Below are 50,973 nucleotides of genomic sequence, written 5' to 3'. Positions count from 1 at the left end.
TGGCCCACCAGGTGCCTTTGGGAGCTCACATGCAGGATGGGAAAGCAACGGCCTTCTGCGGCTGTTGCTCCCGAGCACCTGGTCTGCTAAGGCATTTGCAATCTCAGATCAAGGAGGATCAAGATTGGTAGCCAGAGATCGACTTCTCCTCCATCAATCTGTCCAAGCTCCTTTTAAAGCTATCCAGGTGAGTGGCCACCACCACCTCCTGTGGCAGCATATTCCAAACCCCAATCACATAAGAACAATAATGCACTTTCAGTCCACTTTAAATGCATCTCATAGCTGGATGTTACTGTGTGGAATAGCAAAATCAACTGGCAAACAATTGTGAAAGTGGATTGAAGGTGCATTCGTCTGCATGTGCGGAAGGGGCCTTCGTTAGAGAAATATCCCTGTGAGAAACGTTAATTGGATATTTTTAAGCAAAATGTTTTTTTCACCAAGGCTCATTCCGCCCATGCAGAATAATGCACTTTTCAAACTGCTTTCAGTGCTCTTTGAAGCTGTGCGGAATGGCAACATCCACTTGCGAACAGTTGTGAAAGTGGTTTGAAAACGCATTATTTTGCGCGTGCGGAAGGGGCCCAAGACAAGTGTGCGGCACTGATTTCCACCGACGTGGGTGGAGCATCCCAAAACCCGCGAAAGAGCATCGTCTGTGCATGAAGTTTTGTGTGGGCAAGGAATCTGTTGGCTCAGGGCAGCTTACAACATTCAAGGGCAATAAACTGGTTTTTAAGCGCGTCCTTATGGCCCTACCTGCAATATCCAGGCCTAATCTGAGCTAGGTGAGTTGGGAGCCAGTACGGTTCGCCTCTTCAGGATCTCAGAGTGGGGTCCTTGCCATCACTTACAACATAGGTGTCAAACTCGTGGCCCTCCAGATGTTATGGACTACAGTTCCCATCATCCCCCTGCCAGCACGTGCTGGCAGGGGCTGATGGGAACTGTAGTCCATAACATCTGGAGGGCCGCGAGTTTGACACCTGTGACTTACAACATGATCCTGACTGGAGATGCTGAGAATTGGACCTGGGATGGTCTGCATGGGAAGCAAATGTTCTACCACTGAGTCATGAACCCTCCGCTAAAGGAGGGCAGGCTACTGAGTTCCTAAGTCAAAGCGTTCCCCAAAACAGCTAACAGACGATTCAGAAATCACAGTCAAAACCGTGGAGTATTTAGCCTCAGCCTCTATGGACTCTGTGACCTGTTTGCAATTCCCATGCAGCTTCCTCAAGAGCAATCCAAAAAAGAGAGACTCTTCTCCCACAATGCTGACAACATTTGCTGAGGATTCAGAGCTTTTTTAATGTCACAATAAGCACAAGCTGTGTCTCATGGGAACGGAAAGCCTTGAATTTGTCACATGTAGAGACTGACTCACAGTGTGAAAAAACTGGATTGAACCGGGACGTGGTGAGTCGTGAGCTGGCTACGGTACTCGGGGGATTTGCTCAGCAGACCCTAATCCACCGAAAAAAAGTCTGAGTTATTTACAACCTGATCCTGTGCACATTTACTCAGAAGTAAGATTTAGTGTGGAGCCCGACAGGGGAGAGGAAGCGTAAAAATCTAATAATAGTAAACCATCTGTACTGGTACTGCTCCTAAGTTTGCATAGCCTCGCTCCCTGACTTTTTGCAGTCTCCTATGGCAGCCATTTTGTGACTGTTCCCACTACCTTGGGTCAGAATTGCAAAGCTACCTGCAGGGTCAATAGAGCTGGGGATCTCTGCTGGGGAGCAGCAGTGGCGTAGGAGGTTAAGAGCTCGTGTATCTAATCTGGAGGAACCGGGTTTGATTCCCAGCTCTGCCGCCTGAGCTGTGGAGGCTTATCTGGGGAATTCAGATTAGCTTGTGCACTCCCACACCCCCCCACCCCCCCCCCCCCCCACCCCCCCCCCCCCCCACCCCCCCCCCCCCCCACCCCCCCCCCCCCCCACCCCCCCCCCCCCCCACCCCCCCCCCCCCCCACCCCCCCCCCCCCCCACCCCCCCCCCCCCCCACCCCCCCCCCCCCCCACCCCCCCCCCCCCCCACCCCCCCCCCCCCCCACCCCCCCCCCCCCCCACCCCCCCCCCCCCCCACCCCCCCCCCCCCCCACCCCCCCCCCCCCCCACCCCCCCCCCCCCCCACCCCCCCCCCCCCCCACCCCCCCCCCCCCCCACCCCCCCCCCCCCCCACCCCCCCCCCCCCCCACCCCCCCCCCCCCCCACCCCCCCCCCCCCCCACCCCCCCCCCCCCCCACCCCCCCCCCCCCCCACCCCCCCCCCCCCCCACCCCCCCCCCCCCCCACCCCCCCCCCCCCCCACCCCCCCCCCCCCCCACCCCCCCCCCCCCCCACCCCCCCCCCCCCCCACCCCCCCCCCCCCCCACCCCCCCCCCCCCCCACCCCCCCCCCCCCCCACCCCCCCCCCCCCCCACCCCCCCCCCCCCCCACCCCCCCCCCCCCCCACCCCCCCCCCCCCCCACCCCCCCCCCCCCCCACCCCCCCCCCCCCCCACCCCCCCCCCCCCCCACCCCCCCCCCCCCCCACCCCCCCCCCCCCCCACCCCCCCCCCCCCCCACCCCCCCCCCCCCCCACCCCCCCCCCCCCCCACCCCCCCCCCCCCCCACCCCCCCCCCCCCCCACCCCCCCCCCCCCCCACCCCCCCCCCCCCCCACCCCCCCCCCCCCCCACCCCCCCCCCCCCCCACCCCCCCCCCCCCCCACCCCCCCCCCCCCCCACCCCCCCCCCCCCCCACCCCCCCCCCCCCCCACCCCCCCCCCCCCCCACCCCCCCCCCCCCCCACCCCCCCCCCCCCCCACCCCCCCCCCCCCCCACCCCCCCCCCCCCCCACCCCCCCCCCCCCCCACCCCCCCCCCCCCCCACCCCCCCCCCCCCCCACCCCCCCCCCCCCCCACCCCCCCCCCCCCCCACCCCCCCCCCCCCCCACCCCCCCCCCCCCCCACCCCCCCCCCCCCCCACCCCCCCCCCCCCCCACCCCCCCCCCCCCCCACCCCCCCCCCCCCCCACCCCCCCCCCCCCCCACCCCCCCCCCCCCCCACCCCCCCCCCCCCCCACCCCCCCCCCCCCCCACCCCCCCCCCCCCCCACCCCCCCCCCCCCCCACCCCCCCCCCCCCCCACCCCCCCCCCCCCCCACCCCCCCCCCCCCCCACCCCCCCCCCCCCCCACCCCCCCCCCCCCCCACCCCCCCCCCCCCCCACCCCCCCCCCCCCCCACCCCCCCCCCCCCCCACCCCCCCCCCCCCCCACCCCCCCCCCCCCCCACCCCCCCCCCCCCCCACCCCCCCCCCCCCCCACCCCCCCCCCCCCCCACCCCCCCCCCCCCCCACCCCCCCCCCCCCCCACCCCCCCCCCCCCCCACCCCCCCCCCCCCCCACCCCCCCCCCCCCCCACCCCCCCCCCCCCCCACCCCCCCCCCCCCCCACCCCCCCCCCCCCCCACCCCCCCCCCCCCCCACCCCCCCCCCCCCCCACCCCCCCCCCCCCCCACCCCCCCCCCCCCCCACCCCCCCCCCCCCCCACCCCCCCCCCCCCCCACCCCCCCCCCCCCCCACCCCCCCCCCCCCCCACCCCCCCCCCCCCCCACCCCCCCCCCCCCCCACCCCCCCCCCCCCCCACCCCCCCCCCCCCCCACCCCCCCCCCCCCCCACCCCCCCCCCCCCCCACCCCCCCCCCCCCCCACCCCCCCCCCCCCCCACCCCCCCCCCCCCCCACCCCCCCCCCCCCCCACCCCCCCCCCCCCCCACCCCCCCCCCCCCCCACCCCCCCCCCCCCCCACCCCCCCCCCCCCCCACCCCCCCCCCCCCCCACCCCCCCCCCCCCCCACCCCCCCCCCCCCCCACCCCCCCCCCCCCCCACCCCCCCCCCCCCCCACCCCCCCCCCCCCCCACCCCCCCCCCCCCCCACCCCCCCCCCCCCCCACCCCCCCCCCCCCCCACCCCCCCCCCCCCCCACCCCCCCCCCCCCCCACCCCCCCCCCCCCCCACCCCCCCCCCCCCCCACCCCCCCCCCCCCCCACCCCCCCCCCCCCCCACCCCCCCCCCCCCCCACCCCCCCCCCCCCCCACCCCCCCCCCCCCCCACCCCCCCCCCCCCCCACCCCCCCCCCCCCCCACCCCCCCCCCCCCCCACCCCCCCCCCCCCCCACCCCCCCCCCCCCCCACCCCCCCCCCCCCCCACCCCCCCCCCCCCCCACCCCCCCCCCCCCCCACCCCCCCCCCCCCCCACCCCCCCCCCCCCCCACCCCCCCCCCCCCCCACCCCCCCCCCCCCCCACCCCCCCCCCCCCCCACCCCCCCCCCCCCCCACCCCCCCCCCCCCCCACCCCCCCCCCCCCCCACCCCCCCCCCCCCCCACCCCCCCCCCCCCCCACCCCCCCCCCCCCCCACCCCCCCCCCCCCCCACCCCCCCCCCCCCCCACCCCCCCCCCCCCCCACCCCCCCCCCCCCCCACCCCCCCCCCCCCCCACCCCCCCCCCCCCCCACCCCCCCCCCCCCCCACCCCCCCCCCCCCCCACCCCCCCCCCCCCCCACCCCCCCCCCCCCCCACCCCCCCCCCCCCCCACCCCCCCCCCCCCCCACCCCCCCCCCCCCCCACCCCCCCCCCCCCCCACCCCCCCCCCCCCCCACCCCCCCCCCCCCCCACCCCCCCCCCCCCCCACCCCCCCCCCCCCCCACCCCCCCCCCCCCCCACCCCCCCCCCCCCCCACCCCCCCCCCCCCCCACCCCCCCCCCCCCCCACCCCCCCCCCCCCCCACCCCCCCCCCCCCCCACCCCCCCCCCCCCCCACCCCCCCCCCCCCCCACCCCCCCCCCCCCCCACCCCCCCCCCCCCCCACCCCCCCCCCCCCCCACCCCCCCCCCCCCCCACCCCCCCCCCCCCCCACCCCCCCCCCCCCCCACCCCCCCCCCCCCCCACCCCCCCCCCCCCCCACCCCCCCCCCCCCCCACCCCCCCCCCCCCCCACCCCCCCCCCCCCCCACCCCCCCCCCCCCCCACCCCCCCCCCCCCCCACCCCCCCCCCCCCCCACCCCCCCCCCCCCCCACCCCCCCCCCCCCCCACCCCCCCCCCCCCCCACCCCCCCCCCCCCCCACCCCCCCCCCCCCCCACCCCCCCCCCCCCCCACCCCCCCCCCCCCCCACCCCCCCCCCCCCCCACCCCCCCCCCCCCCCACCCCCCCCCCCCCCCACCCCCCCCCCCCCCCACCCCCCCCCCCCCCCACCCCCCCCCCCCCCCACCCCCCCCCCCCCCCACCCCCCCCCCCCCCCACCCCCCCCCCCCCCCACCCCCCCCCCCCCCCACCCCCCCCCCCCCCCACCCCCCCCCCCCCCCACCCCCCCCCCCCCCCACCCCCCCCCCCCCCCACCCCCCCCCCCCCCCACCCCCCCCCCCCCCCACCCCCCCCCCCCCCCACCCCCCCCCCCCCCCACCCCCCCCCCCCCCCACCCCCCCCCCCCCCCACCCCCCCCCCCCCCCACCCCCCCCCCCCCCCACCCCCCCCCCCCCCCACCCCCCCCCCCCCCCACCCCCCCCCCCCCCCACCCCCCCCCCCCCCCACCCCCCCCCCCCCCCACCCCCCCCCCCCCCCACCCCCCCCCCCCCCCACCCCCCCCCCCCCCCACCCCCCCCCCCCCCCACCCCCCCCCCCCCCCACCCCCCCCCCCCCCCACCCCCCCCCCCCCCCACCCCCCCCCCCCCCCACCCCCCCCCCCCCCCACCCCCCCCCCCCCCCACCCCCCCCCCCCCCCACCCCCCCCCCCCCCCACCCCCCCCCCCCCCCACCCCCCCCCCCCCCCACCCCCCCCCCCCCCCACCCCCCCCCCCCCCCACCCCCCCCCCCCCCCACCCCCCCCCCCCCCCACCCCCCCCCCCCCCCACCCCCCCCCCCCCCCACCCCCCCCCCCCCCCACCCCCCCCCCCCCCCACCCCCCCCCCCCCCCACCCCCCCCCCCCCCCACCCCCCCCCCCCCCCACCCCCCCCCCCCCCCACCCCCCCCCCCCCCCACCCCCCCCCCCCCCCACCCCCCCCCCCCCCCACCCCCCCCCCCCCCCACCCCCCCCCCCCCCCACCCCCCCCCCCCCCCACCCCCCCCCCCCCCCACCCCCCCCCCCCCCCACCCCCCCCCCCCCCCACCCCCCCCCCCCCCCACCCCCCCCCCCCCCCACCCCCCCCCCCCCCCACCCCCCCCCCCCCCCACCCCCCCCCCCCCCCACCCCCCCCCCCCCCCACCCCCCCCCCCCCCCACCCCCCCCCCCCCCCACCCCCCCCCCCCCCCACCCCCCCCCCCCCCCACCCCCCCCCCCCCCCACCCCCCCCCCCCCCCACCCCCCCCCCCCCCCACCCCCCCCCCCCCCCACCCCCCCCCCCCCCCACCCCCCCCCCCCCCCACCCCCCCCCCCCCCCACCCCCCCCCCCCCCCACCCCCCCCCCCCCCCACCCCCCCCCCCCCCCACCCCCCCCCCCCCCCACCCCCCCCCCCCCCCACCCCCCCCCCCCCCCACCCCCCCCCCCCCCCACCCCCCCCCCCCCCCACCCCCCCCCCCCCCCACCCCCCCCCCCCCCCACCCCCCCCCCCCCCCACCCCCCCCCCCCCCCACCCCCCCCCCCCCCCACCCCCCCCCCCCCCCACCCCCCCCCCCCCCCACCCCCCCCCCCCCCCACCCCCCCCCCCCCCCACCCCCCCCCCCCCCCACCCCCCCCCCCCCCCACCCCCCCCCCCCCCCACCCCCCCCCCCCCCCACCCCCCCCCCCCCCCACCCCCCCCCCCCCCCACCCCCCCCCCCCCCCACCCCCCCCCCCCCCCACCCCCCCCCCCCCCCACCCCCCCCCCCCCCCACCCCCCCCCCCCCCCACCCCCCCCCCCCCCCACCCCCCCCCCCCCCCACCCCCCCCCCCCCCCACCCCCCCCCCCCCCCACCCCCCCCCCCCCCCACCCCCCCCCCCCCCCACCCCCCCCCCCCCCCACCCCCCCCCCCCCCCACCCCCCCCCCCCCCCACCCCCCCCCCCCCCCACCCCCCCCCCCCCCCACCCCCCCCCCCCCCCACCCCCCCCCCCCCCCACCCCCCCCCCCCCCCACCCCCCCCCCCCCCCACCCCCCCCCCCCCCCACCCCCCCCCCCCCCCACCCCCCCCCCCCCCCACCCCCCCCCCCCCCCACCCCCCCCCCCCCCCACCCCCCCCCCCCCCCACCCCCCCCCCCCCCCACCCCCCCCCCCCCCCACCCCCCCCCCCCCCCACCCCCCCCCCCCCCCACCCCCCCCCCCCCCCACCCCCCCCCCCCCCCACCCCCCCCCCCCCCCACCCCCCCCCCCCCCCACCCCCCCCCCCCCCCACCCCCCCCCCCCCCCACCCCCCCCCCCCCCCACCCCCCCCCCCCCCCACCCCCCCCCCCCCCCACCCCCCCCCCCCCCCACCCCCCCCCCCCCCCACCCCCCCCCCCCCCCACCCCCCCCCCCCCCCACCCCCCCCCCCCCCCACCCCCCCCCCCCCCCACCCCCCCCCCCCCCCACCCCCCCCCCCCCCCACCCCCCCCCCCCCCCACCCCCCCCCCCCCCCACCCCCCCCCCCCCCCACCCCCCCCCCCCCCCACCCCCCCCCCCCCCCACCCCCCCCCCCCCCCACCCCCCCCCCCCCCCACCCCCCCCCCCCCCCACCCCCCCCCCCCCCCACCCCCCCCCCCCCCCACCCCCCCCCCCCCCCACCCCCCCCCCCCCCCACCCCCCCCCCCCCCCACCCCCCCCCCCCCCCACCCCCCCCCCCCCCCACCCCCCCCCCCCCCCACCCCCCCCCCCCCCCACCCCCCCCCCCCCCCACCCCCCCCCCCCCCCACCCCCCCCCCCCCCCACCCCCCCCCCCCCCCACCCCCCCCCCCCCCCACCCCCCCCCCCCCCCACCCCCCCCCCCCCCCACCCCCCCCCCCCCCCACCCCCCCCCCCCCCCACCCCCCCCCCCCCCCACCCCCCCCCCCCCCCACCCCCCCCCCCCCCCACCCCCCCCCCCCCCCACCCCCCCCCCCCCCCACCCCCCCCCCCCCCCACCCCCCCCCCCCCCCACCCCCCCCCCCCCCCACCCCCCCCCCCCCCCACCCCCCCCCCCCCCCACCCCCCCCCCCCCCCACCCCCCCCCCCCCCCACCCCCCCCCCCCCCCACCCCCCCCCCCCCCCACCCCCCCCCCCCCCCACCCCCCCCCCCCCCCACCCCCCCCCCCCCCCACCCCCCCCCCCCCCCACCCCCCCCCCCCCCCACCCCCCCCCCCCCCCACCCCCCCCCCCCCCCACCCCCCCCCCCCCCCACCCCCCCCCCCCCCCACCCCCCCCCCCCCCCACCCCCCCCCCCCCCCACCCCCCCCCCCCCCCACCCCCCCCCCCCCCCACCCCCCCCCCCCCCCACCCCCCCCCCCCCCCACCCCCCCCCCCCCCCACCCCCCCCCCCCCCCACCCCCCCCCCCCCCCACCCCCCCCCCCCCCCACCCCCCCCCCCCCCCACCCCCCCCCCCCCCCACCCCCCCCCCCCCCCACCCCCCCCCCCCCCCACCCCCCCCCCCCCCCACCCCCCCCCCCCCCCACCCCCCCCCCCCCCCACCCCCCCCCCCCCCCACCCCCCCCCCCCCCCACCCCCCCCCCCCCCCACCCCCCCCCCCCCCCACCCCCCCCCCCCCCCACCCCCCCCCCCCCCCACCCCCCCCCCCCCCCACCCCCCCCCCCCCCCACCCCCCCCCCCCCCCACCCCCCCCCCCCCCCACCCCCCCCCCCCCCCACCCCCCCCCCCCCCCACCCCCCCCCCCCCCCACCCCCCCCCCCCCCCACCCCCCCCCCCCCCCACCCCCCCCCCCCCCCACCCCCCCCCCCCCCCACCCCCCCCCCCCCCCACCCCCCCCCCCCCCCACCCCCCCCCCCCCCCACCCCCCCCCCCCCCCACCCCCCCCCCCCCCCACCCCCCCCCCCCCCCACCCCCCCCCCCCCCCACCCCCCCCCCCCCCCACCCCCCCCCCCCCCCACCCCCCCCCCCCCCCACCCCCCCCCCCCCCCACCCCCCCCCCCCCCCACCCCCCCCCCCCCCCACCCCCCCCCCCCCCCACCCCCCCCCCCCCCCACCCCCCCCCCCCCCCACCCCCCCCCCCCCCCACCCCCCCCCCCCCCCACCCCCCCCCCCCCCCACCCCCCCCCCCCCCCACCCCCCCCCCCCCCCACCCCCCCCCCCCCCCACCCCCCCCCCCCCCCACCCCCCCCCCCCCCCACCCCCCCCCCCCCCCACCCCCCCCCCCCCCCACCCCCCCCCCCCCCCACCCCCCCCCCCCCCCACCCCCCCCCCCCCCCACCCCCCCCCCCCCCCACCCCCCCCCCCCCCCACCCCCCCCCCCCCCCACCCCCCCCCCCCCCCACCCCCCCCCCCCCCCACCCCCCCCCCCCCCCACCCCCCCCCCCCCCCACCCCCCCCCCCCCCCACCCCCCCCCCCCCCCACCCCCCCCCCCCCCCACCCCCCCCCCCCCCCACCCCCCCCCCCCCCCACCCCCCCCCCCCCCCACCCCCCCCCCCCCCCACCCCCCCCCCCCCCCACCCCCCCCCCCCCCCACCCCCCCCCCCCCCCACCCCCCCCCCCCCCCACCCCCCCCCCCCCCCACCCCCCCCCCCCCCCACCCCCCCCCCCCCCCACCCCCCCCCCCCCCCACCCCCCCCCCCCCCCACCCCCCCCCCCCCCCACCCCCCCCCCCCCCCACCCCCCCCCCCCCCCACCCCCCCCCCCCCCCACCCCCCCCCCCCCCCACCCCCCCCCCCCCCCACCCCCCCCCCCCCCCACCCCCCCCCCCCCCCACCCCCCCCCCCCCCCACCCCCCCCCCCCCCCACCCCCCCCCCCCCCCACCCCCCCCCCCCCCCACCCCCCCCCCCCCCCACCCCCCCCCCCCCCCACCCCCCCCCCCCCCCACCCCCCCCCCCCCCCACCCCCCCCCCCCCCCACCCCCCCCCCCCCCCACCCCCCCCCCCCCCCACCCCCCCCCCCCCCCACCCCCCCCCCCCCCCACCCCCCCCCCCCCCCACCCCCCCCCCCCCCCACCCCCCCCCCCCCCCACCCCCCCCCCCCCCCACCCCCCCCCCCCCCCACCCCCCCCCCCCCCCACCCCCCCCCCCCCCCACCCCCCCCCCCCCCCACCCCCCCCCCCCCCCACCCCCCCCCCCCCCCACCCCCCCCCCCCCCCACCCCCCCCCCCCCCCACCCCCCCCCCCCCCCACCCCCCCCCCCCCCCACCCCCCCCCCCCCCCACCCCCCCCCCCCCCCACCCCCCCCCCCCCCCACCCCCCCCCCCCCCCACCCCCCCCCCCCCCCACCCCCCCCCCCCCCCACCCCCCCCCCCCCCCACCCCCCCCCCCCCCCACCCCCCCCCCCCCCCACCCCCCCCCCCCCCCACCCCCCCCCCCCCCCACCCCCCCCCCCCCCCACCCCCCCCCCCCCCCACCCCCCCCCCCCCCCACCCCCCCCCCCCCCCACCCCCCCCCCCCCCCACCCCCCCCCCCCCCCACCCCCCCCCCCCCCCACCCCCCCCCCCCCCCACCCCCCCCCCCCCCCACCCCCCCCCCCCCCCACCCCCCCCCCCCCCCACCCCCCCCCCCCCCCACCCCCCCCCCCCCCCACCCCCCCCCCCCCCCACCCCCCCCCCCCCCCACCCCCCCCCCCCCCCACCCCCCCCCCCCCCCACCCCCCCCCCCCCCCACCCCCCCCCCCCCCCACCCCCCCCCCCCCCCACCCCCCCCCCCCCCCACCCCCCCCCCCCCCCACCCCCCCCCCCCCCCACCCCCCCCCCCCCCCACCCCCCCCCCCCCCCACCCCCCCCCCCCCCCACCCCCCCCCCCCCCCACCCCCCCCCCCCCCCACCCCCCCCCCCCCCCACCCCCCCCCCCCCCCACCCCCCCCCCCCCCCACCCCCCCCCCCCCCCACCCCCCCCCCCCCCCACCCCCCCCCCCCCCCACCCCCCCCCCCCCCCACCCCCCCCCCCCCCCACCCCCCCCCCCCCCCACCCCCCCCCCCCCCCACCCCCCCCCCCCCCCACCCCCCCCCCCCCCCACCCCCCCCCCCCCCCACCCCCCCCCCCCCCCACCCCCCCCCCCCCCCACCCCCCCCCCCCCCCACCCCCCCCCCCCCCCACCCCCCCCCCCCCCCACCCCCCCCCCCCCCCACCCCCCCCCCCCCCCACCCCCCCCCCCCCCCACCCCCCCCCCCCCCCACCCCCCCCCCCCCCCACCCCCCCCCCCCCCCACCCCCCCCCCCCCCCACCCCCCCCCCCCCCCACCCCCCCCCCCCCCCACCCCCCCCCCCCCCCACCCCCCCCCCCCCCCACCCCCCCCCCCCCCCACCCCCCCCCCCCCCCACCCCCCCCCCCCCCCACCCCCCCCCCCCCCCACCCCCCCCCCCCCCCACCCCCCCCCCCCCCCACCCCCCCCCCCCCCCACCCCCCCCCCCCCCCACCCCCCCCCCCCCCCACCCCCCCCCCCCCCCACCCCCCCCCCCCCCCACCCCCCCCCCCCCCCACCCCCCCCCCCCCCCACCCCCCCCCCCCCCCACCCCCCCCCCCCCCCACCCCCCCCCCCCCCCACCCCCCCCCCCCCCCACCCCCCCCCCCCCCCACCCCCCCCCCCCCCCACCCCCCCCCCCCCCCACCCCCCCCCCCCCCCACCCCCCCCCCCCCCCACCCCCCCCCCCCCCCACCCCCCCCCCCCCCCACCCCCCCCCCCCCCCACCCCCCCCCCCCCCCACCCCCCCCCCCCCCCACCCCCCCCCCCCCCCACCCCCCCCCCCCCCCACCCCCCCCCCCCCCCACCCCCCCCCCCCCCCACCCCCCCCCCCCCCCACCCCCCCCCCCCCCCACCCCCCCCCAGATGGGAATTGTAGTCCATAACATCTGGAGTGCCAAAGGTTCGCCATCACTGGTCTAAAGAGAACAAAGAAATGCACGGAAGGAATCAATATACAAAAAAGACATGACACTCATTTGCCAACATGTCAGAAAGTGGGAACTTCTATACACACAGCATAATTATTATGAGAAACATAAATTAAATGGCCATCCCCGCACGACATTGGCTTAGCTGTAATTTTCCCTATCTGCTGCGGTTAAAAGTGCTTTTTAAAGAGTCACACACATGCCCACGTGTGGGTTTTTTTCCCCAAAATCCCTCAGGTTTTGACTGAAGATTATTGAGAGGTTAGGCCTAGGTTGCCAACTCCGGACTGGGGAATTCCTGGAGATCTGGAGGCAGAGCAGGGCTTAGGGAGGGCAGGAACCTTAGCTGGGTCTAATGCCACACATAGATTCCGCATGGGCCAAAAACAGTGGTGTGAAAACGGTGTGAAAACAGTATAAACCAGTGGTGGCGAACCTCTGGCACTCCAGATGTTATGGACTACCATTCCAATTGGCCATGCTGGCAGGGGCTGATGGGAATTGTAGTCCATAACATCTGGAGTGCCAAAGGTTCGCCACCACGGGTATAAACCCTTTTACACTGTTTCAAACCCTTTCACACCGTTTTCACACCGTTTTCACACTGCTGTTTTTGGCCCATGCGGAATCAGCCATAGGCTCATTCCACACATGCAGAATAATGCACTTTCAAACTGCTTTCAGTGCTCTTTGAAGTTGTGCGTAATAGCAAAATCCACTTACAAACAGTTGTGAAAGTGGTTTGAAAACGCATTATTTTGCGTGTGCGGAAGGGGCCATAGAGTCCAAAGCAGCTATTTTCTCCGGGGGAATTCATCTCTGTCACCTGGAGATCAGTGGGGCGGTCTCCAGTCCCCGCCTGGAGGCTGGCAACTGGAAAAGAAGAAGGTTAGGCAAATAGGCTGAGGCGTGGAAGGGCATCACAGGTTGGTTATTCGTAGGCTGCGGGCGAATGATGGGGCGGTGTCACGAGAGCTCAATGAAGCAAGCCTTATCTGGCGTGTTGTTTTCTGCTTCTTATCTCTGTGCTGAGGTAAGCAGCCGCAGAAGTGGCCAAAAAGTTGTTTTCCTGTACCGGCCTGGGCTTGGTTGCTGTGAGACGGCCCGTGTAAATCTGTGCGCGCTGCAAGGAGGGAGCAGGGCTGCTGTGCTACAGGCACTACCCTGGTTGTGGCGCGGTGGCGTGGAGCAATCACCTTAGCTAGGTGTAATGCCCTGCCTTCTTCCTTTAGCCTTGGAATTCCTTTAGCCTTGGAATTCCACACCTTGGAATTCCACATAAAGAAAGGAAATGCCCGTGTGGCACAGGTTCATGTTACAAATGCAAAGCCTTTCATGGCGTGGTATTTTCGTCTCCCTACCAGATCTCCGGGAAGATGGCATGATGTTACATGTCGCTAAGGAGATTGTACGTTGGAGTTTGGGTTCAGGAAGTAAATATAAATAGTTGGATATTTTTGTTTTCCCCAAAGAAATGCCAAGATACAAAGAAGAGCAGAATCTACTAGCCTGGTCGAACAGACTCTGATACTCTAAATCATAGAGTCTGACTTCTGATTCTGCTAAACACTTTTTTAGAGGATAGCATAACTAAGGGCAAACCATCCTGCTCTAAAATGGTAATTCAGGCCCAGTGCTGTTGGATTGTCCTTTTTATGAGATAGGTAGGAAGAAGCACATAATCCCCTTCCTGCATGGAAGTGAAGGCATTACAGACAAACAGAAGGTTGTATATCTTTTAAACAGCCACAATGACGAGCTGTTGGAAGCGGTGGCTAAATTTTTAAATGGTGTTATTTTAACTCGTCAGAAGTTGCAAAGGCTGTTATTGTCTTGCAATGTTAATGTGAAACTATTTATATGCCATGAAAGGTATTCGAAATCGAATGCAGGCACTACCGTGTAGGGTTCCTGAAGATTTGGGGTGTTGGGACCTGGAATGAGTGGGGTTCGGTGTTTTGAAGAGGGTAGGGGGGACTCGGCAGTGTATAACACCATAGAGCTCACCCCCTGCCACCACCACCCCCGCCCCCCAGCCAAGCAGTTGTTTTCTCCGGAGAAACCGATCCCTGCTTTCTGGAGACGAACTGAGCCCTCCGAATCAAGCGCTGGATCTATTTCGAGGCCAGGAATAAGGCAGCGGAGTAGCCGTTTTCAGATGGATCCCAGGGACACAGCGTGCTCTAGGTTTCGCAAGAGCCCCGAGCCGGCCACACCCTCGTTCTCTGGCGTCATTGCCTAGATCTGTGCCTGAAAGGATCCCAGGGAATTTGAGACTCACTGGCCCTCCTCCAGTCCTGTGGGGTGCCAGGGATACTGAGAAAACAAGGGGGCTGGGTACTTCCAGGAGTTCAGCCGGGTTGGAGAAGAAATGCAGTCATATATATTGTCAAGTCAACTGACTCCCCTCTCTCCTCTCCCCCAAGCCTTCCTTTCCAATGCCAAGTTTCCCATATTGGAGCACCTTCCCTATGAGGAGAGGCTGCAGCGTTTGGGACTCTTTAGTTTGGAGAGGAGACATCTGAGGGGGGATATGATTGAAGTCTATAAAATTATGCATGGGGTAGAAAATGTTGACAGAGAGACATTTTTCTCTCTTTCTCACAATACTGGAACCAGGGGGCATCCATTGAAAATGCTGGGGGGAAGAATTAGGACTAATAAAAGGAAACACTTCTTCACGCAACGTGTGATTGGTGTTTGGAATATGCTGCCACAGGAGGTGGTGATGGCCACTTAACCTGGATAGCTTTAAAAGGGGCTTGGACAGATTTATGGAGGAGAAGTCGATTTATGGCTACCAATCTTGATCCTCTTTGATCTGAGATTGCAAATGCCTTAACAGACCAGGTGATTGGGAGCAACAGCCTTAGAAGGCCATTGTTTTCACATCTTGCATGTGAGCTCCCAAAGGCGGGCCACTGCGAGTAGCAGAGAGCTGGGCTAGATGGACTCTGGTCTGATCCAGCAGGCTAGTTCTTATGTTCTTAAGGCCCTTGCTTTCACATCCTGTATGGGAGCTCCCAAAGGCACCTGGTGGGCCACTGCAAGTAGCAGAGAGCTGGACTAGATGGACTCTGGTCTGATCCAGCTGGCTTGTTCTTAAGTTAATATTTCCTCTCCGTTACTACCCACAACCCCGTCTCAAAACACCCACAAAGTATAACATTCGGATCCATGTTCTCACCCCAGAGCTATTCCTGTGCTCTTCCCTGAGTCCCATTTGCAATTTTAGTTAGCCCTAATCTATTCTTAGGCTCTCACAGCCAAATCTAGTTCTTAATAAAGGCAGACCTAGACTCAGTGGTGGGATCCAAAAATTTTAGTAACAGGTTCCCTCGCCAGCCACCCCCCTCAGCAAAGGGGGCAGAGGCGTACCTAGGCAAACCTGAGCCCTGGCCAAAACCTGAGTTGGATGCCCCCCCGTGGGCAGCCACCCCATTACGACCCCCCCCCTCATTTTTTTTGCACCAGGTCATTTCTAAATCATCATCACATTATAGAAAATGCCCCAACTCACAAATCTGAACACAGCACTGGTGAAACACACAGGTTCTTTGATAGAGACTGGTGAGATAAAAGGTACGAAAGGCTGAGAATCAATGAATTGCAGTACCCTAAAGGGATTAGCCCAGTTCAGGGAGTTATATTATTAGTCGCAATTGCTATATGGAACCTTCACGTTCAAAGGCAGGATGGCTCTCGGGGAGGCGAGGGCGTGGAGATGGGAAAGCGGACCCAATTAGTAACCCCCTCTCGGCACACACAAATAATTAGTAACCCACTCTCGGGAACTGGTGAGAACCTGCTGGATCCCACCTCTGCCTAGATTCCATTAGGGACCCCACACAAATAGCCTCGTTCCCTAATCGTTCTCTGTCGTCTTCTCCCCGTGAGTCATTCACAACCTCAGTGCCCCTGGAATATCACACAAAATTAGTCACACATGTTCTTCGTGGAATATGGGAAATATGTGCCCAACGGAACACATGTTTATGTGTTATATTTGAGAGCAACAACAGAGGATTAGCACGTGCAATGATCACAGTTACTCTGTTCCATTTTTACAAACAGGATAAGAAAAAATATGACAAACGGGGGGCCCACATCAGGTTTGAAACTGTAAACTCAACAGCACGCTTCATGCCACAGTTCACAAGCAATGACGACTATGCATACAGCCATAACGATAGCGTCTGTGATGGAAAACACCATATGTGAGGCAGTTCTAAGGATCCCATTCTCTCCCACCCACCCTCCCTCCAATCAGATTTTCTGTGAACCTTCCTGTTTTGAGCAAGTCCGATTTGAACTTGTTTTGTGCAAAAGAGAAGCCGAGTCAGCAGAGAAGTTTCCCGTTTCCTCTTGCTCCATCAGGTTTGGGGGATGTCTCACAACTGTCTCCTCCCCCTGCCTAAAACAAGAGTAAGCAGGAACAGAACTCTCGACAGAAGAGGAAAGAGATACGCTGATATCTCTCAACAATCTGGATAATAACAGGAAAGGCACTCAACAGTGTAGCAATCATTTCTATTTCCACACATATCTGTGTTCATACATGCTGTTCAGACAGAGAGCTGTCACACATAAACCTCGGAGGGCCATATCAAGTCTCTTTGGGGCTTCCAATATGGCCCACATTCCAAACAAATTAATGAACCAATATGCAGCGGTGTATCTTGAATGCGTATTTACTTACCCGTTTTGCTTATCTGTTTTGATAGCTGCAGGCTATTGAAAGCAAATGTGCATTGTGAAATATTTGTTATTTCCTGTATTTAGGCTACAAAATTTGAAGGACAGCTGGAATTGTAGGAAAGGTTTCCACTTTAAAAACTTAGCGGCAAACTTTGGTGAAGATAGTTTGGTATCAAGTAGTTGACGTTTTAAAGTTGAGAAATACAGTATGTAGCTCTGAATCATCAGCGGGATGGTGGTTTGATCCGCCAGCATTTTTAAACTTGTGGTGTTAGTTTTTCTGCGGTTTTGTTTGTGTTACCACAGTTGAATTGCTCTGTTTGCCTGTACACAAACTGTATAGATGTTAAGTTGCAGTCTCACTCTTGTGTGTGTATGCTTTTTGTAACAGTGTAGGAAACATATTTGCAAGCTTGCCGTTCTGATTGTTGTGGTTTTTCCGGGCTGCGTGGCCGTGGTCTGGTAGATCTTGTTCCTAATGTTTCACCTGCATCTGTGGCCGGCACCTTCGGAGGTGTATCACACTGTGTCCAAACTTCTCCAGACTTCTGTGTTAACATACTTCTCTCTGCGATATGCCTCTGAAGATACCAGCCACAGATGCGGGTGAAATGTTAGGAACAAGATCTTCCAGACCATGGCCACACAGCCCAGAAAACCCACAACAACCAGTTGAAATGTTAGGAACAAGATCTTCCAGACCACGGCCACGCAGCCCAGAAAACCCACCACAACCAGTTGAAATGTTAGGAACAAGATCTTCCAGACCACGGCCACACAACCCAGAAAACCCACCACAACCAGTTGAAATGTTAGGAACAAGATCTTCCAGACCACGGCCACGCAGCCCAGAAAACCCACAACAACCAGTTGAAATGTTAGGAACAAGTTCTTCCAGACCACGGCCACACAACCCAGAAAACCCACCACAACCAGTTGAAATGTTAGGAACAAGATCTTCCAGACCATGGCCACACAACCCAGAAAACCCACCACAACCAGTTGAAATGTTAGGAACAAGATCTTCCAGACCACGGCCACACAACCCAGAAAACCCACAACAACCAGTTGAAATGTTAGGAACAAGTTCTTCCAGACCACGGCCACACAACCCAGAAAACCCACAACAACCAGTTGAAATGTTAGGAACAAGATCTTCCAGACCATGGCCACACAACCCAGAAAACCCACAACAACCAGTTGAAATGTTAGGAACAAGTTCTTCCAGACCACGGCCACACAACCCAGAAAACCCACAACAACCAGTTGAAATGTTAGGAACAAGATCTTCCAGACCATGGCCACACAACCCAGAAAACCCACAACAACCAGTTGAAATGTTAGGAACAAGTTCTTCCAGACCACGGCCACACAACCCAGAAAACCCACAACAACCAGTTGAAATGTTAGGAACAAGATCTTCCAGACCATGGCCACACAACCCAGAAAACCCACCACAACCAGTTGAAATGTTAGGAACAAGATCTTCCAGACCATGGCCACACAGCCCAGAAAACCCACCACAACCAGTTGAAATGTTAGGAACAAGATCTTCCAGACCATGGCCACACAGCCCAGAAAACCCACCACAACCAGTTGAATCCGGCCGCGAAAGCCTTCGACAACACCTTGCCATTCTGAGTTGAGTCACGTGTTGTCGTTGTGTACTTATGTGCACGATTATGCCGGTATTACTGGCAAACAGTGAAGGCGTGAAAACATTGTGCAGGCAGAGGTGTGTGTTTGAGAGGGCAATCTTCCTTGTAACTCAGCTTGGCATTAACTCGATAGCAACCCCTTCCTTCATTTCCAGGACGAGCTCTATCTCAGGTGAATTTTGTTTGTGTGGTGTCGGGTTACCAGAGGCCAGTGGCTGTTTGTGCAGACGGGATGTTTTGGTGCAGCCAGGCTGGGTGCCAAATAGGTCACAGCCTTCTCCCTTCTTCCAGAGCTTGTTTTTCATACCCTTCAAACCTACAGGAGCAGTCACAAGATTCCTGTTTCTTTCCTTCCCATATATTGCAGTGCACAGAATTAACCGCTGGCTGCAGTCCTGGTTCGTAGGTTAGTTACCCTGACCCCGCTCAAAGAGGAGTGAGGCCCTGCAGTCGTCTGTCCCCTTAGTCCAGTGATGGTGAACCTTTTCGAGGCCGAGTGCCCAAATTGCAACCCAAAACCCACTTATTTATCGCAAAGTGCCAACACGGCAATTTAACCTGAATACTGAGGTTTTAATTTTTTAAAACAACGGTTGGCTCCAAGGCACACATTACTTGGGAGTAAGCTTGGGGGTAGTCGGTGGCTTTGCTTTTAAGCAACCATGCAACGCTTCGAATGGGTGAATCACGACCCTAGGAGGGTTTAGAAGCAAGCCCCATTGCCAGCAACCGAGCTTACTCCCAGGTAAAGGATTGCGCTTTAGTTCTTCCCATGAAAATCAGTGGGGTTTAACAGCACTTAACAGGGTTACCTACACGTCGTGCCCAGCGGCCCAGGACAGCCGAGATGTGGGGGGGGGGGATTTTCCACCCTCCCACATGACAAACTCTGTGTGTGCGTGCCCATAGAGAGGGCTCTGAGTGCCACCTCTGACACCCGTGCCATAGGTTCGCCACCACTGCCTTAGTGCATGTGACCTCTTGCCCTGAAATCAGGAAGCAGAACTTAATTGCATCTGTGTATTACTGGGAGACAAGCTTACTTCTTGGTTAGGGTAAGACCACAGTAATGTGGTAAGAAATCTGAAAACAAATTAGGCTGGAACCACAGTCTGGGGCAGAAAGGGAAGGGCAGGTGACCCCAAAAGCAATCCTTGTTCTGGGTCGGAGAAGGCACTGAGACAATATCTGACTTAGAATAATAGAATCATAGAGTTGGAACTTGAGACTCCCAAGGGCCATCCAGTCCAACCCCCTGCCGTGCAGGAACACACAGTCAAAGCTCTCCTGACAGATGGCCATCCAGCCTCTCTTTAAAAACCTCCAAAGAAGGAGACTCCACCACACTCTGAGGTCGGGGCGCCTGTTTTTGACAACTTCTGTTGTTTTAATCTGTATTTATTTTTTGTAACTGCTGCTCGAGTTCTTAATGGGTTAAAGTTGTATTTGTGTACTGATTTGCTGATTTGCTGTCTTAAGAGAACAGCCATATTGTGAGCCGTCTCGAGCCCTTCGGGGGTGAGGCAGCTTATAAATCTAATAGATAGATAGATAGATAGATAGATAGATAGATAGATAGATAGATAGATAGATAGATAGATAGATAGATAGATAGATAGATAGATAGATAGATAGATAGATAGATAGATAGATAGATAGATAGATAGATAGATAGATAGATAGATAGAGGTGGCTTATAAATGAATGAATGAATGAATGAATGAATGAATGAATGAATGAATGAATGAATGAATGAATGAATGAATGAATGAATGAATAGTGAATTCAACTGTCGAACAGCCCTGACAGTCAGGAAGTTAATCTTAATGTTTAGGTGGAATCTCTTTCCCTTTACCTTGAACCCATGACTCCTGGTCCTAGTCTCCGAGGCAGCAGAAAACAAGCTTGCTCCCTCACCAACTTCCCCTAAACAGATTGCTCCTGGGAGATACCGTGCCCTGCAGGGGTTTTAAAGGGCCTTGAATGGGAGACTGGGGCCAGGCAGACAGGAATATTTACGGTCTCTTCTCCCCGTGACTTTGTTGTTTCTCCGCAGTGCTGCTGACTTGGGTGAACTGTGCCAGCGTGCGGTGGGCGACCCGCGTCCAGGATGTCTTCACAGCCGGCAAACTGCTGGCACTGGGACTTATCATTATTATGGGAGTGGTGCAGATTTGCAAAGGTGAGAAGCCTCAGGCCCCTTCCGCACAGGCAGAATAATGCATTTTCAATCCACTTTCACAACTGTTTGCAAGTGGATTTTGCTATTTTGCACAGTAAAATCCAGCTGCAAAGTGCATTGGAAGTGGATTGAGAGTGCCTTATTCTGCATGTGCGGAAGGGGCCCTTGATGGGTGTGCCAAAAAGGGTTGGGGGGCATCCCCCCTCCCACCCCTCCCTTCCCTCGTCCACTATAAAGGAACAAGCGACTCCCCTTTTACCCAGACATATGGACAACATTCCTTAGTAAGCGGATTTCAGGAGTGGATTGGTTGCCATAGTTCCCAGCCCCAACCCAGACTGGATGGTGAGAAAATCAGGTGACCTGGGAGTATCTGGTAAAGAACTGACTGTATGCTTTTTCTAATTAAACTTCTCCTCCCTGCAGGTGAATATTTCTGGTTGGAACCACGGCATGCCTTTGAGTTCTTCCAGACGCCGGATGTGGGCTTAGTGGCACTAGCTTTCCTGCAGGGCTCCTTTGCCTACGGGGGCTGGAACTTCCTTAACTATGTCACCGAAGAGCTGGTTGACCCTTACAAGTGAGTCGAAGACCCGGAGGCAGCGGTGGGATACAAATAAATTTAACAACCGGTTCCAGCGGTGGGATTCAAATAATTTGATAACTGCATGTTTACAAGCACCGGTTTAACAACCGGTTCCGCCGAAGCGGTGCGAACCGACTGAATCCCACCGCTGCCCGGAGACCCTTTAATTACGGCACAGAGGGAACAGACCTGGATGCTATTAGTCACAGACCAGGAAAGGGATTTGGGCGTCTTAGTTGATAGTTCCATGGGAATGTCAACTCAATGCATGGCAGCTGGGAAAAAGGCAAATTCTATGCTGGGGATAATTAGGAAAGGAATTGATAATAAAACTGCAAGGATTGTCATGCCCTTATATAAAGCCGTGGTGCGACCGCACTTGGAGTGCTGTGTTCAGTTCTGGTCACCACATCTCAAAAAGGATATCGAAGAGATAGAAAAAGGGCAGAGAAGGGCAACGAGGATGATTGAGGGACTGGAGCACCTTCCTTATGAGGAGAGGCTGCTGCGTTCGGGACTCTTTAGTTTGGAGAGGAGACGTCTGAGGGGGGATATGATTGAAGTCTATAAAATTATGCATGGGGTAGAAAATGTTGACAGAGAGACATTTTTCTCTCTTTCTCACAATACTAGAACCAGGGGGCATTCATTGAAAATGCTGGGGGGAAGAATTAGGACTAATCAAAGGAAACACTTCTTCACACAACCTGTGATTGGTGTTTGGAATATGCTGCCACAGGAGGTGGTGATGGCCACTAACCTGGATAGCTTTAAAAAGGGCTTGGACAGATTTATGGAGGAGAAGTCGATCTATGGCTACCAATCTTGATCCTCCTTGATCTGAGATGGCCAATGCCTTAGCAGACCAGGTGCTCGGGAGCAACAGCCGCAGAAGGCCATTGCTTTCACATCCTGCCTGTGAGCTCCCAAAGGCACCTGGTGGGCCACTGTGAGTAGCAGAGTGCTGGACTAGATGAACTCTGGTCTGATCCAGCAGGCTAGTTCTTATGTTCTTAAGGCCATTGCTTTCCCATCCTGCATGTGAGCTCCCAAAGGCACCTGGTGGGCCACTGCGAGTAGCAGAGAGCTGGGCTAGATGGACTCTGGTCTGATCCAGCTGGCTTGTTCTTATGTTCTTAATACTTGCTCCCCTCTTCCACGCCATCTTTCTCTCCCTCACAGGAACCTGCCTCGGGCCATCTTCATCTCCATTCCCTTGGTCACCTTTGTGTATGTCTTCGCCAATGTGGCCTATGTCACTGCCATGTCACCTCAGGAATTGCTGGCCTCCAATGCTGTCGCAGTGGTGAGGCCCCATTTACCCCGACCCCATCCTGCCCCGCCCACCGGTTCCCGTTGAAAACACAGCTAACCATCTTCTGTCTCTCCTCCTTTCTTTCTTCCCCCCACAGACGTTTGGGGAGAAGCTCCTGGGAGTCATGGCCTGGATCATGCCTATCTCCGTTGCCCTTTCCACCTTTGGGGGAGTTAATGGATCCCTCTTCACGTCTTCGAGGTAAGTAAACAGGGCGTCCAGCGCTGAGACACCACTCACCGTTCCTGTTGACAAGTTCTGCCTTCCGAAATCCACCCCTGTCAAGTTCCAGGAGGGCAGACTCCTTTTCAAATATTTCTTGGCACGTTACCACTCGACCCTGGTGGCCACACAAAGCTAGTCTACGCCCTTGTCCTGTGTTGGCCAGTTTGGGGGAATACTCTTGTACCTACTGGCTTGTGTTTCTGATCGTTTTTCTCTTGGCTGCTTCCAGACTGTTCTTTGCCGGAGCCCGGGAGGGCCATCTCCCAAGCGTCCTGGCCATGATTCATGTGCGACGCTGCACTCCCATCCCTGCCTTGCTCTTCACTGTGAGTCCTCTGGCCAATGGGGTTAAGGGTCTGTGGGTCAGGGCTGTTGGGTACATGTGGAATGCGGGGAGGATATTTTGTCAACACAGGGAGATTGCCATGGATAGCATTTGGGTTCTTTTTCAACAGATGTTAATATACTAATGTAGATGTTCAGATCAGGGGTGTAACGAGGCAAACTGTAGCCCTGGGCAAAACCTGAGTTGGATGCCGCCGCCGCCCCCCCCCCCCCCCCCGTGGGCAGCCACTCCACCACAGTCAAATTTCTTTTTGCACCAGGTCATTGGTGCCTGCAGGGGATGCATTTTTAGACATATCAGCACCAAAATTTCAGCATATCATTAGGAGACTATCCTTATGCTACCCACCAGGTTTGGTGAGACTTGGTTCAAGGAGTCCAAAGTTATGGACTCCCAAAGGGGGTGCCCCTATCCCCCATTGTTTCCAATGGGAGCTAATAGGAGATGGGGGCTACAGTTTTGAGGGTCCATAACTTTGGCCCCCTGAACCAAACTGGTATACCTGGGGGGTATCATTAGGGCAGTCTCCTGATGAGACCCTGAAAGTTTTGAGACTGTGCATTCAGAAATGTGCCCCCCGCACCCCCCGAGCCTACAACCCCCATTGACAGCAATGCAGAAAACTCAATGCAGAACAAAGATTCTTGGACAAATTTCTGGGATGTTCCTGCAGGGGGCGCATTTTTGGATGTATCGGCACCAAAACCTCAGGGTATCATCTGGATACTGACCTGACGAGACCCGCCAAGTTTGGTGCAGTTTGGTTTAGGGGGTCCAAAGTTATGGACCCTCAAAGGGGATGCCCCATCCCCCATTCTTTGCGAAGGAGATGGGGGCTACCCCATTGGTCTCCGTAGTCTGGAGATCAGTTGAAGTTGCAGGAGATCTCCAGGTCCTGTCTGGAAGTTGCAATGCTAGGGGATTGTGCAACCCCCCCTAGTTTTGCCCTTCTGGAGGCTGGCATCAATTTGGCAGACTGCAGCACCGGCTTGGCGTAATGGTTAAGAAAGGTGGACTCTAATCTGGAGAACTGGGTTTGACTCCCCACCCTCTACATGAACGGCAGACTCTTATCCGGTGAACTGGATTTGTTTCCCCACTCCTACATTTTCACAGCGTGACCTACTTCTCCTTGGCCACGTCAATCTCCATTGGAGACTTTAGGAAATAATATATGACAGCACCCTGTGGCTTAACAAACCAATATGAAATTGCTTGAACAAATCAACAAACTTTTAATCTTAGCACAACTTTCTATCATTTAAGGATAAATAATAGTGAATATATAGTGAGTATATATATACAGCACAACTCAATCGTGCAACGTCTTCAGTGCTGTTTTAAGAAAGAGCACTCAGAACAGTTGCCACCACTAACAGTGTCCAGTGATGAAAGAATAGCAATAAAGTCCAAACTATTAATTAAGCGGGGCTTCTTTCTCTCATCTGGCCTTCTGCATCTGATGTAGCTGCTGCAGGTCTTCCCTCAATTTGGGCCTGTAAAAAAAATAAGTCATTCCCTCAATTAAGCTGCAGGCCTTCCTTTGATTGAAGTCTATGATTGAAGTCTATAAAATTATGCATGGGGTAGAAAATGTTGACAGAGAGAAATTTGTCTCTCTTTCTCACAATACTAGAACCAGGGGGCATCCGTTGAAAATGCTGGGGGGAAGAATTAGGACTAATCAAAGGAAACACTTCTTCACGCAACGTGTGATTGGTGTTTGGAATATGCGGCCACAGGAGGTGGTGATGGCCACTAACCTGGATAGCTTTAAAAGGGGCTTGGACAGATTTATGGAGGAGAGGTCGATCTATGGCTACCAATCTTGATCCTCCTTGATCTCTGATTGCAAATGCCTTAGCAGACCAGGTGCTCAGGAGCAGCAGCAGCAGAAGGCCCTTGCTTTCACCTCCTGTTTGTGAGCTCCCAAAGGCACCTGGAGGGCCACTGCGAGTAGCAGAGTGCTGGACTTGATGGACTCTGGTCTGATCCAGCAGGCTAGTTCTTATGTTCTTATGTTCTCCTGGTGCAGGCCAGATCAACTCAGGAGGGTGAGGCTCTTGCAGTTGGTAATGAGTAAGCAAGCTTACCGACTGTACATGCTCAGTGAGCTTTTATCCCCTGGGCCCTGAGATCCAACCAAACCAAAATACTAAAATGGCATGGGTTACAACAGCATAATTTATTTATTTTTTCTCCGGCAGTGCCTTTCAACCTTGCTGATGCTGGTGACCAGCGACATATACACCCTGATTAATTATGTGGGATTCATCAACTACCTCTTCTACGGAGTAACCGTGGCCGGGCAAGTAGTGCTACGCTGGCGGGAACCTCATCGGCACCGCCCAATCAAGGTGAGGGATCCTGTTTACCTTCGCATCGACGACACGGCAGACCCCTTTTTGCCGCACCGGACTCATCCCTTCGAACCGTATTTCCTGAACAGTGACTTGATTTAATTCAAGTGTCTAATCCAGTGATAGCGAACCTTTTCACGGCCGAGTGCCCAAACTGCCACCCAAATCCCACTTATTAATCGCAAAGTGCCAACACGGCAATTTAACCTGAATACTGAGGTTTCAGTTTAGAAAAAACGGTTGGCTCCAAGGCGCGCGTTACTCGGGAGTAAGCTGGGTAGTAGTCTGTGGCTTTGCTTTGAAGTAACCATGCAACTCTTCCAACGGGTGAATCACGACCCTAGGAGGGTTTACTCAGAAACAAGCCCCATTGCCTTCAACTGAGTTTACTCCCAGGTAAAGGATCGCACTTTAGTTCTTCGCATGAAAATCAGTGGGGTTTAACAGCGCTTAGCAGGGTTACCTACACTGCTTCCCCAAAACTAGGTCTTAGGTTTAATGCTAATAATGTTAATAATCAATTTTCTAATGCTAATAATAATGCTAATAATCAAACCCAGTGGCCCAAGCCAGCCTAGATGTGGGGGAGAGGGGCCACTCTGCGCGTGCCCACAGAGAGGGCTCTGAGTGCCACCTCTGGCACCCGTGCCATAGGTTCGCCACCACTGGTCTAATCTATATTCAATACAACAAACCTTTATTAGGCATTAAGAGGAAAAAAGGGAGAAAACAAGGAAAAACAAAACGAAAACACTGGCAAACCAAAATAAATGTATCAAGTGTATCAAGGAAAAAAATTAGTTGCAGAGGTTACAATCAATGGGGAAGAATTATTTAATAAAAATATAACCTTCCCAGCTAGTGAATATTCATTGAACTTTACAGGAAGCGAAGAGAAAAAGGAAGGACCTAGACCCCTCGTAATTGGGACAATAAAGCAGAATATGTTCCATAGTTTGAACCTCAGGAATACAGTGGGGACATTTTCGCTCTTGTTGGATCATCTTAGTGAACCTCCCTCGTAATATTGAAGAGGGAAAAGTATATATATTCTCTGAACAAGCATAACTGTTTGTGATTACTGGAACAATTAATGTGTCTCTGTTTGCAACTAAATGGAACTTTTAAACTACCTAGAAGCATAATCCAAAACTTCTGCCTCTGTAAAATTTTTATTCAGTTTGACTTAAAATAAAAGACAACATGCAATATACATGAACTAGTGCGTAACGTCTCGCACTTTAGCACAGTGACATACAAATGAATATACACAAGACAAACTAATGATAACATCTCTGTTTGCAACTAAATGGAACTTTTAAACTACCTAGAAGCATAATCCAAAACTTCTAATATGTAACATCTTGCACTGGATTGTTTATAGCTGCTTTGAGCAACAACTGTAAAATTAGGGTCAGTTTCATTCGGACAGTACTTTACTTTTCATTCTGGCAATATCTGTGTAAGGATATTATGCAAAATCACTCAGTTGAAGGGTGATGGGCGGAAGTATCAGAGTTGGCAGAGATGGCCAAACTAACTTCATTACTTAAAGAAAACGTTTAGTTAAGTTTTTGGACAATTGAAAACCCCTGATAGACTATTTGGATAAAATCTGCGTGCCCCATAGGCCATCCCCCCTCACTCCGGTCCTGACTGACACTTTTGGAGGGTTGTATTCAAATAGCCTTCTTAAACTGGTAATTCTAAGAGATGATCGAACTGTGCAAAAAATAAATAACAAGGAAAACCAACTTTTTAAAGTCACCAATTTTTTATCCTGCCTGGCTCTGATTCCTTGAATTATTCCCCACCCACCCCAAATATTGGTAAGATATAGTCACCTTTTCCAGCAGATAGCTACCCTGTTTTCCCTAAAATAAGACATAGTAGAGGTTTTGCTGAAGTGCTAAATATAAAGCCTCCCCCAAAAGTAAGACATAGCAAAGTTTTTGTTTGGAAGCATGCCCGACGAACAGAACACCAGAGCATGCAGCTGTGGAGCGGAAAAATAAGACATCCCCTGAAAATAAGACATAGCACATCTTTGGGAGCAAAAATTAATATAAGACAGTGTCTTATTTTCGGGGGAACACGGTAGCTCCCTCCTTAGTAGGTAAGGGACCCTCCCTTCTGCTGTAATTTCCCTCCTGCACCTCTGTTCCTGTCCGATCCAACCCATCTTTCTCCTTCCCAGGTGAGCCTGTTCTTCCCCATCATTTACCTGCTCTTCTGGGCCTTTTTGTTGGTGTTCAGCCTGTGGTCAGAACCCGTGGTATGTGGCATTGGCTTGGCCATCATGCTGACGGGAGTGCCGGTCTACTTCCTGGGAGTGCACTGGGAACACAAGCCACCTGCCATCAACACTTTCGTCGGTGAGTCGAGGGCCGACGGAGGGAACGCCTGCCAAGCGTGCGCCAGCGGCGTCTCTTTTCCCGCTAAAACTCACCTGCCAACTCTTGTCTCCCTACAGATGCAGTGACCCGGGCCGGTCAGAAGCTCTGTTTGGTTGTATACCCCCAAATGGGTGGGGGGGAACCTGAAGAAAACCTCAGCAAAGAGACCAAAGAACAGCTCGAGCCAATGTGTGTGACTGAAGACCTCCCCAGCCCTCAGAACTGAGCCCTCGGGCTGGGGAGGGTGTCAAAGCAGCCAGCTATGGACTGCGGTGAGCTCTTCGCAGTGGGAGCTCTTCACAGCTAGTATTTCCGACCAGGAGCGAAACACGCGGCAGTGACCCACCCTCATCAGCGGCCCACTGAGATTTCTACGGTAAACCCTGCTGGGGTTGGAGAACTGCCCCACACATCCACTGCTGTTCGGCGGCCCCTTTGCTGCGGCTGGAGTAAGAGGGGGCTCCGCCCACAGCCACGCCCCCTGCAGGAAGGGGTCCCTTTGTTGTCGTTGCCTTATATTGTCGGGAATATTCTCTCTGGGCTTGAACCTCACGGGGCGGGGGAAAGCGTTGCCCCCGCCCCCAGTTTTGTGAACTTGACTTTTCCCATTTGTCCGTCTCTCTCTCTCTCTTTTTTTTTGATGTAATAAATTAAGCTGAACTTGTCACCTGTGTGTCTTCCATTGTGTCTGTCACTCTCAAACACTCTCAAACACTTATGCCCGGGATGGGTAGCGTGGTGGCCAAGTTTGCAGATGATACCAAATTATGTAGGGTGGTGAGAACCACAAAGGATTGTGAAGAGCTCCAAGCGGACCTTGATAAATTAGGTGAGTGGGCTCAGAAATGGCAAATGCAGTTCAATTTAGCAAAATGCAAAGTGATGCACATAGGGGCAAAAAATCCAAACTTCACATACAAGCTACAAGGGTCAGTGCTATCAGTCACAGACCAGGAAAGGGATTTGGGCGTCTTAGTTGATAGTTCCATGGGAATGTCAACTCAATGCATGGCAGCTGTGAAAAAGGCAAATTCTATGCTGGGGATCATTAGGAAAGGAATTGATAATAAAACTGCAAAGATTGTCATGCCCTTATATAAAGCAGTGGTGCAACCGCACTTGGAGTACTGTGTTCAGTTCTGGGCGCCGCATCTCAAAAAGGATATTGAGGAGATAGAAAAAGTGCAGAGAAGGGCAACGAGGATGATTGAGGGACTGGAGCACCTTCCTTATGAGGAGAGGCTGCAGCGTTTGGGACTCTTTAGTTTGGAGAGGAGACATCTGAGGGGGGATATGATTGAAGTCTATAAAATTATGCATGGGGTAGAAAATGTTGATAGAGAGAAATTTTTCTCTCTTTCTCACAATACTAGAACCAGGGGTTCATTCGTTGAAAATGCTGGGGGGAAGAATTAGGACTAATAAAAGGAAACACTTCTTCACGCAACGCGTGATTGGTGTTTGGAATATGCTGCCACAGGAGGTGGTGATGGCCACTAACCTGGATAGCTTTAAAAAGGGCTTGAACAGATTTATGGAGGAGAAGTCGATCTATGGCTACCAATCTTGATCCTCCTTGATCTCAGATTGCAAATGCCTTAGCAGACCAGGTGCTCAGGAGCAGCAGCAGCAGAAGGCCATTGCTTTCACCTCCTGCATGTGAGCTCCCAAAGGCACCTGGTGGGCCACTGCGAGTAGCAGAGAGCTGGACTAGATGGACTCTGGTCTGATCCAGCAGGCTCGTTCTTATGTTATTAAGGCCATTGCTTTCACATCCTGCATGTGAGCGCCCAAAGGCACCTGGTGGGCCACTGCGAGTAGCAGAGAGCTGGACTAGATGGACTCTGGTCTGATCCAGCAGGCTCGTTCTTATGTTCTTAAGGCCATTGCTTTCACCTCCTGCATGTGAGCTCCCACAGGCACCTGGTGGGCCACTGCGAGTAGCAGAGAGCTGGACTAGATGGACTCTGGTCTGATCCAGCAGGCTCGTTCTTATGTTCTTAAGGCCATTGCTTTCACATCCTGCAGGTGAGCTCCCAAAGGCACCTGGTGGGCCACTGCGAGTAGCAGAGAGCTGGACTAGATGGACTCTGGTCTGATCCAGCAGGCTCTTTCTTATATTCTTAAGGCCCTTGCTTTCACCTCCTGCATGTGAGCTCCCAAAGGCACCTGGTGGACCACTGCGAGTAGCAGAGAGCTGGACTAGATGGACTCTGGTCTGATCCAGCAGGCTCGTTCTTATGTTATTAAGGCCATTGCTTTCACCTCCTGCATGTGAGCTCCCAAAGGCACCTGGTGGGCCACTGCGAGTAGCAGAGTGCTGGACTAGATGGACTCTGGTCTGATCCAGCAGGCTCGTTCTTATGTTATTAAGGCCATTGCTTTCACATCCTGCATGTGAGCTCCCAAAGGCACCTGGTAGGCCACTGCGAGTAGCAGAGAGCTGGACTAGATGGACTCTGGTCTGATCCAGCAGGCTCGTTCTTATGTTATTAAGGCCATTGCTTTCACCTCCTGCATGTGAGCTCCCAAAGGCACCTGGTGGGCCACTGCGAGTAGCAGAGTGCTGGACTAGATGGACTCTGGTCTGATCCAGCAGGCTTGTTCTTATGTTATTAAGGCCATTGCTTTCACATCCTGCATGTGAGCTCCCAAAGGCACCTGGTGGGCCACTGCGAGTAGCAGACAGCTGGACTAGATGGACTCTGGTCTGATCCAGCAGGCTCTTTCTTGTGTTCTTAAGGCCATTGCTTTCACCTCCTGCATGTGAGCTCCCAAAGGCACCTGGTGGGCCACTGCGAGTAGCAGAGTGCTGGACTAGATGGACTCTGGTCTGATCCAGCAGGCTCGTTCTTATGTTCTTAAGGCCATTGCTTTCACCTCCTGCATGTGAGCTCCCAAAGGCACCTGGTGGGCCACTGCAAGTAGCAGAGTGCTGGACTAGATGGACTCTGGTCTGATCCAGCAGGCTCTTTCTTATATTCTTAAGGCCATTGCTTTCACCTCCTGCATGTGAGCTCCCAAAGGCACCTGGTGGGCCACTGCAAGTAGCAGAGTGCTGGACTAGATGGACTCTGGTCTGATCCAGCAGGCTCTTTCTTATATTCTTAAGGCCATTGCTTTCACCTCCTGCATGTGAGCTCCCAAAGGCACCTGGTGGGCCACTGCAAGTAGCAGAGTGCTGGACTAGATGGACTCTGGTCTGATCCAGCAGGCTCTTTCTTATATTCTTAAGGCCATTGCTTTCACCTCCTGCATGTGAGCTCCCAAAGGCACCTGGTGGGCCACTGCAAGTAGAAGAGTGCTGGACTAGATGGACTCTGGTCTGATCCAGCAGGCTCTTTCTTATATTCTTAAGGCCATTGCTTTCACCTCCTGCATGTGAGCTCCCAAAGGCACCTGGTGGGCCACTGCAAGTAGCAGAGTGCTGGACTAGATGGACTCTGGTCTGATCCAGCAGGCTCTTTCTTATATTCTTAAGGCCATTGCTTTCACCTCCTGCATGTGAGCTCCCAAAGGCACCTGGTGGGCCACTGCGAGTAGCAGACAGCTGGACTAGATGGACTCTGGTCTGATCCAGCAGGCTCTTTCTTATATTCTTAAGGCCATTGCTTTCACCTCCTGCATGTGAGCTCCCAAAGGCACCTGGTGGGCCACTGCAAGTAGCAGAGAGCTGGACTAGATGGACTCTGGTCTGATCCAGCCGGCTCTTTCTTATGTTCTTAAGGCCGTTGCTTTCACCTCCTGCGTGTGAGCTCCCAAAGGCACCTGGTGGGCCACTGCAAGTAGTAGCAGAGAGCTGGACTAGATGGACTCTGGTCTGATCCAGCCGGCTCTTTCTTATGTTCTTAAGGCCATTGCTTTCACCTCCTGCGTGTGAGCTCCCAAAGGCACCTGGTGGGCCACTGCAAGTAGCAGAGTGCTGGACTAGATGGACTCTGGTCTGATCCAGCAGGCTCTTTCTTATATTCTTAAGGCCATTGCTTTCACCTCCTGCATGTGAGCTGCCAAAGGCACCTGGTGGGCCACTGCAAGTAGCAGAGTGCTGGACTAGATGGACTCTGGTCTGATCCAGCAGGCTCTTTCTTATATTCTTAAGGCCATTGCTTTCACCTCCTGCATGTGAGCTCCCAAAGGCACCTGGTGGGCCACTGCAAGTAGCAGAGTGCTGGACTAGATGGACTCTGGTCTGATCCAGCAGGCTCGTTCTTATGTTCTTAAGGCCATTGCTTTCACCTCCTGTATGTGAGCTCCCAAAGGCACCTGGTGGGCCACTGCGAGTAGCAGAGTGCTGGACTAGATGGACTCTGGTCTGATCCAGCAGGCTCTTTCTTATGTTCTTATGTTCTTAACTCTTGTTGGTCTCAATGGTGCTACTGAACTCAAATCTAACCGGTTATCTAACTCGGATCTAACTGGTTGCCCGAAGGGCTTGTGAGCAGGATGCTGAAACGATACCCAGTATCCCCACCCCGCACCCCAATTTCCCATCAGAATTATTTGGCAGTGTCTTCATCCAGTAAGGAAAAGCAGTGGGGAATGAGTTAACTCCAGAATCTCTTCTGTCAGAAGGCGGGCTTAAAATATTGATGCTCTTCTGAGAGAAGCGGCATTTCCAACCCCCCACTCCCTGACGCACACCTCTTGTTATGAAAGCAGGGCTTTCTAGTGCTTTGCAGGTTGCTCAGATGAAAGCTCCCCTCCCCCTCCCTTCCTTTTGCAACCAGAGAACCTTTTCAGGATCTCTGAGCCTCAAAGTGATGGGTGAAAGATCCCCAAATCGTCCCTGTTGTGTGGCAGGAAGGGACTGAAGAAGAAAGTCTACCCCAGAGTAACAACCAAAGGTGGGATCCAGCAGGTTCTCACAGGTTCCCGAGAGTAGGTTACTAATTGTTTGTGTGTGCCGAGAGGGGGCTACTAATTGGTGATTTTGCCACGTGATTTTGGCCTTAGTTACGCCCCTCCTCTCAGCAGTAGCGCGCAGAACTTGAAGCAGTCGAGCAGGAGGTGCACCGGCGTGCGTGGCAGCCTGCGCCTGCGTGCATTCGTTTCCCACCCAAGGACCGGCGCAGCAGCTGTGTCCTTGCCACAGCCCCGCCCAGGAATGCCCTGTCCTGGAATGCCCAGCCACGCCCCCGTCGTGCCCCGCCCAGCCCCATTGGTGCTACGCCACAGTTGGAATCCCACCACCATGGGAACCTGTTACTAAAATTTTTGGATCCCACCACTGGTAACAACCTCACTAGAAAGGACAATAAACTGGAAAGTGAGTTGATGTGTGGGAGCAGGGAGCTTCCAGCTGCAAAGGACTTTGAGTCAGCCCGATGGGGAATATTCTCTGACGTAGCCAGGTGCAAAATTTGAGTCCGCCCCCCCCCCCCCACAACGTATAGGCAGCCCCCCTCTCCCCATGACCAAACAATGTTTTTTTGTACCAGGGCATCTCAAAGCCACCATCGCATTATAGAACGTGCCCCAACTCACAATTTTGAACACAGCAATGGTCCGTGCAACACAGCGGAAATATGGACCATGGGGGAAGGAGGAGGGGTGTGGGGGCGATATTCTGCCCCCCCCCACGTGACTAAATGGCCGCAGCCCGGGGACATTTGACCCCATGTGTCCCCTTGGGCAGTACGCCCCTGCCTTTCAGGAGCACTTCCAACTAGCAAAGGACCCTCGAGGCAGAAGAATACGGCAAGGGATACAAACAGTAAGACTGGGGTGCTATTCCACGATCTCGTGTTCTGTGCCCTCTCTCAGAAAAAAGATGTTAGTAGGGTTGTACATTTCTCTGCCACAGAACTTTGTTGCAGAATGCTCCGCCTGGATTCAAGGACCGACCAGTCTGCAAAAGGCAAGTATTGGTGATAGTTGTTCAATGAACTATAAATGCTCCTGTATCAATAATGCACAAAATCATGGTTTTGACAAAGTAAAAATGAATAATTCTCATATTCGCTTAAGACTACATTCTAATGGAGAAGCATACAATTTTTTCAATTGCTGCACCTTGACTGACTGTACTGACATCTTATCTGAGACACAGTATAGCTCTACTCCATATAGTACAGTGATGGCGAACCTTTTCGAGACCGAGTGCCCAAATTGCAACCCAAAACCCACTTATTTATCGCAAAGTGCCAACACAGCAATTTAACCTGAATACCGAGGTTTTAGTTTAGAAAAAAAGTTGGCTCCGAGGCGTGCGTTACTCGGGAGTAAGCTTGGTGGTAGTCGGTGGTTTAGATTTGAAGCAACCGTGCAACTCTTCCAACGGGTGAATCACGACCCTAGGAGGGTTTACTCAGAAGCAAGCCCCATTGCCAGCAACTGAGCTTACTCCCAGGTAAAGGATCGTGCTTTAGTTCTTCTCATGAAAATCAGTGGGGTTTAACAGCGCTTAACAGGGTCACTTACACTGCTTCCTCAAAACTAGGTCTTAGGTTTAATGCTAATAATTGAGCCCAGCGGCCCAGGCCAGCCTAGATGTATGTGTGTGGGGGGCCGACTCTGAGCGTGCCCATGGAGAGGGCTCTGAGTGCCACCTCTGGCACCCGTGCCATAGGTTCGCCACCACTGATATAGTATCTGTGTAGTTCTGTTTTCCTGCCCCTTGGCTCCACCTACTGGAGCACAGACACCAAAGCAACAGGTTTTGCAATGCCGTCCCACCCTGGTGTTCTGATGCGCGCCTGCAAACCAGCCGAAGTCTTTGGGCGGGTTCACACTGGAGGCTTGATGCGCCTTTGCGTTAAATCAGTCCCTGATGCAAATGTAAAGTTCGTTTTGCAAAGAGGCAAGCTTCTGTATTCTTTCGGCATTAATTGCGTGGACATGTGGCAGAAATAGCATCTTGGCAATTACAGCCGACTGGGAGATCAGCTTTGTAGCCAGGCCAAGTCAGCATCTACCAAGACATTTGGAAGCAGCTATGTTGGGAGGAGTATAGTGTCTAGATCAGGGGTAGGGAACCTTTAACACTCAAAGAGCCATTTGAACCCGTTTTCCACGGGAAAAGAAAACACTCGGAGCAGCAAATTTTTGACATTTAAAATAAAGATAACAATATATATGTAGGGTTTTTTTTTACCTTTTACTCCGCTCATTCTGAGAAGCGCATGGATGCGCCCGCCCTGCTGCCTGCAGGACGGGCAAGGATGAAGCCGGCAGCTCGGCCTCGCCGGCCGCCGGGAAAGCACCCGCCCCGCTCCAATGGGGATGGGGCCGGCGGCTCGGCTCGTGGAGCCACAGTGCAAGGGAAGAAGAGCCGCATGTGGCTCTCGAGCCGCAGGTTCCCTACCCCTGGTCTAGATTGAGGGAAGCCCGCAAAGTTGAACCACTCTACTCTGCATTGGTCAGACCTCACCTAGAGTACTGTGTTCAGTTCTGGACACTGCAATTTAAGAAGGATGTTGACAAACTGGAACGGGTCCAGAGGAGGGCAACTAAAATGGTCAAAGATCTAGAATCCATGCCCTACGAAGAGAGGCTTAGGAAACTGGGGATGTTTAGTCTGGAGAAGCGAAGGTTAGGGGAGGACATGATAGCTATGTTTAAATATTTAAAGGGATGTCATGTCGAAGAGGGAGCAAGCTTGTTTCCTGCTGCCTCAGAGACTACCCTGTTTCCCCGAATATAAGACATCCCCGGAAAATAAGACGTAGTCGAGGTTTTGCTAAAGTGTGAAATCTAAGGCATCCCCCAAAAGTAAGACGTAGCAAAGTTTTTGTTTGGAAGCATGTCCACTGAACAGAACACAGAAAAATAAGACATCCCCTGAAAATAAGACATAGCGCATCTTTGGGAGCAAAAATTAATATAAGACACTGTCTTATTTTCGGGGAAACACGGTAGGACATGGAGTGATGGGTTCAAGGTGAAGGAAAAGAGATTCCACCTATACATTAGGAAGAACTTTCTGACTGTCAGGGCTGTTCGACAGTGGAGTTCACTGCCTCGGAGAGTGGTGGAGTCTCCTTCTTTGGACGTTTGTAAACAGAGGCTGGATGAACATATGTCGGGAGTGCTTTGATTGTGTGTTCTTGCAGGGCAGGGGGTTGGACTTGATGGCCCTTGGGGTCTCTTCCAACTCTATGACAAGATCAGCATCCTTGGCACGGCCTGTAGCGATGCCCATGCTCTCTGAAGGGACTTTGTCACCTCAATGAGGTTTGGGGGGGGGGAGAGTCAAACTGTAATTCAGAGTAGCTGGGATGCACCTCAGAAAGGGGAAGGAAGAGGGAAGAAGGCCAAGGGACACGGCAGCGAGAAAGAAGGAACAAGGCTCAAACAGACAGTGGGAATGAAGCAAGAAGGTGGACGCGAGCCGAGACGAAAAATGGAATGAACTGCTGGTAGAGAACGTCAACTCCGACCCGGCACCCGTAAGGGGAAAGGGCACGAGGCACCCAAATCAACACGCAGAGAAGGAGAAGAAATCTGCGTCAAAAGAGGAAAGGAAAAAGTAAAATCAGTCGGAAGGGGAAAACCTTACACTGAAAGAAGGGAAAGAGAAAAACGGGAAAGCAAGAGAAGGCCAGCGATCTGGAGCTGACCAGCAGACAAGGCAGAGAGGGCCAAGAAGGGGATTGGAGGCCGCCTCTCGGCACCATGGCCCAAGGAGGATACTATGAGAGCGAACGGCACTACCAAGAAATGTCCTCTGCGAGGCCCGCGGGCACCGACCTGGCCCCCTTCTGCGAGTCAGACCTGGATGCCTGCATGGGGGATGAGCAGCTGCTCTCTGAGGTGCTCCAGGGGGTCCAGCAACGAATGCCCAAAGGTATCCCGTTCCCCAACTACTTCCCTGGGGAACCGTACCCTTTCCTGTCCTACGGAGGGGAACGCAAACCTCTCGGGGCCTTCGACTCCCGCTGCATCAAAGAGGAGCCGCGAGGAGGCGACCCCGGGCGGGCAGGTGGACGCCACCCGTACAACGCCCCGCACTTTCCGGCCCCCCCACATGTCCCTGAGCCCACCTGGGCTGCGTTCCGGGCAAGCGCTGAGAGTGTTGAAGGTAAGGAAACTTGCACCTCTCCTGCCACTACAAGCTTGGAGGCGTGGCTGCTCAAACCATTGGCTTCTGACCCCAAACCCAACAATATGTCAGTCCTGCAACACAGTTGCTAAAATTTTGATCACCTTTAAGCGTGGGGAGGCCACTGAGGTCCATGAGTCTTATCATTTAAGACAGATGGGGCCAGGGTCCCAGCCGAAAGCTTATGATGGGTTAGAATTAAGTGGAAGCAGGTTCTAAGAGGAACACATTTTAGATGGAGAGGCATTGAGTGTTTTGATAAGGAATGATCACCACTATCTTTAAGAGTGCAATGTTAACGTTAGCCCAAATAAACTCAAAAATACACACGTTGCACTCTGGCTGTGTCCAGTCTTATATATTGATCTTACATATAATTAAACAACTTAACACTTCTATTTATATTTACATTTCCTCATTTTTCTGACAAAGTTCTTTAAGATACAGCATAAGGCTTCCAACTCTTGTAACTAAACAATAATAATAATAATAATAATAATATAATATAATAATAATAATAATAATAATAATAATAATAATAATAATAATAATAATAATAATAATAATAATAATAATAATAATAATAATAATAATAATAATAGTGATTATTTATGTTTGGGCGAAGTCATAGATTGCCACACACATTAAAGAAGGGGACAAGTCTGAAGCCGGCAGAGATGCCGGGTCAAAAGTCCTAGCTGGAAGAGTTTTGTTTTTAACAGACACTTGAAAGAAAAGAAGGGGCTTAATTAGTGGGTCTGTGGTGGAGGGAATTGCAGAAGAGTCGGTGACAGTAAGAGGGAAATCCAAGACAGTTATAATTTGTATTGTCGAAGGCTTTCACGGCCGGATTCAACTGGTTGTGGTGGGTTTTCCGGGCTGTGTGGCCGTGGTCTGGTAGGTCTTGTTCCTAACGTTTCGCCTGCACCTGTGGCTGGCATCTTCAGAGGTGTATCACAGAGAGAAGCCTGTTACACACTGTGTCTAGACACAGACTAGACACACCTCTGAAGATGCCAGCCACGGATGCAGTCGAAACGTTAGGAACAAGACCTACCAGACCACGGCCACACAGCCCGGAAAACCCACCACAACCAGTTGTAATTGTTCACCCTGAGGAAGGCTTTCATAAAGGAGGGAATCCCACACATTTCTCACTGAGCAGTGGCGTGGGGAGGTTGAAAACTTCGTGTATCTAATCTGGGAGGAACCGAGGGTTTGATTCCCCAGCTCTGCACGCCCTGAGCTGTGGAGAGCTTATCTGGGGAATTCCAGGATTAGCCTGGGCACTCCCCACACCCACACACACCTCAGCTGGGTGACCCTGGCCAGGCTAGTCACAGCTTCGAGGAGCTCCCCTCAGCTCCACCTACCACTTTCACAGGGTCAGTGTTTGTTGTGAGCCGAGGGAAGAGAACCAAGGAGATGTAGGCTCAACCCCTTTGAGTCTCCTGCAGGAGAGAAAGGGGGGATATAAATCCAAACTCTTCTTCTTCTCTTCTAACCTGAGCAAGATATCCATCTATCTAATACTTCTTTTTAACTCGCAGCTGGGGAGGCGCTGTGGTTCCCCCTCCCTCATTTTAGCCTCACAACAGCTCTGTGAGTAGGCTAGGCTGCAAAAGAGTGACCAGCCCAACTCAGTGGGATTTGTAGCTGAGTCTCCCAGATTCTAATTTGATACTCTGTAGCTACTGGTGGTGTCGGGGTCTTAAGGCTCCCTCTTGTTGAGGGATTGAGGAAAGCCCTCCTTATCATCCCCTGCCAAAGTATCATTGCTGGCAGGGGATGTCATGGAACCGTAGTCCAATAACACATCTGGAGGCGGCTTTGAAGCTCTTGGACACCTATGCTCTGGAAGACTACCCCCTGCCAAAGCACAAAAATGTGTAACCAGGAAGGTCCAGGAAAATGGTCAATTTCTTCCTTAGTAACTATGTATTAATCTGTTCGGAGCCTCAGCGTTATCAAACTCAGCATTACGAAGCCCGCTCGGTTCCCTTGGCTACCCCACACGACCTGCGTTCATCACAAATACGTAAATGTAGTTATGACTGCCTGCAACATCAAGCCAACGGCCCCAGGGGCAACAGGGAGAGACAAACGATATTTACGCTTTCTAATCTGAAGAGATTAAAGTCCCTGGTCCATTTAATTTACCCAACCTGGTTCTCAAAGGAGGCTGTTTGCTTCGGTGTCCATCCAGAGAAGATATCCCAAGATTGCGACTCTAATCAGGGGCTTCTCATCTCCAGTGAAACTGAATAAGGAGAGAATATTGATTGTAATGCACACACTTCCCCTTCTATCTAAAATAAACTGAAGCAGATAGTCTCTTGGAGCAGCAGTGGCGTAGTGGTTAAGAGCAGGTGCACTCTAATCTAGAGAACCGGGTTTGATTCCCCGCTCTGCCGCCTGAGCTGTGGAGGCTTATCTGGGGAACCACATTAGCTTGTGCACTCCAACACACGCCAGCTGGGTGACCTTGGGCTAGTCACAGTTCTTCGAAGGTCTCTCATCCCCATCCCCACCTCACGGGGTGTTTGTTGTGGGGGGGGGGAGGGCAAGGAGATTGTAAGCCCCTTTGAGTCCCCAAGTATGAGAGAAAGGGTGGGCAGTTAGGCCAGGCCAGGCTAGGGGTTAGGCTAGGCCAGCTAGCCAGCCAGCCAGCTAGAGGAGGAGTTTGACTCTTATATCCCCCCCTTCTCTCCTGCAGGAGACTCAAAGGGGCTGGACAATCTCTTTGCCCCTTCCCCCCACACAACAAACACCCTGTGGAGGTAGGTGGGGCTGAGAGAGCTCCGAGAAGCTTTGACTAGCCCAAGGTCACCCAGCTGGCATGTATGGGAGTGTACAGGCTAATCTGAATTCCCCAGATAAGCCTCCACAGCTCAAGTGGCAGAGCGGAGAATCAAACCCAGTTCCTCCAGATTAGATACACACGCTCTTAACCTCCTACGCCACTGCTGCTCCCATCTCCTCCTCCTCCTCCTCCTCCTCCTCCTTTTCTTCTTCTTCTTCTTCTTCTTCTTCTTCTTCTTCTTCTTCTTCTTCTTCTTCTTCTTCTTCTTCTTCTTCTTCTTCTTCTTCTTCTTCTTCTTCTTCTTCATTTCTGTTGTGATACCTCCCCTGACTCTTGGCCTCCTCTTTTTCTTCCTCTCCCGCCCCCACAGGGCCCTTCCTGCAACCCGGCGCCATCCTGCGGTGCCCCCAAGGGCAAGAAATCCGTGAACAAGGACAGCATGGAGTACCGCCTGCGCCGGGAGCGCAACAACATCGCGGTGCGCAAGAGCCGCGACAAGGCCAAGCGCAGGGTGCTGGAGACCCAGCAGCGGATGGTGGAGCTGCTGGGCGAAAACGAACGGCTCCGTAGCCGCGTGGAGCAGCTGATGCAGGAGACAGAGACCCTGCGTGACATTTTCCGCCAGGTGCCCGAGGCGGCAGGCCTCATCAAAGGGTTGGGGGGCTGCAGCTGAAGCCCGCTGGGGTGGACAGCAGGGCGGTGGTGGGAACCAAGAGCGGGGGGCTTCGGGCACGTCAATAAAAGGAACCTGGTTCTCTCCAGGTGTGGTGGTTTCTTTTTATACAGCAACTGATAGGGACACACACACACACACACACACACACACACCCCGGGTAAACTGTACCCAGGATCAGTGGTGGGATCCAAAAATTTTAGTAACAGGTTCCCATGGTGGTGGGATTCAAACTGTGGCGTAGTGCCAATGGGGCTAAGGGCATGATCGGGCGTGGCCAGTGCATTCCTGGGGGCTGGGCTGCGTAAGGACGAAGCCGCTACGCGGGTCCCGGGTGGGAAACGTACCCTCACGCGAGGCGCAGGCCGCCACGCATGCCGGTGCACCTCCTGCTAGGCTGCTGCAAGTTTTGTGCTTACCGCTGAGAGGAGGGTCAGAATCTAAGGCAAAAATCACGTGGCAAAATCACCCATTAATAACCCCCTCTCGGCACACACAAATAATTAGTGACCTACTCTCGGGAACCTGTGAGAACCTGCTGGGTCCCACCTCTGCCCAGGATCTAATGAAGGCTTCGCATCGCTGTCACTCAGATCGGCAGCTCCAGTCCAGAAACCTCAGGCGGAGTATTCTGCGTCTTTGAACTGGCAAGCTTAAGATGTAAACCCAAGGCTCTAAATGCAAAAGCAGTCATGCCATTCCGGTCCCTTCCTGGGGAACTAGAGTCACACTGGGGTGGCACTCCGGGGGACGAGATAACGCCCAACACAGCCCTTTCCAAGGGCCTCAACCGCTTTATACTGTGCACAAACGAAAAAAAGGGGAACCAACTTAACCCTACAAAACTAGAAGTAAGTGCCTGCGCTAGTCGCTTTTAAGGGGCCGTACAACTGCCTAATATCAAAACGACGCATGCTGCTCTCATTGCAAATTAATATCATCTATCTTGTAAAAAGTCCTTCATATAAGCTCATTTCAGGGAGGAATCCTTACCTAGATGTTAGGATTGGTTGGCTCTCCTTATCAGTTTCGCCAGCATGGCCAATTGGCCATGCTGGCAGGGGCTGATGGGAATTGTTGTCCATAACATCTGGAGTGCCAAAGGTTTGCCACCACAGGCCTACCTGATGCACACAATATCACGGTTACAATACACAAAAGGGACCAGCGGGACACTTTTTCAACCCTTAAAGCAGTGGCTTTAGCAGCAGTGGCACAGGAGGTTAAGAGCTCGTGCATCTAATCTGGAGGAACCGGGTTTGATTCCCAGCTCTGCCGCCTGAGCTGTGGAGGCTTCTCTGGAGAATTCAGATTAGCCTGTGCACTCCCACACACGCCAGCTGGGTGACCTTGGGCTAGTCACAGCTTCTCGGAGCTCTCTCAGCCCCACCCACCTCACAGGGTGTTTGTTGTGAGGGGGGAAGGGCAAGGAGGTTGTCAGCCCCTTTGAGTCTCCTGCAGGAGAGAAAGGGGGGATATAAATCCAAACTCTTCTTCTTCTTCTTCTTAAAACCAGACGTGTTTCAGCCACCCGGCCTTCCTCGGTGGTCAAAAGTAATACAATAAGACAGTGTTGAGTTACCTCTTTTGCTGAAAAGAATTTCCTGTGACTGAGGCATTATACAATTATGCCATAGCAGAATTGAGCATTGTATTATGCTTTTGAAGAGGACCAGACTTTGCGTGGAAGATCTGGGTGCCAATTTAAACAACCCTGGTGGAATGCTCTACCTTCAGCTGTCCGGGCCCTGCGGGACCTTAGTGAGTTCCGCAGGGCCTGTAAGACGGAGCTATTCCACCGGGCTTTTGGAGGGGCCGGCCATGGTCGTACTGCCCCCCACCGAATCTGAGGCTGCCGGTTTCCATCTTTTCTATTCTGGTTGGGCCTGATCTTCTGACGCCATCGCGGGCCCAGCCTATTCCCTCCCTTCTTTTGGCCTTAGTTCGGGCGCCTGTTTTTAAACAACTTTTGTTTTTTTAAAAAAACAAAACTTTTGTTGTTTTAATTATATTGCTGCATGGGTTTTAAGGGGTTAAGTTTTTATGTTGTTGATTTGCTGTTCGTTAGAACAGCCGTATTGTGAGCCGCCTCGAGCCCTTCGGGGATGAGGCGGGCTATAAGTTTAATAAATAAATAAACAAACAAACGAACCAACCAACCAACCAATCAACCCACCCCCCCAAATGTCAAAAGTACTATAATTGCAATTTGAAGCCTGGTAGCTAAACGCTGTATTATTGTATTACTTTCGACCACTGAGGAAGGCCAAATTACAGCTTGGAATAAAAATGATTAAATTTCAGCATCGCGGGCAGTTTCGCTCGAATGAATGGTATGCTCGGAGTGCGCCAGTTTAAGTTTTAACTTCTGAGCACCTGGAACCGCAGGAGCCAAACCTCGACGCTCCCCTTTCCCGGCTGTTCTGTTAAGACTTATTCGCGCCCACGGTTTGAGGGCACGCTTATTCATCCCCGCACCTCCGCCCTTTTTCCAAGAACTGGCTGAGAGCTTCTGTAACGGCATCAACGGTTGGAAAGCGGCTGCCCGGGCCCCAAACTTCCCTCTCTCTCGCTCTGGGGCTGCAACCTACACGCATGCACATTGCAGTAAGAACAGCCGTGGGTTGCGCGTGGCTTCCCTCCTGGAACGAGGCATGTGAACCAACCCTACTCATGAAGTTCCTGAGCAATTCCAGAATGCATCTTGAGTTTTTTGGGGGGAGCAGATACAATGCTACTCATGGGGACCAACGGTTCTGGGGAAGACACTTGCATTTGGGAGTCTACCCTACAGGGTTGTTGTAAGGGTTACTGAGCTCAGCCTTAAAATTCTAGGAGGAAAGCTCTGAAGCGCCGGGTATTCTGGAAGCTGGCCATTTGTCTCCACCGAGCTTGGGGGTCGCTGATGCAGAGTAATGGACAAATCACAGAGCTGCAGAGACGGGTTTCCCATTTCCCAGAGGGTAAAACTGAGGATATCAAGGACATGATGCCCGGTCCTTGTAACTGAAGATGGCTTGATTCGAACTTGGGGCCTTCTGCATGCAAAACACTGAGTCACACCTGCCCCCGGCCCCCCTCCCAGTGGGTAGAATTCCTTGTCTACAAACCACCACACCAATTTAATCACAGGTGTCAAACTCGCGGCCCTCCAGATGTTGGATCATGCTGGCAGGGGATGGGAAGTCGTCCATAACATCTGGAGGGCCGCGAGTTTGACACCTATTTATTGTCGAAGGCTTTCGCGGCCGGAATCACTGGGGTGCTGTGTGGTTTCTGGGCTGTATGGCCGTGTTCTAGCAGCATATAGAGGATCTGATGGTAGCAATGGAAAGCAAGTGGAGTATCGTAGAAGAAAGGTTAGAGAACACAGCAGGTTTCGTGATCTAAGGCCTTTTCTGCACGCACATCTTACCGCAGAATAGATTCTCCCAGGGTTAAATCACGTGGCTTAGGAATGCTTTTCATTCTCCCCTTACTTCTGGCATTTTTTCTCCCTTGTCATTTCAGTCATATCATATCAGTAAATATACAGTCCCATTTACGGGGATGCCGTACCTGCATCCCTTCTCTTTTTCTCTCTCTGTCTTTCCCACACGCATAAACACAACGCACACAAGGGTTGCACAAGCCAGTGGTTGATGTTACAATGTCCGGACAGCAGCTTTGCTGGATGGAGGTGATGCGAAAATTGGACTTTCTTCGTGACTTCCCAATCACCTTTCAAGGTCCCCAGATGGTGTTATGTTGACCCTTTGCTATACCTGGGGGGGGGGGGGGTTCTTCAAAAACCCTGGAGACTCAGCCCTTCTTGGACAAGATGGCTTCCACCCCCACGAAGGCAGGAACGTGAAGGAGCCAACCTCAAGGTAAGCGGCTCCGATTACATAACCTTGTGAAACAACCTGTTACTCCATCCCGGTGGCGAAAGATGCCCGCCACAAACCACAGCCTCCTCTCTCCTCCGCCCCACAACTTATTGGCCTAGAAAGTCACCTCAACCTGCAACGACACAGGACCGGTGCCCCACTTCCAAGACAGGGGGTGGGGGGGGATCTCCCCGCAGACATCCCACGGACGACTGGCCCAGATCTCCAAGGTTATCACAGAAAAGCAAGGCTTCCCCAAAAGGTGTGGCGTTGCCGACCCACCTGGATGATCACTCTCCTGCTCCATTTCTGTAGGATCAACCTCACCCCCCCCCCCCCAATATAGCTCCTTACAACAGGCTGCTGTTTGCGAAACCTCCTCTGTTGCCATCCTGTGGTCTTGAGATCTCCAGTGACAGAGAGAGAATCCTTCCCGTCTCTCCTCCAGCCCCAAACGGCAAAAAAAGGGGGGGGGGGTGGAGATTTCCCCCATTCCCAGTCCTTGATTCCCATTCCAACTATTCGGCACTGGCCTTCCCAGTTGAAGGGAAAGGGACTAACGTCTATATTACCGGGTACTGCCTGTTGCTGTAAGCGTGCTCCAACTAGGGCAGTGATGGCGAACCTTTTCGAGATCGAGTGCCCAAACTGCAACTCAAAACCCACTTATCTATCGCAAAGTGCCGACACGGCAATTTAACCTGAATACTGAGGTTTACGTTTAGAAAAAAAGGCTGGCTCTGAGGTGTGCGTTACTCAGGAGTAAGCTTGGTGGTCGTCGGTGGCTTTGCATTGAAGCAACCGTGCAACTCTTCCAATGGGTGAATCACGACCGTAGGAGGGTTAACTCAGAAGCAAGCCCCACTGCCAGCAACCGAGCTTACTCCCAAGTAAAGGATCGCGCTTTACTTCTTGGCAAGAAAATCAGTGGGGTTTAACAGCACTTAATGGGGTTATCTACATTGCTTCCCCAAAACTAGGGCTGATTCCGCATGGACCAAAAACAGTGGCGTGAAAACGGTGTGAAAACAGTATAAACCCTTTAACACCGTTTTAAACCCTTTTACGCCATTTTCACGCCGTTTTCACACTGCTGTTTTTGGCCCATGCGGAATCAGCTTACGTCCGTGGTGGCGAACCTTTGGCACTCCAGATGTTATGGACTACAATTCCCATCAGCCCCTTCCAGCATGGCCAATTGGCCATGCTGGCAGGGGCTGATGGGAATTGTAGTCCATTGCTTATCTGGAATTATAAAGGAACCGCCACTGGCACTACCGCCTTAGGATTTAATGCCATTAATAGTGAGCCCAGCGGCCCAGGCCAGCCTATAGATATGTGGGACGGGGGACGCTGTGCTCCACAGAGAGGGTTTCGAGTGCCACCTCTGGCAATCTGCAATGCCATAGGTTCGCCTACCACTTCAGAACTAGAAGTGGATGGGGCGGCATAGAAATCTAAGTAATAAATAAAATAAACAAAACAAACAAATAATTTCTACATCATTTAATGCGTATTTATGTTTCAACTTTTTTTGGCTTAAGCCCGCGAATAGATTTCTAAAATCTGGACCCCCCAACGTATCGCTTAGTTGACGTCCCGCTCTGTTGACAGCGCTTGCAACGAGACTGTGCAATTTCACCTCAAAGTCTCCGTGAAAATGGGGACTTTAATTAATGTAAAATAAATACAAGTGCACCCCTGCTGTGGGCGGGGTGTAGTAATGTCTCCAGCGGTGTTGTGGGTGCTGGGATGCCGGCCGGTACTCTTCTAGAGCCCACCCACTGGTTTTAAAGCGGTGGGGTCAGCGCAGGTACTCTTGGTTGGTCACCAGGACATCCGGATCCGGGCCGCGGCAGTTTAAAATAACGCTCCAGCTGTATGCAGCCGCTGCAGTCCTTGGTTTATTCAATCACCTCTTTCCCCGCTTTCAGCGATTTTTTTAAGAAAATGGCGGCAGCTTAGAGCCTTGTGCTTTCTCCATCGCTTAACAGCTACGGCTCCCGCGCATAAGCCATTTTGGAAGGTGTGCCCTGTGGTGAGATCCAAAAATTTTAGTAACAGGACTTCCTACGGTGGTGGGATTCAAATCCGTGGCATAAGCCAATGGGGCTGGGGCGGGGCATTCCTGAAGGGGGGCGGGCATTACTGAAGCGGGAGCTGTGGCAAGACGCGACTATCATTGTGCCAGTCCTTAGAGGCTGAAACGAACGGACCTTGCAGGCGAGGAAAACTGCCACGCACCAGTGCACCTCCCTGCTAGACGTTGCTTCCAGTTATGCGCCGCTACTGCTGAGAGGAGGGGCGTAACTAAAGGCAAAAAATCACGCATTAGCAGAATCACCAATTAGTAACCCCTCAAAGCATTAACACACAAATAATTAGTAACTTACTCTATTGAACCTGCTTGAGAATCCCGTTGATCCCACCTCCGGTAGGTGCTCGTCTATTACGTAGAATATCGCACTTTCAATCCACTTTCACAATAGTTTGTAAGCGGATTTTGCTATTCCGCGATGAATAAAGTAAATCCAGCTGCAAAAGTGCATTTGGAAGTAGATTGAAGAAGTGCAATTTATTTTGCGTAATGCGGAAGGGCCTGATGGGGAGATTCTTGCAATTTCAAGATGCATTAGAGGCCCTTGGTTGTGCCTACGTTCTTCTTCAATTAAGCTGAATCGAGGGTTAACAAAATCTGAATTTATTCAGATCTTGCGAAGGACGCACAACTGGCTGTTGCCAGAACTGATATTCAGTCAGCATAGCAGTAAATATAAGGCTCAGCTAAAGGCCACCCCGCTCCCTTTCTCCCCCAGCCAAAACACAAAATTGCAGCTGGACACAACAGTTTCCAAGGTCAGAGGATGAGATAACTACATTCCCAAGTGCAGGAACAAAAAAACCCCAAACAGTTAGCAAAGCCCATGAAGCAGGATCTACGAGGCGCCAACATGGACGTAGGTAAGGGGGGGGGGGTTTCTCGGGTTTGAACCCCCCCATTCATGTCCGAAGCTCTGCCCCTCCGTTTGTGGGATTTTTAAAACATTTTAGTGCTTTTTTTGGTTTTTGGCCCGCAGGGGCGCATTGTTTAGGCTAGCAGCACCAAACCTTCAGGGATTGTTTGGGGACTCTCTAGTGATGATACTACTCCGGGTTTGGTGAGGGTTTCTGGTTCAGGGGGGTCCAAAGTTATGGACTCCCAAAGGGGGTACCCCCATCCTCCATTGTTTCCAATTTTGCACCAGGCTCCATTTTCCCTCTATGCCTCTGCCCAGAGGGGAGTGGGAGGGGGGAGTCTCATCCCCGACTCCTGAGAGCTAGCTTTTATAAGCACTCCAGGCCAGGGCAGGGGCTTGGGAGGCGTGGCCATGCCCATACGGAATTGGGGTGTGGCCCAACCCCCCCCCCCCCCATAAAAAAATCTATACCTACATCCCTGGGCGCCAACATTTTCCTGGAGACCTGGCAAGATGGCAGGGCAGGCCAAGACAGAGCCCTGCCTGAGGAAAACAGACTAACCTCAAAAACTCATGTTTATTTCTCCCAACAAGAAGCTTGGTGGTTTAACAGGTCTCCATCCCACAAAAGGAGCGGCACCCTGGCCCCGCCTCCCCCCAAAACGGAGACATCATAGCTGCATTCTATGCGGTATTTTTTTTTAATACCAAAAGGATGCATTCACACCTTTGTCCTCATTTAGGCCCCTTCCGCACCCGCAAAATAATGCGTTTTCAAACCACTTTCACAACTGTTTGCAAGTGGATTTTGCCATTCCGACCAACTAACTTCAAAGAGCACTGAAAGCAGTTTGAAAAGTGCATTATTCTGCACGCGGAATGAGCCTTAAGTAACCTTTTTATCTGTATTTAGTTGAGGTGCCCCTCGCCATTACGTGCGCAAAAAAAAGTTATCTTCAATCCACTTTCAGTGCACTTCTGCCCATTCGTCGCAGCGAATGCAGCAAACCGGTCCTTAAGACAACTTTTTAGAAAGTGGACAGAAGTCGCGTTTTTCTGCGTGGAAACGGAAGGGGACTCAGCAAAATTTACTCAGAAAGGCAGAACCACGCTGCAGCAGTAGTTATACCGGCCTGTTGCAGCAAATGAAGGCACCTTGAGTCAGAGGACAAAGAGCGGCACCACAATAAAGAAAAGGCCCTGTCTCTAATTACCAATTATCTTTCCTGGCAAGAGCACCGAGAGAGACCCAGAGAAGACTCTTCAGGAAAGAGCTCCATGAACGGCCAACTTGGCTACCGGAGCCAGAGTCAGCTTGCACACCCTGTACTCTGGCATGCAGAGGTAAAATCCAGCAGGTTCTCACCAGTCTCGAAGAGGGGTTAATAATTATTTGTGGTGTGCCCGAGAGAGGGAGTTACTAATTGGGTCCGCTTTTCCACTTCCACTGGGCCCTCTCGCCTCGAGAGGCATCCTGCCTTTGAACGTGAAGGCTGTTCCATACAGCAATGGCTAATTAATAATGCACCTTGAACTGCTGGGCACAGGTTAATCCTTGTCCAGGCACTGCAATTCATGGATTCTCAGCCTGCATCTTTTTTTTTTATCCTTCTACCAGTCTCTATCACAGAACCTGTGTGTTTCACCATTGCTGTGTGCAGATTTGTGAGCTGGGGCATTTTCTATAATGTGATGATGATTTAGAAATGACCTGGTGCACCTTTAGGGAGGGTCGGTAATTGGGGTGGCTGCCCATTAGGAGGCACCAAACTTCTGTGGTTTTGCCCAGAGGCTCAGGGTTTCCAGGGTAATGCCTCTCTTCCCTTTGCTGAGGTGGGGCTGGCGAGGGAACCTGTTACTAAAATTTTTGAATCCCACCACTGCTTACATGGATTGCAAATACCAGCTTAGGATAGTGGTTAAAGTGTTGGGAGTAGGATCTATCATCAAAGCTTGCTGGGTCAAATGCTCCCAGTCTAACATGGAGGATAAAACGGATAAGACAAGCGAATGATGAACTAAATTGCTTTGTGTCTCCACTGGGGAGAAAGGCGGGCTATAAATAAACGAATAACAATCACAGCCATTGATGAAAACCTAGCAGATTGCTCAGGGCGGCATGTCATTTCCCCACATTCCTCGTGGCTATCTTGTGAGGTAAGTTAGGCAGAGGGGGGAAAGACTGGTCTATAAATAACTCCCATGATTTGGCAGAGGGAGGATTTGAACCCAAGACTCCCAGAGGCAAGCGTGAAACTGACCATCGTGCTATTACCAAAAAAAGGACTCTGCAGAGTACTTTAGAAACCCAATTCCACAGAGCTGGTGATAAAACGTTGTCCGTCCTTTGCCTGACAGTTATGGAAATGTGCCCCACAAGAGAATGGGGCCAATTTTTTTTCTAAAGGACCAGCTGGGCTCAGAATAGTGGAATGAGGCCACAGGGGCCTCTAGTGGCCAATGGTGAAATTACAGCCGTGTTGTGAAGAAAATGCCGTCAAAATTGGGACAAGAAATTATCTCTTCTTCATCCGAACTTATTAACTCGCAGAATTCAATATAGTTGCCAGTTGTGGCTTGGGAAATCCTTGGAGATTGGGGTGAGGCATTAATACACTTTAATAACGTATTACTATTTAACATATTATCGCTTTTTAATTGTTGCGAACATGGTTACATTTAAACAGAAAAAAAGAATTGAAAATATTATATATATGCCTACAGTATAAGTGCTTTCTCCCTAATCTTATCCCAAATTTCTCAATTTTTCCATTGGACAAATTGAGAAAGTTCTCAGACTTTTTCATTCTATACATTCAAAACAAAATGCTTTATAAGACTAGTTTTTTCTCACTCCAAAAAAAGGAAATACGTCATAGATTTCTTTCATTACTCATCTAGAAAAAGTCCTCAAACTTGTCCTCAAACACTATGTGTTTTGAGCGTGAATGACTTTGTCTTAAGAAGCATAAAGAGAAAGTATCTCATAGCAGTTTCTTTCCAGCATTCCTTCAATTTTTCTGTTGGAAAAACTGAAAAAGGGTATCCAAAAAAAGGAATAATCTTGAATTTCCCCACTCCCCCATCTCTAAAAAGCACAACATATACTATTTATTTACATATTTATTTCAACCATATCCTGCCTTTCTCTCCAACAAGGACACGAAGTGGCCCAAGACCACCCACCAAGCTTTTATGGCAGGGTAGAGTTTCAAAAGTGCATCTTCCAGATACTAGTCCAGCACTATAGCCACTACACCACGCTGTCCCTCCTTGGATTCTGCTACCAAGTTCCTAATCTCTGCCTGCCAAGTGCACTGCATTCCCCGGTAATCTCCTAAGAGCTGGTTTGTTTCCCCATCACCCAGAAATAAATTGCTGACATACACTTTACCCAGGATTGTTGTGAAACACAGACGCCAGGGAGGCCACAAGACACTCTCCAAACAAATCATAGGTGTTCCGCGCTGTAGAAATCAGGATGTGATGCATGTGGGGAGCAGAAAAGTTGCCTCACGGAGGAAACTGGCCAGAACAACCTGACTTTGCTTGTGTTGGAGCTGCCGGAGTGCCAGGGCGGAGACAACACTTTTAGCCACTATTACTGGCAGGGTAGCCAACCCAGAACTGGAAAACAAGGTAGCACAACACATCCATCCAGTATCTTCCTTAACAACTCGTGCAGACAAGAATGCTCCTGGCAGGAATGCAGCGCTTTGTACCAGAACATTATGTTTTACAAATGGGAGATAATTTAAAACGAAAAATTCCAATATTTATTTATTTATTTATTTATTTATTTATTTATTTATAGTTAAACTTACAGACCGCCTCCTCAAGGGCCTTTAGGCTGTTTACAACAACAACACAACAAATAATATAGCGGCACATTAGTACCCGGTACAGATTAAAACATCATCT

General features: G+C 57.4%; 2 protein-coding genes across 2 annotated transcripts; both read left to right on the top strand.

Annotated features, from left to right (window-relative positions):
- The first annotated feature begins 20,267 nt into the window (after positions 1-20,267).
- On the top strand, positions 20,268-28,377 carry SLC7A8 (solute carrier family 7 member 8). Its single transcript, XM_048517519.1, has 8 exons — positions 20,268-20,482; positions 20,909-21,062; positions 22,251-22,374; positions 22,481-22,584; positions 22,838-22,934; positions 25,162-25,311; positions 27,512-27,689; positions 27,788-28,377. Exons 1-8 carry the CDS (start codon positions 20,458-20,460, stop codon positions 27,934-27,936), a joined length of 981 nt encoding a protein of 326 aa, XP_048373476.1. The 5' UTR covers positions 20,268-20,457; the 3' UTR covers positions 27,937-28,377.
- A 7,567-nt stretch (positions 28,378-35,944) lies between these two features.
- On the top strand, positions 35,945-40,226 carry CEBPE (CCAAT enhancer binding protein epsilon). Its single transcript, XM_048517527.1, is given in 3 exon segments — positions 35,945-36,667; positions 36,669-36,729; positions 39,924-40,226. Coding segments are annotated over 3 exon segments (708 nt in total). The 5' UTR covers positions 35,945-36,323.
- The last annotated feature ends 10,747 nt before the right edge of the window (positions 40,227-50,973 follow it).

The sequence above is a fragment of the Sphaerodactylus townsendi genome, linkage group LG15, assembly GCF_021028975.2.
Source record: "Sphaerodactylus townsendi isolate TG3544 linkage group LG15, MPM_Stown_v2.3, whole genome shotgun sequence".
Classification (NCBI taxonomy): Eukaryota; Metazoa; Chordata; class Lepidosauria; order Squamata; family Sphaerodactylidae; genus Sphaerodactylus; species Sphaerodactylus townsendi.
The sequence above is the reverse complement of the archived record's forward strand: the minus strand, read 5'-3'. Positions and strand labels throughout refer to the sequence as shown.

Coding starts and splice junctions, on each gene's coding strand:
- SLC7A8 (XM_048517519.1), top strand. CDS start 20,458: ATGGGAGTGGTGCAGATTTGCAAAG. Junction 20,483..20,908: donor AGTGGTGCAGATTTGCAAAG/GTGAGAAGCCTC, acceptor TCCTCCCTGCAG/GTGAATATTTCTGGTTGGAA. Junction 21,063..22,250: donor GAGCTGGTTGACCCTTACAA/GTGAGTCGAAGA, acceptor TCTCCCTCACAG/GAACCTGCCTCGGGCCATCT.